At 33.1% G+C, this 72,089-nt stretch overlaps 6 protein-coding genes across 6 annotated transcripts in view; 3 read left to right on the top strand and 3 right to left on the bottom strand.

The window, feature by feature from the left end:
* LOC131612735 (short-chain dehydrogenase reductase 3b-like) overlaps positions 1–1,119 on the bottom strand; it is a 1,966-nt gene extending 847 nt beyond the window's left edge. The window contains exons 1-2 of the mRNA XM_058884490.1: positions 1,090–1,119; positions 1–182 (exon numbers count right to left, since the gene is read on the bottom strand). The exon at positions 1–182 is cut by the window's left edge and continues 847 nt beyond it. Coding sequence (XP_058740473.1) covers positions 1–182; positions 1,090–1,103 — 196 coding nt within the window. The 5' untranslated portion in view covers positions 1,104–1,119. The remainder of the gene's footprint in view (positions 183–1,089) is intronic.
* A 27,641-nt stretch (positions 1,120–28,760) lies between these two features.
* LOC131612734 (short-chain dehydrogenase reductase 3b-like) lies at positions 28,761–29,866 on the top strand. Its single transcript, XM_058884489.1, has 2 exons — positions 28,761–28,963; positions 29,053–29,866. Exons 1-2 carry the CDS (start codon positions 28,950–28,952, stop codon positions 29,816–29,818), a joined length of 780 nt encoding a protein of 259 aa, XP_058740472.1. The 5' UTR covers positions 28,761–28,949; the 3' UTR covers positions 29,819–29,866.
* A 6,478-nt stretch (positions 29,867–36,344) lies between these two features.
* Positions 36,345–37,183, top strand: LOC131612733 (short-chain dehydrogenase reductase 3b-like). The gene has a single exon (XM_058884488.1). It carries the CDS (start codon positions 36,350–36,352, stop codon positions 37,139–37,141), a length of 792 nt encoding a protein of 263 aa, XP_058740471.1. The 5' UTR covers positions 36,345–36,349; the 3' UTR covers positions 37,142–37,183.
* A 3,188-nt stretch (positions 37,184–40,371) lies between these two features.
* LOC131612731 (short-chain dehydrogenase reductase 3b-like) lies at positions 40,372–41,635 on the bottom strand. The gene is made up of 2 exons (XM_058884487.1): positions 41,483–41,635; positions 40,372–41,367 (listed from the first exon to the last, which is right to left on the bottom strand). The coding sequence occupies exons 1-2, from the start codon at positions 41,494–41,496 to the stop codon at positions 40,584–40,586; spliced, it is 798 nt and encodes a 265-aa protein (XP_058740470.1). The 5' UTR covers positions 41,497–41,635; the 3' UTR covers positions 40,372–40,583.
* Positions 41,636–61,938: 20,303 nt separating this feature from the next.
* LOC131612730 (short-chain dehydrogenase reductase 3b-like) lies at positions 61,939–63,237 on the top strand. The gene is made up of 2 exons (XM_058884486.1): positions 61,939–62,025; positions 62,400–63,237. Exons 1-2 carry the CDS (start codon positions 62,012–62,014, stop codon positions 63,181–63,183), a joined length of 798 nt encoding a protein of 265 aa, XP_058740469.1. The 5' UTR covers positions 61,939–62,011; the 3' UTR covers positions 63,184–63,237.
* A 5,463-nt stretch (positions 63,238–68,700) lies between these two features.
* Positions 68,701–71,679, bottom strand: LOC131614977 (uncharacterized). Its single transcript, XM_058886501.1, has 7 exons — positions 71,460–71,679; positions 71,163–71,367; positions 70,822–70,912; positions 70,173–70,562; positions 69,973–70,077; positions 69,476–69,658; positions 68,701–69,393 (listed from the first exon to the last, which is right to left on the bottom strand). Exons 1-7 carry the CDS (start codon positions 71,677–71,679, stop codon positions 68,701–68,703), a joined length of 1,887 nt encoding a protein of 628 aa, XP_058742484.1.
* Positions 71,680–72,089: the final 410 nt, after the last annotated feature.

Here is a 72,089-nt window from a genome sequence, read left to right as displayed (position 1 = left end):
CCCTCACATCACAGTGATGGTATGTTACTTTTTCTGAGCCTATTGAAGCTACAAGTTGATGGCCTAATTCATCTTGAATATCTACTGCAACAACATATGCTCCATTTTCAACAAACAATTTGACAGCTTCTTCGCCAATTCCACTGGCCGCACCTGTGATGATAGCTATCTTACCCTCCAACCTGAATTGTTCAAGAAAAAACAAATGTAAAGTCATCAACATGTGAAATAAAAATGAATAGTTCAAAAGAGGAAATATAACTAGATTGTAGAGACACCTTTTGTTCGCCATTTTTAGAAGTAAACGAATTTGTTTCTCCAAAATCTTTCAATAACCTATCCATATTTATAAAGTTCTCAGAGTGCAAATTAAGGCTTCATAAAGTTGACAACTAACTAAACTCCCCACAAGACACTCCTCCCTATGAGTTATGACCCTCAAACACAATATATAAATATTTTTAAAAAATTGATAGCATAAATTACACTATTTTTTTAAAGTTATTGTATTTCATTTTTAATAATTATTAAGTTATTATGTATTTTTTTAAATGTAATTATTACTAAATTTTTATTTAGGTAGTTCCAAGAACCTTTCTCGGACCGATCTCTTTTGAATGGGGTGCTCTTTTTGGAGGTTTTTTCAGGAGGACAATCAAACCCTTACCTTCTTGTTTTTGTCCAAAGAGATTGATCTCATAGTTGTTAGAGAAGTGACTTCACGACTATAAAATATACATTTCGTAATATTATCTTACTACGGCCATTTAGTCAACCGTGGCAATAACACATTTTTATATTTTTTTTTGTTATTTACTAAAAGACATTTCAGTACGGTCAAATCTAACAACTGTAGTGAAAAATACTTGGAGTGGCAGACTTCGAATCCCAGCATTAACAGTTTTTTTTTTTTCTGTTATAAATTGGAATAATCACTTATAATTTTATATTTATATTAAAATTAAAATACATTTCTCTATGGTCTAAAATAGAAACCGCTATCAAATTTAATTAAGATGTAAAGTCATCAACATGTGAAATCAAAATGAATAGTTGAAAAGAGGAAATATAACTAGATTGTAGAGACACCTTTTGTTTGCCATTAGAAGTAAACGAATTTGTTTCTATATCTCCAAAATCTTTAAACAACCTATCGATATTTATAAAGTTCCAAGAGTGCAAATTAATGTTTCATAAAGTTGACAGCTAACTAAACTCCCCTCAAGATACTCCTCCCTATGACCCTCAAACACAATATAAATATTTTAAAAAATTGATAGTAAATTACTCTATAATTTTTTTTAATTATTACGTGTTTTTATTTTTACTAATTATAAGTTATTATGTATTTTTAAATGTAATTATTACTAAATTTTTGTTTAGGTATGTTGTGAAAAACGATACCAATAACAAAGTATAATAGGGAATTAGGGAAGAGGATAAGAACACAAGAATTGGTTATAACTGCTATTCTTTTACTTTCTCTTAAAACAAGATTACAAGTTTACAAGAATAACAAATAACCTCTCTCACCCTAAATTAGGATTTGCAGCTTAGCAATGATGAGAGACTAGTATGCTATTTATAATAAAACCTAACATACTAACTAATGGGCTTTTTCAGCAAGGCCCATTACACAAGCCAACTTAATAAACAAGCTAACTTAACAAATTAGGGTTTAAACACTAAAACCTAATTTAACATGCTAACAACTCTAGCATCTTCGACATCTGCATGCTAGACCCATCTTCGACTACAGCATGCACACTTCGACACCAGCATGTGAACAATCCTTCGACTTCATGCTTAACCCTGTCGAACCGTCGAACCAAGAAGCTACCCTTCGACAATACTAGAGTTCGATCCAATATCTCACAAGGTAGTTCCGACAACTTTTCTCGTACTGATCTCTTTTGAATGGGGTGCTTTTTTGGAGGTTCTCTCTAGAGGACAATCAGACACCTACATTTCCGTTTTTCTCATCTCAACAACAAGTAGGAAGATTCTTTCAAGATTTCACCAATAAAACTCATGTCTTGGGAATTCACACTTTGGATGCTAGAATGTGAATTCTTCAAAATATTTGAAGATTTAAATTTAACCGCATTCATCTACAGCCAACCAAGAAAAGTGTATCCATCCTTAGTCAAGATGTTATTTCAAATCTATACTTCTCCGATGGAATAATCTACTCTGAAGGAAGAAAACACAAAATATCCCTACCTTTGGAAGATTTTGCAAACATTTTGGATCTTCTCCTTGATGGACCTCTCTTCACTCCATATGAACAAGGTGACAACTTCAACTACAAGACCAACGACTCCTTGTTTTCTATAAACCTAAAATCTCTGGTACTATCTCCTTTCAACGTCGTCTATGTACGCTCGGACATTCGCCTGATTCAATATGTAAGAAATTATATACTCTTTCAAAGAGAAAGCAAATTCAGTCAGTTAACTAGGTCTGATGTTGCAAATATGTGGTTGCATGACAACAAAATCGAAATAAATTATGCAAATCCACTAATTCAATACATGTTGGGGAGCCAAGGAAAGGAATATGTTTATTATACGATGACTTTGACACTAATATCTTGGAACACACTAGCTTCAATCTTGAAGGAGAAGATTATGAGGAATATGTAACAAAGATAGGAGAAACGAAAGTAGGAATGATGTGGTATGAAATTATTTATGGGAAACTTATTCAAAAATCCTCTAAATGAAAGAAAAGAGGAAAAGAACAACATGATCAAGAAGCATCAATGAATCTAGAATATTTTGACTATGTCGTCCCTGAAATGCTCTCCGTTGAAGATTTACTTAAAGACATAATCAAAAGACTAAAACGGACAAATGAGAAGGTCATCTTCTTGGATTTTAACTTTGCCCAGGACTTAAAACATCTACCTCCAAAGATGTTCGCTATGATGACGACACTTGGGAAAAACAGTCCCACCTACATGTCTCTTAGTTTTTAAATGAGTTTACTTTTCTATCTTTTTCGTTTTTTTAACTCCTGCAATTTCATGCTTTATGTAATTTGAATTCTAGCCTTTTTAATTAATAAGAAGATGTGTTTGCATATTTAAAATTTTGTCTAGCATCTTTACCTGCATTTATGATTATGACAAAAGGGGAGAAGTATACTCTAATGGAAAGTAGAGTATACCCTCTACTCATGTGAGGGGGATTTTAACCACTACAAATTTTATCTACTTGTTTTTCCTTTGCCACCTCCTTGAGAGATGAATTTTTATAATCAAAAGAGGGAAAATGTGAATCTATATCCATGCAGGCATAATCAAGTAGTATTCAAGTTGTTTAAGCTCTTGGATAGCAAGACTCAAGAAGCAAATGCTTAGATTTGAGGATGACATGGTTTTTATGATGGCAACACTTGAAGTGATTTTGATGATAACAACGCTTAAAGTCAAAACAACTACTAAAATTATCTCAAGTGGTCAAAGATGAACAAAGTGGTTGATCGCGAACTATCCCTCTTAATCAAGCTAGAGATGTGTGCTTAAAGATGTAGGGCTTATGATCACTTGAAATCTTAGATGTTGGCAAATAATTTAGAAATATCTCAAGTCTCATCAAGAAGACTCAATGTTCTTATGTGATGATAAAGTCAAAGATAATGCCAAGACTTGAATTTTAAGAGCGTGAAAGAGAAGAAGTGTGAAAGCTTGTCTGGCCGTGTCCGCTTGAGTGATCATTGTATTATAAAGACATAATGACGTTTCTTGAAGTAGTATGGCTAAATCACACACACACACACACACACACACACACACACTTAAAACATTGAGAAACCTATCATTTTTTAATTAATACAACCAAAAAAAGTTTTTTGAGCCTAGCCATTGATTAGAAAATTGTTCAATTGATTCAGAGACTTATTGCAACTGTTTAATTGATTAGATGTATGTCATAATCGATTAGATGATAAATTATTGAGTCTATAATCGATTGTGAGAGTCTCTTAATGATTGCTAATAGCTCTATATAAAAACCTTACATTTTTGGCACAGATAATTGATTATTTGCACTACGTAATCGATTAGCTAATCAATTAAGTCATTTATTTGACCCATGAATTATTTTCAAAAATATACCATTTATTGGTCTATAAATAAAGAGTTTCTCTATCATTTCAAATCACCTAAAAAATGTGAAAAACACCACTTTTCTCTTCTCTCATAATCTCTCTAAATCATTTCTACTTTTGACACATGTTTTAGCCATAGTAATTTTAGAGATTTTTAGTTTAGGGAGGAACTTGTTCTGGGTGAGGGCTTCATTATAAATTTACCAAGAGTAATAATTTCTCTTGAGTAGATCATTATATTTTAGAAAGTGATTATTTTGGTTGTGAGCTAACCTTTGTAAAAGTTATTTGTTTGTCTTTGTTGGATTAATATAAGTCTCAATTTGATTCGCGAGTTCCACCGTTGAAGAAAAATCTCTCTTTTAAATTTATTAAGAAATAATATTAAAGAGGGTGTTAGGATATCACCTATAGCCGAGAAGATGATGGAAAATAGCTAGGTTTAGATGGTATGGATATGTAGATAACGGATACATAAATTATTTTGTAAGGATAGTAGGTTAAATGAAGAAGAGTCAAATAATAAAATTAAAAGAAGATAAACAATTAAAATTATAAGAAATTAAAAAGAAAATCAATTGAGAAATTTTTATTTACCGCATAATATAAGTCTAACTCCTTCCTGTATTTCTAATCTAGTTGGTTCATGCACATGACTTCCATTGCATCCATCCAAATTATACGGCCAATAATGCAAAATGATAATGAGACTTTGATTTTCATTATGTTGCTAAATGTTTGGCATTTCATTGTGTTGTTGTGTGTGGCTTGACGGAAAATAATTTTAAGTCTATAATTTATAAATTCATACGATAATTTAAGCATGTTTAATAACGGTTTTTTTTATTCCGAACTTATAACTTATTTTGTTAGTTTATATCTTATTTTTCAAATGCTGTTTCAATGTTAATAATTGAATGCAATAGCAGTAAAGCCCGTTTTGCAGCTGAATAGGAAGGTTTGAATGTTCTTGTGATGCATCAGTATCCAACTAAATAAATGTCACTGAAAAGAGAAAGAAAAAAAAAAGTTCAAATGAACCTCAACCATCACTTTGCTATAATTTCAAATAAAGAAAGTGAACTATCATAAATTTAATTAAGACGTGACGCATTAATTACTTAGCAATAAATATTCTTTAAACAAAAGAGTACAATTGAATGAAAGTGTAGATGGATCTGTATCCTTAATGCCAATAACCGATCGATATTTATAAATTTTTACTTTTTAGAGTTTACATTAAAGCTTCATAAAATTGACAGCGAACTAAACTCCCCACAAGGTCCTCAAACACAGAATATCATTTTTTTTTTAAATTGATAGCGTAAATTACACTATCTTTTTTTTTTTTAATTATTATTGTATTATGTATCTTTTAATTATTATTAAGTTATTATCTATTTTATGTGTAATTATTATTAATTCTTTCATTAGTTTCAAGAAGTTTTTTCATTTTTCGAATCAACCTCTCTTTTGAAGGGAGTGCTCTTTCATAGACTTTCTCCGGAGGACAATCAGCCCTCCTACCTCTTCACTTTTGCTCATAGAGATTGATTTGATATTTGTACTCTAAACATAATTAAGAGGGAGTTGAATTTAGGAATGACAACGGGTAGGATCGGGTGCGGGTTTCACACTATTCAAATCCGTATTCGAAATCACTACCTGAACTTAAACATAAACTCAAAGGCTATTCGGGTTGCAAAATAACACCCACGCCCACTCCTTTGAGTTTGGGGTTTTCCACCCGAACGAGAACCTGCAGTAAAACACATAATAAAATACAACAACAATATTGAAATTTTCCATCAATTTTTCTACAACTTTTCAACACGAACAATAACATTACAATTTTCCATCCATTTTACTACAACTTTCTAACACCAACATTACAAATTTCCATCAACATTTAAAATTAAATTAAAGTCTATAACTTTTCATGAAGTTTGTTAACATTACAATTAAAATTAAGATCTTCAACATCTTAACATTACAATTAAAATTAAAGTCTACAATCAAATTAGGGGCACTTGTGTAATTTCATGTCTAAGAGGATGTGATTTCGGGTGCGAATTTTACACTATCAAAACCCGCACCCGAAATATCGGGTGGAACCCAAACCCGAATCCACTCAACTCGGGTTTTCACCCGTTGGCTCGGGTTCGGATGCGGATGGCCCCAGGGGGTTTAGGTCTGCCTGCCATCCCTAGTTGAATTGTTTGAGTTTAAAAAAGATGTCCAATTAAATTTTTTGATAAAATAAACTGTTTAAAATTATTTGCAAATCGAATAAAGAGTAGGTATCATAATAGGTAAAAACGAAATTAGAGCAAAGAAAAGAAATAAATGAGAAGGAGGAGAGTAGAAAGTGAAAAAAAAATAAAATACATTTTTTGGGTGTGTTTTGAAAGTGAGGGAAAATCCTCTATATATAATTGAAAAATCTGCCTCAAAAATGAAAACTATCCATGGACCTATTAATACTCATAATCGATTATATATTAGGTCTAATCAATAATATGATTCACAAGAACGACAATCCTAATTATCCAAATAGAAAACCTATAATGGCTAGTGTCTTAATCAATTAGGAATGTTCTTAATCGATTAAGAAACTTTATGTCCTTCTCTAATCATGTGGCTAATACCCTTAATCAATTAGGTTGTGTATATAAGCCCCTAAATATTTAGGAACACCCTTTGATCAATGCCACAAGCACCTTAATGGTTCCTCTAAGTATTTTAATGAGTTTTTATTAAATTGAGAACACTTTTAGGTGAGTGTGTCCATTGCCTTAGCATTTTGAGACCATAAGGGATTCTACCTAATGCCGCTTAACATTAGGTGTTGTCCTTGACAATGGCACCTTAATATCACTTAGTAGAAACAACTTGATCATCTAAATCAAATTTAGATGAAGAGTTCACATCATAATGTTGTCTTCAACTAAAATATTAAGGCGTATGATTGTTGTAGACATCATACATGCAAGCACAGAAATCTACATTATCCCCTTTTTGATGATGACAATGCATCTCTCAGTGAGGTGGATAAACAAAGAAATAAAGGTAACATATTAAAGTGGTTAAACTCTCTTTGACAAGTATAGAGAGTATACCATATTTCTCTTAAGATTATACATCTCCCCCTTTAGCATTATTAAAAAGGTGGGAAAATAAACATATATGGTGTAATGTTATATTTATGAGTGTTCTAAACAAGGGCGCCTTCGCCCAAGAGTGGTGTCTCCTAGGAGGCATCGTCGTGGAACAAAGGGCCCGCCTTTGGCACTATTGATATGTGTAATACCATTGGTCAGAGGATAGGGAGTCCACCATTACCCCTTGAAGATTTGTGGTAAACAACTTCCGTAGATCATGAGGCAGCGGTTGCCGTCCCTAAGGGTTACCTAAACCTTAGGACTAAGAAGCCACTATAAATATCTCTCACCCAATGAGAAAGGACGTATCTTAAGCCATACATATTACACCCCATATACTCTTACACCTAAGCACATCACTCATTTACAACGCCTCTCACCTCATACGAGCAGATCCTCTAAACCACCCAAAAGCACCACCATACAGAGCTTTTCGCCGTTGTGGGCAAGCCCTAACCACCATACAACGTAATATACCTACTAAGGTCTATGAGTGTCCCTTCCCTTTGCAAGGGAAACATGCATACATGTACTTTTTAACCAATAAACTAGCGCCCACCGTGGGGCTCTGATAAAACTAACATGGGTCACACCTTCTTCATCACCATCACCTACTCGTTTTCACCCTCCACTCGTACACCTAACCACTCTCGGCGATGGTTAAAAGGAGAGCTCCATCTCCTATGCCAGAAGGTACTAACGGTAACGGTGATGTCGGTGCCTTGGCGGAGATGCATGGTGGCGCCACGGATGATGTCTATAATATTAGGCAGTGCCAATTGGATTCCAAGCCCTTGGTGGAGATGTAAATGTTGGATCCCTAACTTATCTTAAACAAGGTATGAGGGCGCCTATCCTTAAGGGATTGAAACCTCCCTTTTTGACCAAGTTTGATGGGCGCTGATAGGAAAATAGCAAGTGTACTATTTTTGCCTATGTAGTAGTAATGGGAAAATCCCAAGTATCGAATCTCAAGGACTGCTTGACGATATAGAGTTTTATCAGTGTTTCAATTAAACAAAAGTTCAAAAGGTTGTTTTGATTGATTTTGCAAATAAAGTAAATAAACAGAATAATGGAACGATGAACAGAGATGAGTAGATTGCTAGGGGCCGGTGAATGATTCTTCCTGTAACAATTATCCTTCTCAATACAATAACATAGTTTCACAATTGGTTACCGGTTCTCAAGAATATCTAATCCTAAGGCCTTAGTGAAAAGATCTTTGACGTCACAACCTAATTACTATGTCCATAGATAATTATAATTATGATCAAGCATTCCGATACCAAGAATTTCCGGTTAAGATAAAATATCCCTAGTCCTAGGTGATAATTATTATCCTATGTTCTTACTCATGTCAATGAACAATTGCTGTCCAGCTAAATTCATTCATACAATTTCATTATCCGTTTGTCCGACGGTTAAGGCATAAAGAACAGATGTAAAACAAACCAATTATATGAAAACCAAATTGTTATTGCATCAAGGAAATAAAGTTATCACATTCAGAATCAAGATCACCCCCTAGCAATGGGGGGTTTAGCTACTCATAACAATAATAAAAATCATAGTTTGAATTGTAGACATTACAGATAAACAAAGGGAATCAGATCTTCAATTGCGAATGCTCATGGAAATCTTCATTCCTTGCTTAGAATCTGAATTCTCCAGCTTCTCCAATGTATTTTCGCACCCAAAACTGTCCAACCCTTGTCCAAACGCACTCTCCTCCTTTTATTTCTGACTGACTGGGCTTTTCAGCAAGAAAGCCCAAATTTTCTCGTGCACACGCGTGTGGGCACGCGTTTGGTGCTGTGACACGCGTCCTGGGACGCGTCCTGGCAGGGGGAGGCATTTCTTTTGCAATTCTGGCTTCTGGGACGCGTGTGGGCACGCGTCTGGTGATTTGGGACGCGTCTGGGAACGCATGTGATGGTCTGAAACGCGTCTGGGCAGAGGTGTGCCTTTCTGGCTCCTTGCAGGTCATGGGACGCGTGTGGGCACGCGTTTGCTCAGTAGACTGCACTTTTCTACTCCCACACGCGTGTGAGGATGCGTTTGAGCAGCAGGGGGTCCTTTTTCAAGCTCCACACGCGTCTGGAGACGCGTTTAACCAGTTTATGCGCTTTTCTTCAGTTCTGTACTTTTTCGCATTGATTTACCCTCTTTCATTCACCTGAGCCTACAAACACTGAAACACACAATCAAAGCATAAAATGCAGAAAAAGGAAATTAAACAATAATTAAAATACTTCAAAGACAACTAAAAATAACGGTAAAAACATGTGTAAAAACCACTGATCAAACTCCCCCAAACTTAAACCGTTGCTTGACCTCAAGCAACAAATACAAGAGTCAATGATCTTCAGAGTACACCAGTGTTCATACGTGAGATATCTGTTTGTATTGATCAAGAAACAGTTGGTCCGACATTCACATGACGCGACGAGTTTCTGCCACCACTTTAAACCTTAAGCTCCCCTTTTGGATACCTCTCCAACTATGCTTTGCACTTAAGTCTCTTTCTGATTTTTCTCCTCTTTCATTCGGACAATCACATTAAGGCACTGTATTTCTTATAATAATCATCACATGCATGAGACAGATCAAGGCTTTTTATTTTCTTTTTCTAGCACCAAACGAGCAGCATTTGCTACCTTTATATTACCGATGAAATTTTCAAACTTTGCAGTTATATATTGCCCTTTTGGACGACGTTTGGGGATCAACCTCCTTTGGGCTGAATAACTGGGTGAGAGTTACCCAACTTAGCGAGCCGGTTGCCTTTTACCGCCTTTTCATCATTTGGTGCTAACTTTTTATATCTTCTTTTTCTAACCAGTCTTCATGCACGTGAATCTGAATTATGCCAGACTGTATCAATAAACTACTCGAGGAGTACTTCTCAGGAGGCAAGTACTATGGTGCAAATCTACACGTTAGAATCGTATTTCTCTTCGGGAGCCAAGGGTGTTTAAACAAACCTCTTCTTGCCACATTATTCCGAACTTCCTGTCCTCAAACAATCCTCCCTTCATCTCTATATACTATTCCCGGCCGCTCTTTAAGATCAAAAACTCTTCAAAAATTAAAAATTTCGGTCAAAATTTGGGAGAATGATTTTGTAGGTCTTACACATATTATACTAGCAATATAAATTAAAATGCAAAGAGTAAAACCTCCCCCAAACTTGAACGAAACATTGACCTCAATATTTTAGAACAAGCTCGAGAGAGGTGACTCACAGAGGGTAATGCACTCCATAGCTTCCACTTGAAATGCCCCTTTTATTTCCTGAAAATAAAACAAACCAACAGAGAAATTAATTATTAAAACCGTGGGTTGCCTCCCACGAAGCGCTTCATTTAACGTCGCATGGCTCGACGGTCCATTTCCCTTTATTATGGAGGGTATTTTCTATTCCACACCTGGTTGCTTTTCACCTCCGCAACCAAAAACTCATGAAGATGAAAGGCATGGACAACTTTTCTCTTCAATTCACTTACCACATTTTTCTTGACTTTCTTAGCCCTCTTCGGACTTTTGATAGCTTCATGAGTTGTTTCTACCCGAGATGCTATGCTTGAAACTTTTTCTTGGAGCTGCTCAGGCTTTTTGTCTTTTTTCTCACTTTCTGTCATACCACCATGTAACTCGGTGAACTGACTTTTATTTTTAATATGCAACAATGTTGCGGTGAGCATGAGTCGCCACCGACTTTTATTTTGTCCAATGTTAGGAAAGGTAAAAAGTACAGAAAAAGACCTTTTTTGAAAGAAAACGGGCTCGGGGGGTAAGTTATGAAAAGGGAAGGTGCAAGCACCCTTTTCATCCGTAGTTATCTACGGGCTCTTAGTTTGCTTAGCTCATGTTTGTTTTTGTTTGTTTGAAAAGAGTTTTTTTTTTTAATAAAAGGACTTTAGCTTAAAAGCGTAGCCTTTGTTTTTGAAAGGAGTGTGAAAGTAGTTTTGGATTTGAGCAAGCAATCTAAGAGCACTACCCTAATAGTTGGTCTTTTTCTATGCTTTTTAAAGTTCCTAGGACTATCCGTACTATGTAGAAGTAGGTAGTCCTTGTTTATATTGGACGTGCGGGTCATCGAAGGGTCATTAGATGGTCGTTGAAGGCAACAAGTAGAGGTACCTTTAGCAATTTTCGAAGGGGACAATCGTCACTTTTTTGTAGGCAACAATCGAGGGTCATCGAGGGACATAGTGACGATTTTATCTTGAGGGACCTTTGCTAATGGGTACCTCTACATTTCGAGGGACACGACCATTTCTTTCCGAAGGCAACGAGAGAGGCGTACCCTAGAGGTGAGTGAGTGCGATGTGTGTTAGTTTCAGATATGTTATCTTGATTTTAAGGTTAGCTAACGTTCAGTTAATTAGTCTTGCCATACATGCCTAGTTACTAGTACTTAAATATGTACCGAAAATAAAATGCAGAAGGTAAAATTCCTACGCTATTACATGGCTTCGGGAATGGGGATTACAATTTGCCGGATAGGGGATGAAAAATAATATTACAAACCCACAATGAAATTTAAAGCATAAATGATATACAAAATTTAAAGAAAAGACTTGTAAACACTCATGCAATAGCCCAATGCCTCAGGGTGTAGTACCTCGCAAAAACAAGAAAATATTAGCAAAATAATAATGCACACGTGAATAATGAAAAATGCGAACAAATAATAATAAAAAAAACTTAATAAAAGAAAATCTAAATCAAAACATTTTAAAACCTAAAAAAAAACTAATTAAAATATTTTTGTTTTTTGTTTTTTATTTATTCTAACATGTTTTTTGGATTTTTAATAATAGTTAAATAAAAACTAAATCAAATGAATGAGTAAATAATAAAAGAGTGATTCCAAAGAAATGCAATTAGACCATGGACCTAAAATCTAATATAAAACTTAAAATTTCACCTATAATTAAATAGTGAATATTTAAATAAACCTAAATAATCAATTACAACTACACTATAGTAAGAATTAAAAAGTAAAAAAAAAAAATTAGAGAGAAACAAGTTCTCGTTCTGTCAGTTGAATGCAATTGTATCTTTTCCATTTTTTATTTATTTATCAATGTATAATATGAGTATCTAATTTAACAACACCACATGCCAACATTGGAGATTCAGCCACACATAAAAATTGTTCATTCTATCCTCTCTCATTTTACTTTTCAGATCCATAAATCAATTCTCAATCTATACATTCAACACAAACTAAAATCATGAAAACATCACCCAAAAAAAAAAAAAAAAGAAAAAAAGAATGGGTTACCAGTGGCCATAAAGGATTCTGATCAGAAGCGGTGATGCTAGCTTGCGAGTGAACGGCGAGAGCGGCTTGGGGCGGTCATCCGGCGATTGGATCTTCACGCGGTGGTACGATCGGGGTGCATCGCTTCTGATAGCGGCTGAGGTGGTGTCGTACCGCGGCAGTGATGGTCGGCAGCGCTCTATTCGTGGCGCCGTTGATTCGTGGCTAGTCACGTGGTGGCTTTGCAGTGTCGACATCGGCAAACCCCACACCGGTGTTCAGCTTCTTATTTCCTTTTTGTCCGATCTTGCTGTTGATCTTTGTAGTGAACCTGCATCAAAACTTTTATACTTTGAACCATATTGTTAATATTAATTCATGAAACAAATAATTGTTAGTATGAATTGTTGTTAGTATAAATTGTAAGAAATTGCTTGGTAAAAAATGATGGCTTTTTGTATAGATTATTTTTTGGTTTGATGTGGGAGAAATGGTAGTTATGAATGGAAGTTGTATTGTGAATGATGAGTATGAGTTAGAAAAATTCACATGAATGTGTTTTGTTAGTTTGATAGGTACTATGAGATTCAAAAATGACAAAGGTGAAACTTGAAAGTGGTGTTGTTGTTGTACGAGTGTTTTTCCTTGTGAGAGAGAATCAGGGTTCGGATCCCCGAAGGTGAAGGTTTATATTGATTTTTTGTCGTCCCAAGCAATGAAGGTTAATTGAAATATATATGGTAATTAGAGTGAATGTGGAATGATTTTGATTTTGTGCAAAAATTAGAAATTTGTGAAAGTTTTTGGAGAGATTTGATGAATAAATGGAAATGTATGATTTTGGAATTATGGACCGTGTGAATCTTTGATTTGGCCTCTTTTTTTTTATTTTCTTTTAATGATATGCTACTAATAAAACATGGCAATAAAGATTGATAAATAATAATAATAATACTAATAACTACTAAAATCTAGTGATATTAATGATGAGAATAATAACTACCTCTAAAAAAAATTACTAACGAAATTTAATTTTAATAAACAATAATCAAAATAAATATAAACTAATATTTCTTAATTCCTAAATACGATTTTAATAATAAAATTAATATTAACAAAAAAGAAAAATTGTAAAAAAACATACCAGAGAAAAAAGCAAAAATATGGAGGAAGGTGGGATTCGAACCCGAGACTTTGTACCTGCAAGCCTTACACTCTTACCAACTGGATCATGTAATCTAATTGAAATAAAATGACATTTGCGATTATGTGAGGGCAAATTTTGGGGTATGACAGCTGCCCCTGTTCAATTATCTTAAACCTGAAGATGTAGAGTGGTCTGTATGCCGGTCGGTATCTGAAGGTGGAAGATGATTGAACACTAGAATACCAAGAAATTTGCCCTAGCTGAAGTAGGGACTTTTGTCGGAGATGGGCTTAAATATGCCATCCAGGTCTTGAGAGGAGATTTATTGGAGATTGATCATGTCAGCACTGTTCGTAGTAACTGTTTTAGACTTTGGAAGATGATCGTGTCTACACCGTTCGTGATGATAGAATTAGATCTCCTGTCGTGTCAGCACCGTTCGTAGTAACTGAATTAGACTGGGAAGGTCAGTGATCGTGTCTACGCCGTTCGTGATGATAGAATTAGATCTCTGGGAGTTGACCGTGTCGGCACCGTTCGTAATAACCGAATTAGATCTTTGAAAATGATCGTGTCATTACCGTTCGTGGTAAATGAATTAGATCTTTGAGCGTTGACCGTGTCAGCACCGTTCGTGGTAACTGAATTAGATCTTTGAAAGCGATCGTGTCATTACCGTTCGTGGTAAATGAATTAGATCTTGGAAGATGACCGTGTCAGTACCGTTCGTAGTAACTGAATTAGATCTTTGAAAGCGATCGTGTCATTACCGTTCGTGGTAAATGAATTAGATCTTCGAGCGTTGACCGTGTCAGTACCGTTCGTAGTAACTGAATTAGATCTTTGAAAGCGATCGTGTCATTACCGTTCGTGGTAAATGAATTAGATCTTTGAAAATGATCGTGTCATTACCGTTCGTGGTAAATGAATTAGATCTTTGAGCGTTGACCGTGTCAGCACCGTTCGTAGTAACTGAATTAGATCTTTGAAAGCGATCGTGTCATTACCGTTCGTGGTAAATGAATTAGATCTTGGAAGATGACCGTGTCAGTACCGTTCGTAGTAACCGAATTAGATCTTGGAAAGTTGGAGATTTCGTTCATTTGTCTGTGCCTGTATCCTGCAATAGGTATAGTTATGCAATGTCATGATGCATGTATTATGTAATGAGTCCCTCAGAATAAAAGAGAAACTTTGTCTGTTATGGATGAATTCATTATGAGGTAATGTATGCAATGTATGAATATGTTTATGCCATATGATATGTGAATATGATTTATGTTGTCTTTATTGAGAAAATAAATCTCTATGCCTTTGTGGTTTTGATGTCTGATCTTGTTTTGAAGATGCTCAGCTGGGAATTTATGATTCTTGCTTGGGGATAACCAGTAACTTGATGTACCTCGACTGGAGATAAAGATATTAGTAAGCCATGTTGGAGAAGAGCAACGTGTCGGAGAACCGGTGGTGTTGAAGATGTAAACTCTAGTGGGGAGCCATGTCTTTGTCGGGACGAGTATGTTTAAAGATATCTTCTTTGAGGATTACTCTGTGGGGATATGATCTTGTGAACCCGGCTCTGTGGGGAGACATGGATGTCTTGAAAATTGCCCCCAGTATTGTAGTAACTACCATTCGATTTAGGACACCCTACTGAGTATTGATCAAGCTGTCAAACTGGACTTGCATAGATTTGCCCCAGTTAGTAGGGACTTCGGAAAGATTCGCCTCGCGAGGACTTTATGAGATGTGCACTATGGGCGTCATGCCCCTCGTAATCATTGGCCCAGGACAATGCCCCATGTTGATTGGAAATAGACTAAGATTTACTTGGATACATGCCCCTGATTGTTTTTTTTTGCATCTTTGAGAGATTCTCGGAATCTTGACTTGATTGCCCCTGATGAATGAGATATGTCATGCCCCTTGTATATACAAGCTTTTGACTGACTGAGTCGGGCGTACGAGACGTCTCTGCAGCTTTATCTATCGGGGGACTTTCTGATATTCGTGCTATCATAAGCAACATGCCCCTGTATCATGAACTTAGGAATCATGCCTCTAGTTGATTAGGGTTGGAGGTAATTCTAGTTGTGCTTGGGTGAAGGCTCCTGGTAATTTCAGCAGTTTTAAGAGATCCTTTGAATCTTGGCTTGATTGCCCCGAATATCTGAACGCTTAGTCCATGGGGTATTTCAACCGTTTTTGTGACCCTGAGGGTGATTATAATTTGAGATGTTCATGCTCGAACTCAACGGAGTTCCGAAGACAACTTGTCCCTTGAGAGGGTTAAACTTTTCATCTGCAGCTCATGATGGAAGTTTTCCTGGTGTCCAGTACTTGTTCATATGCAAAGAATGTTTAGTATGAGAAATATAAATCTAATGCAAAGTTCATGTTTGTCTTGAAATATTTTTTTTTTTTGAAAGGATGTCAAAACATCGATTTTTGTGAAAAGTGGCGTGATACCAACTCAAATGTTTTAGCAAAACTCCTAGGAGTCGGTTTACCGTTTTCTCGTTATCGTATGCTTTCGAATTAACCCTGCTTCAATTAGGACTTTTGAGGGTTGTAACGTGGCCAGGTTAATGGTTTTAGAAAAAAAGATATATAGGCTCAAAATTTTATTGGTGCCCACCCCCTTCGTGATGTTCTCCAACCTAAGTTCAGTTAACTCGACGCGAGCATTCATCCTTCAAGAGGAGTTTGAGACGTACGAGGAATCGACAAGGTGTTTGGACATGACAGTCACTTATCTTTTATTCTTGGCGTCTGATCACACGATCTTGAATTTATAGACACACGAATTGCCCCTTTTGTTGAGGATCTTTTTTTTGCTTCCCTAAATTTTGCCTGGACAAATTCTTTTGAATTCTGGGTTTGAAGTCCAACGGGATGCCCTAACTTTTGCCTAAGTCACTTGTTTTCAAGTTTGCTGACTTAGCGGGCTTTCTTTTTCTTTCTTTCTTTTCGATTCATTTTTCTCTTTTTTTTTTTTTTTTTTTTTTGAACAAGTCATATGAGACGTCTTCAATTTATTATCATTGGAAAGATTGTGACTGCCTCATTTCTTGGTTGACGAGGGATAGTCGTTGTTGTACCGTCATATTTTGACCTCCTATTGTGCGAGAGATGACCAGTGCGGTCTCGACTTTTTCTCAACCTTTTGGAGGATAACCATTTTTGTTTCCTTAGGTGCGAGGTCCTGCTGAATTTTGAACACCCAATCAAGTTAACTGAACACTACCCTGCCCCTAGGTTAAATGTGAGGGTTTTTTCGTATGGAAAAGAAACTCCTACTTCAAGGCTCAAAAGGGGTTGGCAAGGGATTAACTTCCTTATATCTCCAGTGTTTGGGAATTTGAAACAATGCCTGTACATCATCAACAGGGTTTTACTCGAAAGCACACCATTTGAGATTATTGGTATTATGTGTTCGTCATTCTCCCCTCAGAGTCATCACGCTTTATCATTGAGAGTTTGGTATCACAAGCAAATAAGAACATATTAGAGCGAGAGCGAATGAATTTTTTCAAGACAAACACATCCAATGCATCGTTATTATAGTTCAAAAACAAACAAGTATTGCATATAGACAGTATTGAACAAGAACAAGAAAGATTACGCATGAAAATGCATGAGAAATTACGAATTGCCAACATTGAGGAGATTTTCTCCGTATGGACTTATTGCTTCAGAAGGTCCATTGAGTCGAAGGAGAACTTCAAATCTGGCCTGCAGGTGTGAATATGATAGCCTTTGCATCAATCAGGTCTTGTACCTTATCTTGGACTAGTTGGCAATTATCGATCGACTGACCAAGTGCCCCAAAGAGGAAATCAAACCAAGTGTTCGTATTTGAACTACAGATTACTTCTAAGAAGAAGATTCTGACGAAGCCACAAAGGAGTTGTAAGTATCAAGCCTTAGGGATTTGAGGCAGAAAATGATAAGCTCGTTGTCTGGAAACCTGTTATGCAATGATATGTATGCAAATGCATATGCAATATTTTCAAGAATCTTTCTGGAACCCAATTTGCAACATTGAAATGTAGTTGCAGCTTTGTTGAAGAACTACGACTTCCATCTTTGAACGTCCTTCTTTAAGAATCAGGCTCACCATATCCAGTGGGTCATAGCCTCTGATTCGGGGTATGGTACTTTTGAGCTTAAAAGCATGTGGCTAAAGGAAAATAAATCCTCTTGCCCCTTGATAGGAACTGTACCCTTGAGTTTGAAGGCATCTGGCTAGAGGAAAATGAATCCTCTTGCCCCTTTGGGAACTGTGCCTTTGAGTTTGAAGGCATCTGGCTAGAGGAAAATAAATCCTCTTGCCCCTTGTCAGAAGTTTTAGGCTCTTGATGATAGCACCTGGAATTGCGCGCCCTAAATACTTGAGATCCTTGAAAAAGGTTAGTTAGGTAATAGGGACGAGTAAGTCCTACAAAGAGTTCCAATTGTTAGTGTACATACAAATCCTGCAAGGAAACCAAACGGTTAGGGTATAAACAAATCCTGCAAGAAAATCGAAGGGTTAGTAGCACACACAAGCAAGTCACACAAGTGTCCTTAGGTTTAAAGGCTTGCATGAAGTCCATAGGTAAGTACCCTTCTTCCTTTAGTTTAGTTGGTTCAACCTGTCCTAAAAAAAAGTAACCGGGTTCTATGGTGCTCATATCCCTGATCTTTCTCGTGGGCATTGTCTCGACATAGCACTCAATCGGCCAGCCAAAAGCATCCCTTGAGTCCAATCTCAATGAGTGTAGCATCGAGTATCAACCGGCTTCAGTCAGGAATCCAAAGCCAGCCATCTCGCTACTTCTTATAAGCCAAAGTCAAGTTCAACTAAAGTTCTAAGGGCGAATTAGTGCTCATGACACCACGCGGTAGCCAAATGTCTCCTCGATCAGATTCAAGGGCCATCAGGACAAACCAAAGCGTCGCACTAACGGTGGCCACCAGTTCAACCATAACGATACATGTCGTACAGTTTCCCTGGTCTCATGCCACATACTTAAGGTACACTAGATCCGGGTGTAGGACCTTTCACACAATAACAAACCCAAACAATTCCCTTAAAAATAAAGCATACAAACAAACAATAAAAAACATTTATAATGAACTAAGCCCTAAGGTAAACCCCTCTTAAAGACTCCCCAGCAGAGTCGCCAGTTCTGTAACTCGGTGAACTGACTTTTATTTTTAATATGCAACAATGTTGCGGTGAGCATGAGTCGCCACCGACTTTTATTTTGTCCAATGTTAGGAAAGGTAAAAAGTACAGAAAAAGACCTTTTTTGAAAGAAAACGGGCTCGGGGGGTAAGTTATGAAAAGGGAAGGTGCAAGCACCCTTTTCATCCGTAGTTATCTACGGGCTCTTAGTTTGCTTAGCTCATGTTTGTTTTTGTTTGTTTGAAAAGAGTTTTTTTTTTTAATAAAAGGACTTTAGCTTAAAAGCGTAGCCTTTGTTTTTGAAAGGAGTGTGAAAGTAGTTTTGGATTTGAGCAAGCAATCTAAGAGCACTACCCTAATAGTTGGTCTTTTTCTATGCTTTTTAAAGTTCCTAGGACTATCCGTACTATGTAGAAGTAGGTAGTCCTTGTTTATATTGGACGTGCGGGTCATCGAAGGGTCATTAGATGGTCGTTGAAGGCAACAAGTAGAGGTACCTTTAGCAATTTTCGAAGGGGACAATCGTCACTTTTTTGTAGGCAACAATCGAGGGTCATCGAGGGACATAGTGACGATTTTATCTTGAGGGACCTTTGCTAATGGGTACCTCTACATTTCGAGGGACACGACCATTTCTTTCCGAAGGCAACGAGAGAGGCGTACCCTAGAGGTGAGTGAGTGCGATGTGTGTTAGTTTCAGATATGTTATCTTGATTTTAAGGTTAGCTAACGTTCAGTTAATTAGTCTTGCCATACATGCCTAGTTACTAGTACTTAAATATGTACCGAAAATAAAATGCAGAAGGTAAAATTCCTACGCTATTACATGGCTTCGGGAATGGGGATTACAATTTGCCGGATAGGGGATGAAAAATAATATTACAAACCCACAATGAAATTTAAAGCATAAATGATATACAAAATTTAAAGAAAAGACTTGTAAACACTCATGCAATAGCCCAATGCCTCAGGGTGTAGTACCTCGCAAAAACAAGAAAATATTAGCAAAATAATAATGCACACGTGAATAATGAAAAATGCGAACAAATAATAATAAAAAAAACTTAATAAAAGAAAATCTAAATCAAAACATTTTAAAACCTAAAAAAAAACTAATTAAAATATTTTTGTTTTTTGTTTTTTATTTATTCTAACATGTTTTTTGGATTTTTAATAATAGTTAAATAAAAACTAAATCAAATGAATGAGTAAATAATAAAAGAGTGATTCCAAAGAAATGCAATTAGACCATGGACCTAAAATCTAATATAAAACTTAAAATTTCACCTATAATTAAATAGTGAATATTTAAATAAACCTAAATAATCAATTACAACTACACTATAGTAAGAATTAAAAAGTAAAAAAAAAAAATTAGAGAGAAACAAGTTCTCGTTCTGTCAGTTGAATGCAATTGTATCTTTTCCATTTTTTATTTATTTATCAATGTATAATATGAGTATCTAATTTAACAACACCACATGCCAACATTGGAGATTCAGCCACACATAAAAATTGTTCATTCTATCCTCTCTCATTTTACTTTTCAGATCCATAAATCAATTCTCAATCTATACATTCAACACAAACTAAAATCATGAAAACATCACCCAAAAAAAAAAAAAAAAGAAAAAAAGAATGGGTTACCAGTGGCCATAAAGGATTCTGATCAGAAGCGGTGATGCTAGCTTGCGAGTGAACGGCGAGAGCGGCTTGGGGCGGTCATCCGGCGATTGGATCTTCACGCGGTGGTACGATCGGGGTGCATCGCTTCTGATAGCGGCTGAGGTGGTGTCGTACCGCGGCAGTGATGGTCGGCAGCGCTCTATTCGTGGCGCCGTTGATTCGTGGCTAGTCACGTGGTGGCTTTGCAGTGTCGACATCGGCAAACCCCACACCGGTGTTCAGCTTCTTATTTCCTTTTTGTCCGATCTTGCTGTTGATCTTTGTAGTGAACCTGCATCAAAACTTTTATACTTTGAACCATATTGTTAATATTAATTCATGAAACAAATAATTGTTAGTATGAATTGTTGTTAGTATAAATTGTAAGAAATTGCTTGGTAAAAAATGATGGCTTTTTGTATAGATTATTTTTTGGTTTGATGTGGGAGAAATGGTAGTTATGAATGGAAGTTGTATTGTGAATGATGAGTATGAGTTAGAAAAATTCACATGAATGTGTTTTGTTAGTTTGATAGGTACTATGAGATTCAAAAATGACAAAGGTGAAACTTGAAAGTGGTGTTGTTGTTGTACGAGTGTTTTTCCTTGTGAGAGAGAATCAGGGTTCGGATCCCCGAAGGTGAAGGTTTATATTGATTTTTTGTCGTCCCAAGCAATGAAGGTTAATTGAAATATATATGGTAATTAGAGTGAATGTGGAATGATTTTGATTTTGTGCAAAAATTAGAAATTTGTGAAAGTTTTTGGAGAGATTTGATGAATAAATGGAAATGTATGATTTTGGAATTATGGACCGTGTGAATCTTTGATTTGGCCTCTTTTTTTTTATTTTCTTTTAATGATATGCTACTAATAAAACATGGCAATAAAGATTGATAAATAATAATAATAATACTAATAACTACTAAAATCTAGTGATATTAATGATGAGAATAATAACTACCTCTAAAAAAAATTACTAACGAAATTTAATTTTAATAAACAATAATCAAAATAAATATAAACTAATATTTCTTAATTCCTAAATACGATTTTAATAATAAAATTAATATTAACAAAAAAGAAAAATTGTAAAAAAACATACCAGAGAAAAAAGCAAAAATATGGAGGAAGGTGGGATTCGAACCCGAGACTTTGTACCTGCAAGCCTTACACTCTTACCAACTGGATCATGTAATCTAATTGAAATAAAATGACATTTGCGATTATGTGAGGGCAAATTTTGGGGTATGACACACCAGAATTTTGATCATTTACAACCGCCCTATGTTTCTTAACTCCTAACATCTTCAAGGTTACTTCTTCATCAAAAGATCTCAGCGTTAGTGTCCCTTTTTCAATGTCGAGGTTGCAGCGGCCTGTTGACAAAAATGGCCTCCCAAGAAGGATAGGAGTTTCTTCGTCTTCCGGAATGTCCATGATGTGGAAGTCAACAGGGAATACAAACTTATCAACTTCCACTAGTACATCTTCAGCTACCCCATATGATTTCTTAATGGTGTGATCAGCAAACCTTAACTGTGTCTTACTCTCACTAATCTTTTCCAATTTAAGCTTTTTAAAAATTGACAAAGGCATTAAACTCACGCTAGAACCAGAATCGAGGAGTACCTTTTTAAAAGTTATGTTATTGATAGTGCATGGTATTGCCACCGCTCCCGGGTCTTTCCTCTTTATTGGGATCTTTCTTGCTGACGAGACTAAGCCGCACTTCTCAGTTGCAATCTTTTGTTCTCCTTCCACTGATCTCTTTTTCGCCATCACCTCCTTCATAAATTTCCTATACAAGGGCATGTGCTCAAGTGCTTCGAAGAATGGTAGATTTACCTCTAACTTTTTGAACAAGGCAATGAACTTCTCAAAATCTTTCTCTTTTGACTTCTTCTTTGTCACTCGGGAAGGGAAAGGTAGTTTGATCACCGGTTCAGCATCTTTCTTATTTTTTTCTTCAACTGGTTTAACCGGTGGTATCACAACTTCTGGTTCTTTCGGATTTTCTCTTATTTCCAAATCCACCTCTATTACCATAGGGTCATCTATTTCCTCTTTTTCTTTTTCAGATTCAGCCACTCTTTTGCTCCTTGTTGTAACTGCATTAATCTTCTCTTGGTCTTTCGGATTTTTCACAGTTGAACTCGGAAAGTTACCTTGTGCCTGTAGAGTGAGGTGCTGTGCTATTTGACCCACCTGAACTTCTAGATTTTTGATTGAAGCTGTGGTGTTCCTATGGTTGTTTCTTGTCTCTTTTTGAAATTGAATGCATTGTCCAGCCAATCTCTCGATAGCTACTTCCTACTCCGCTTTCTGAGGGCCTTGTTGTTGTTGTTGTTGATCTTTCCAAGCGAAGTTGGGATGATTCTTCCACCCAGGATTATAGGTGTTAGAATAAGGATTATTTTGCCTCAAGAATTTGATTTCTTCAATTTGCTTGGGAGTCGCAACACAACAAACAGTTTGATGAGGACCACTGCAAATTTCACAGATTACAGGTTGAGCTTGTTGCACTTGAGCCACCTGTTGTGTACCTATATTCATAGCCTTCAATCTTTTTTCAACCTCTACAGCTATTGCATCTTCAACTCGGATTTTTGAGGTTTCCAGCTTGAGATCAATGATTCCTTCTGGTTTACTGGTACACCTATCATACAACTCCAAATGCTCATTTGCAGCTATTGCTTCAATGATCTTGATGATACCAGAGGCTGTTGTGAAATTTGTTGAGCCTCCAGCTGCTGTGTCGATTAACTGCTTTGTCTTTATTCTCATCCCGTTCACAAACATTTGCATCTGTTCAGTTTTGTCCATATTGTGTGTCGGACATGCCACCAAAGTCCTCTTGAACCTTTTATAGGCATCCCCCAGAGACTCACCCTCCTTTTGCTTGAAGTTCAGAATTTCATACCTTTTTCGTAGAAAGACTGACGCTGGAAAATATTCATTTAGGAAAGCTTTTTCCATCTCTCCCTACGATGTGATACTGCCTGCTGGAAGAGAATAGAACCACTCCTCTGCCTCTTCTGCTAGAGTAAAAGGGAACATCCTCAATCTCTTTGCTTCTTCGGTATGACCATCAATTTTTAGAGTGGTGCTCATGGTCAAAAATCTCTGCAGATGTTTGTTTGCGTCTTCGTTAACCTTTCCGGTGAAAGGTTTCCTTTCAAGCTGATTGATTGTGCTAGGGTGTAGTTGAAAATTTGCAGCATTTACCGGTTGGTTGACAATTGTTTGTCTTCCCCCCGGTGTGTTTGCAGCACCGTAGTCACCAAGGAGCCTCTCAGGAGGAGGAGGATTTTCACCCATGGTTTCTTCTTCACTTTCAGACTCTGAATCGGAGTGGACTGACACAATTTCCTCTTCAGGTTCCAGATTAGCCAACCGAGCTTGTCTACGCCTTGCGTGCAAAGTTCTTTCAATTTCTGCGTCAAAAAGAAATTCAGCTGAGGCCTTACCTCGCATACACAGATTAGATAAATATGAGAATTAGGAAAAATAAATAGTGCAGAAAAATAAAATTTTAGTCGCAGAGCAACAAAATTCTAATTGAAATAAATCTAGAACTCTATAATCTTCGGCAGTCCCCGGCAACGGCGCCAAAAACTTGATAGGAAAATAGCAAGTGTACTATTTTTGCCTATGTAGTAGTAATGGGAAAATCCCAAGTATCGAATCTCAAGGACTGCTTGACGATATAGAGTTTTATCAGTGTTTCAATTAAACAAAAGTTCAAAAGGTTGTTTTGATTGATTTTGCAAATAAAGTAAATAAACAAAATAATGGAACGATGAACAAAGATGAGTAGATTGCTAGGGGCCGGTGAATGATTCTTCCTGTAACAATTATCCTTCTCAATACAATAACATAGTTTCACAATTGGTTACCGGTTCTCAAGAATATCTAATCCTAAGGCCTTAGTGAAAAGATCTTTGACGTCACAACCTAATTACTATGTCCATAGATAATTATAATTATGATCAAGCATTCCGATACCAAGAATTTCCGGTTAAGATAAAATATCCCTAGTCCTAGGTGATAATTATTATCCTATGTTCTTACTCATGTCAATGAACAATTGCTGTCCAGCTAAATTCATTCATACAATTTCATTATCCGTTTGTCCGACGGTTAAGGCATAAAGAACAGATGTAAAACAAACCAATTATATGAAAACCAAATTGTTATTGCATCAAGGAAATAAAGTTATCACATTCAGAATCAAGATCACCCCCTAGCAATGGGGGGTTTAGCTACTCATAACAATAATAAAAATCATAGTTTGAATTGTAGACATTACAGATAAACAAAGGGAATCAGATCTTCAATTGCGAATGCTCATGGAAATCTTCATTCCTTGCTTAGAATCTGAATTCTCCAGCTTCTCCAATGTATTTTCGCACCCAAAACTGTCCAACCCTTGTCCAAACGCACTCTCCTCCTTTTATTTCTGACTGACTGGGCTTTTCAGCAAGAAAGCCCAAATTTTCTCGTGCACACGCGTGTGGGCACGCGTTTGGTGCTGTGACACGCGTCCTGGGACGCGTCCTGGCAGGGGGAGGCATTTCTTTTGCAATTCTGGCTTCTGGGACGCGTGTGGGCACGCGTCTGGTGATTTGGGACGCGTCTGGGAACGCATGTGATGGTCTGAAACGCGTCTGGGCAGAGGTGTGCCTTTCTGGCTCCTTGCAGGTCATGGGACGCGTGTGGGCACGCGTTTGCTTAGTAGACTGCACTTTTCTACTCCCACACGCGTGTGAGGATGCGTTTGAGCAGCAGGGGGTCCTTTTTCAAGCTCCACACGCGTCTGGAGACGCGTTTAACCAGTTTGTGCGCTTTTCTTCAGTTCTGTACTTTTTCGCACTGATTTACCCTCTTTCATTCACCTGAGCCTACAAACACTGAAACACACAATCAAAGCATAAAATGCAGAAAAAGGAAATTAAACAATAATTAAAATACTTCAAAGACAACTAAAAATAACGGTAAAAACATGTGTAAAAACCACTGATCAGGCGCAATGATCCATACGATCATGTCACTTCTATCAACACACAAATGGACATCACAGGAGCGTCTCACTCCCTAAAGTGTAAGATACTATCTAGCCGTTTCCGAGACGCCACCCTACGTTGGTATATGGGTCTACCACGTGCCTCCATCACCAGCTATCAGGAGCTGGTAAAGAAACATGTGCACTAGTTCGCCGCTAGCCGTCATAGGAAAATGCCTATCACCATCCTGTTCAACATAAGCCAGGGTCCATCAGAGCCACTGAGGTACTACCTTGCACGGTTTAACGATTGTAAGAACATATAGGCAGAGATTGTAAGAACAATTCTAGTTAGCTTTATCTGCAATCGATGATGTTGTAAGTTTCTTCTCTAGCGACATTCAATGAGAGTTTTCCTTTGTTGAGTCAACAAACACAAAAATTGGAAAATCTTAATGTTAATGAGGTAATTACTAAGTCTAATAATGAAGATGTCATTTATGGTGATTGGCTCATGGTAAAACGAATATGGAAATAAAATCTCTCGTTAACAACAATGAATTTTATTGACAAAATACTTAATACAATTAGATATTCTAAGAGAGATAAATCTTGCTTGTGAAATCCTACCAACTCCACAATAGATTTATTATTTATCATAGAATAACATTGTTGTTTCAGACACAATGTTTGAGTTAATGATTTGATCATATATAGTGATTTAAACTTGACCCACATCTCAAATGCGGTCTTCACCATTGTGGCTTCCCTTATAAGGAGTCAGTGTCACTTTTGTCCTTATCATCTATTTTGTTCTTCTCAACTTGTGTTAGACTTGTAGGAACCAATGTCTCTCCCTTTAATGCTTCTACAAACTTTTGTTAAATTAGTATTGCTTGCAACATTACTTTCCATAATTCTAATTAAGTCGTTGTTTATAGAAAATTTCTTGATGTCCTAATTGTAACCCAATGTGTTCACTTGTAAGCTTATTCATTTTTTCACTACGGTGGGCGGCGCGCCACTTATTCTAAAAAGCTTATAATAATTCAAAGTTCAAACATACCAAGACTTAGATTAATTTTGGGGATAAAGAACCATGAAAACCAAATAAATAGCTTAAGTGCAATCAAAATATAACAGGGGAGAACATAGAGAAAATTATTTTCCCAGTTCGATCAAAATGAGAATGAGCGTCTCTCTCATTCACTATACTTTAAAATTGTTACATGAGATTACAATATGAGTTACAATAAAATAGTCTTTGGAGTTCTCAAACTAGACCTCCAAATTCCTTTGAAAATCCTATGAGACTGGCAAACCCCGATAATTTAATCCTAGGAATTTCTACCATTTGTTTCTCACTAGAACTATTGCATTATACACTATTTATCTCCAATAAATGAGAGATAATCATATTTATAACTATCAAAATCTTTACATTGCTGATTGACGATGCCTGTTCGGAGGATCTCGGGTCTATCGAATTGGATCATTTCAAGAACATGTTTGTTAATGTGTCATATATTGGATCTGTTAAGGTTTTGACAAATACAAATATGGTTCTTTTTCATTTGCTGTTGACGGGTGATGTATAATGTAACATTCCTAGTGAGAAGCAAATATTAAAAATTCCTAGGATTAAATTCTTGGGGCTTGGCAATCTTTTGGGGGCTATGGAACGAATTCGAGAAACACTCTAAATACGTTGAGTTTGTATGATTTTTATATTAATAGTTTGGCCATTTCAAAAACTATTTTCTTGTAACTCATATTGTAAGCTCCTGTAACAATTTTGAATTATAATGAATCAAAGATCTACTCTCCTTTTCAGATGTAGAGCAGTTTGATAGAACTAGATAAATAATTTTTTATGTGTTCTTGTTTATTATATTTTTATTACACCGAAGTAATTTAATTAATTGCAATTGTTTTCTGTTAGTTAATTGCAATTGTTCTTTATTTTACGCATCAAATTTAATCTTAGGATTTGAACTTAAATTTTTCTTTTTCACAACTATTTCGATTCACAATCTTTCATTTTTGTATTTATGGTAAAAATACCTCACTAAAAATTCTCCCTTTTCTTTTTAAACAATATATATTTTTTGAATTTGAGTTATTTTGGAATGGAAGGAGTTACTTAAATTTAATGAATTTGACTAGTTGCTTATTTGTTTAATTCTACAACGGTCTATACTTTGTTTTTGAATGACAAAAATAATATATATTAATTAAAAATGAAGGGCAAAACCCAAATACAAATAAGGAAAAAAAAGTTAAACTGATATAAGAGGTACTAAAAATAACAATACAAGCCAAATCAAAAAGAAAAGCAAGTCAAGGCAAAACAATAGAAAGAACTCCCAATCAATAAGCTGGTGCCACAAGTGAAGCCACACTCAGCTAAGAAATTCAACTAGATCTCAAACCATTAGAAGAGCCACAACTACGCCAAAAACTACTGAACTATTTCAAAGAAGCCCGAATCACTCATTTCACTATTAACCAAGATATAGGATCTTGATCTAAAGCTAGCCAAAAAAAAAAAACCCAACTTCAAACTAAAAAATATTTTTATCTTCCAACTAAAAAACTAAAAAACATCTTATTATTACGTGCTAATTAAATAGACCATACTACTGTATGCCAAATCATGAAAAATCTCCTCCTAAACTTAGCATATATAACTGAAAAAAGAGTTCTAAGGTCTCTACGAAGGGCCAACGCACCCTCAATCACAACCGATTAGACTTTGAAACTGTATAATTGATTAATTTTTAAAAATAAAATCAATCATAAAAAAACAAAACTCTGACCATTTATAAGATCTTAAACTTTACATAAATAGTACTATAGTATCCATAATTCACAATAATCATAGACTAATTAACTAGAAGAAAAAAAACATCAAATTGTGTAATTATATGATTCCATCAAAAAGTCAAATAACACTATTGTGTACATTATACGAGTTGTAATGCTTGACCTTTCAACTATACATTAAAAGCACAACGAAAGCCATGTGATTCCAAACAGTTCAATGAATTATATATTCCACATCCCAGTTGGAAACGTGGAAATTCACCTAAATAATCAATGCACATTATCAAACTCCTTCCAATACACCAATTGATTATATAGATACATTGAAAATGCTTCACCCCCAAGAAAGAAAGCAATAGTTTTACAAGAAACATGTGATGATTAGAATATTTTCCATGTTTTAGATCAATAAGACAAGTTTTTTAATACTTAATCATGATTATTAGCCGTCATTTTTATTGAGCTTTGCACTCTACTAACCTTATAAATATAGGTTTGTATTTTGATATTTACTTACTAAGATAAAAGTCACATTATTTCCAGGTTTTGAGGAGAGTTCATCAAGAAAATTTTATTCATTATCAATGATGAAGAAAAGGTATACCTATAGTTTGTTATATATGTGTTCATTTTGTTTTTTGTTTTCTGTTTTTGTGTGAATGATGTTATTATGATGAAATAATTCAGGTTGGAGGGTAAGGTGGCAATAATAACGGGTGCGGCGAGTGGAATAGGCGAAGAGACGGTGAAATTATTCGTCAAAAATGGAGCATATGTTATTGCAGCAGATATTCAAGATGAATTAGGTCATAAAGTTGCAGATTCATTAGGTTTAGATAAAGTTACGTATCATCATTGTGATGTGAGAGACGAAAAGCACGTTGAGGAAACGGTTAACTTTGCGTTGGAAAAACACGGTCGCGTTGATATTTTGTTTAGTAATGCAGGGATAATAGGCTCGTTGTCCGGAATACTTGAGCTCGATCTGGGCGAGTTTGAGAAAACTATGGCTACAAATGTTGTTGGAACAGCTGCTATGATTAAGCACGCGGCGCGTGCGATGGTTGAGAGAAAGATCCGCGGATCGATTATATGTACTACTAGTGTTTCTGCTTCTGTTGGTGGAACAGGTCCTAATGGTTACACTACATCGAAACATGCTGTGTTAGGACTTGTGAAATCTGCTTGTAGTGAGCTTGGTGGTTATGGAATCAGGGTTAATAGTATTTCGCCTTATGGAATTGCGACGCCGCTTTCGTGTAGAGCTTACAATCTTGAACCTCATGAGGTTGAAGCTAGTACTTATTCTAATGCTAATTTGAAGGGTGTTGTGTTGAAGGCTAAGCATATTGCAGAAGCAGCTTTGTTTCTTGCTTCTGATGAAGCTGTTTATATCAGTGGTCATAACTTGGTTGTTGATGGTGGCGTATCGGTCGTTCGTAATACTACGTGAGAGCATGTTTGAATTGACAGTGAATTTATCAGATCACCACGAATTATTTTTAACAAAATTACGGTGTCACTGTGATTTCAGATATGCTTTATATGTTTTATGTAACAAATTTTATGACTTGGAACTTTTCATTTTCATTATGTTAGTAAATCTTGATCCAATGTACTTGTTTTTTTATTTTTGAAAAAAATTGTAAGTTCATTGACCATTTTTGTTCAATTAGAAAGCTTGTTTGCTTTGTGATTTCAGATATGCTTTGTGAGTTTTTTATTTATTGTTCCCATGATGTGCCACCCATTTCTTGCGATGCAAGAATTATTTATAATAATTGTTGTGCAATGTGCCATATCTTATGCCACCCTTTCTACGAAGTTATTAGTACTATAACTTAAGAACGACCACATTGAGACAAGGGAACCAGAGATGTTGGTGGTTTTTATTGTGTTTCCATATATTTTATCAGATGGATCATGTGATAAGTCTCCATAAACATTGAGACTATAGATGAGAGTATTTTCAATGTTGGTTGATGATTATTAGGTTCATGTTGATCTAATCTCTCTTGTGAATGTTGATAGTGATGGTTGATCCATACTACAAAGGTTTTTTTTCTTAAACACTAGTGCATTAGAAAAGCTAGCCTGACACAAAAAATGACAACACACCGTATGTATATATGGTTAGACATACGTTTTGCTTTTTTTAAATAATTTTGTCTGCCTTAGTTTTTGTGCCATGGTAAAAATGGTTTGAAATGGTTGTTGGTTTAGATACGGTGTAGAGAATTTTAGTGTCAACATAGCACATCTCCAAGTGCATACATTAAGGGTAGTCGTGACCAAAAAATTGGAATTTTTAGTGGCTCTAGATGTAGTGTCTAACTCAATATGTCAAATTTGCTATCACAATTGAAAGTTAGAAAGGTATCACCTAAATGTTATCATATGTGATTTCTTTTTCTTCAAGCGATTAGATCAAGATAGAAAAATTGTTCCTTAGTTATGTGTTCTTTATCTCCTCCAAAGAGGTAAAACTTCATAAAAGCTTGTTTGAATGATTTTGTGTATTGAATTTTTTTTTACAAAAATACACTATTAATAGGAAAACACTAGTCTTAGCGGCGAAGACTATGTGACCTATTGAATTTAGTTTAGCTGGTTAATTACTTTGATAATGCGTGAACTTTTCTGTTATAGGTAGTCGTACGTTCGATTTGATTTTCTCTCTTTTAATGTACACTATAACAACAACAAATTGTATATTTTCTAATAAACTTTTACCTCGGCTACTTAATCCATCCGAGTAAAATCTATTTCATGAGGCATCTTTCTTTCAATTTTTTTAATGTTACTAATCATGGAGAAATGTCTTTCAGTAACACGCTTCGAATCCCAACAACAGTTGTTTTAATTTTTTTAATCTATGTTTAAATCATTTTCCCTCTTGGTCAGCTTTAGTAACGGTAAGAACAAATGAATTAAATTGCAAAAATAAAATAAAATAAAATAATGAATGATAATTTTTTTGAAAAGAAGAATAAAAAGTTTGAAAAGGAAACACCAGAACATGTTGTTTTCTTTTCAAGTATTTAGCATTCACCATTTTCTTTTTGCATTGCAATATCGTCTCAATTTTTTAATATATGGAAAATTTTGGCAATAAAATTTAATGACAAGGTTCAAGTATACCATTTACTTGATAAAATAAAACTTGACATTGATCTTCAAACCAAAATTTTCAAGATACCATTTTAGGACATTCAAAGTCAAATCTTCAAAGTCAATGATACAACAACACAACATGAAATGATATTATTGGGTTTGGTTTATGGACGAAATTCAAGTTTTGTTTAGGGTAGAAATAGAGTTTCGTTAATAGAAGATGAAATTTGGAGACGAAATGAGTTAGATTTAGAGAAAAGGTGAATGAACGTAAAGCTTTTGTACATAAAACTATCTAACTTTTCTTAACAGTTGGTAAAATAGACCGAAGTGAAAAATTGTCATGGTCCTTTTTTTAATTTTTAATTGTAACAAATTATTTCTTTCCACGGTTGGTAAAATTGATTGAGATAAAAAGTTATTTCACTTCTTTTTTACTTTAAATTAAAAAAAAAGTAAATAAACAAAGTTGTAGCTTATTTCCATTTAAAACAGAACAATGCCCCAATAAAGTCTTATCTCCATAAATGTAGGAAGCATTATTTCCTTAGTAATTTTCATCATATCTTCTTCAACTCATACGAAGCAAGAAAAGAAAACACAAAACTTGTAAGAAGGAAACACAACTAATTTCTTTGACTTCTTATCATATTTCTAGTACGTGAAACATTTCCATCATTCATACGTATTATACTAATGTTGTTGTTGTTGAGACCCTAAAGTGTAGAGGTTTATTTGAAGGCACGAGGGGATTTATCCTCTGCCTTTTCAAGCTAGTTTTCCCTATTTATCAGAATTGTTTGCGAGTTCCAGGCCCAAAGTCAGTTTGTTAGGATATTGGACTTATGGGCAGTAGACTTGGAACTTGAAAATAAACATGGATTCTCTCTCTGTTGCTTCCAAGTGTGAATTGGATGTTGTTCTTATTATCATTCTATTAGTCTCTCGTAATCCGGCCGTAGTGACTCTTTATGTTGGCAGGGCCGACTTTAGGGGTAGGCCACCAAAACTACTGCATAGGGCTTTATTTTTTTTTAATATTTATATGAAATTGTATTAGTTAATAAAAAAAATTTAAATACAAACTTTTTAAATTATTTTATATCAATTAAATAATAACGTTCATTAAAGTTTATAATAATAACAATTGTTTAGGATGTGTAATTTATAATTGATTAATTTAAAAATTATTTTTTTTTTAAAATTTTTTGAGACCCTGTTTAAATTTACAATGGTCTAATTGCAGAAAATTAATAAGTCATATTTTATTATTATTTAATTCTAATCAATATTTTTTAAGTCTTTTTTAATCAACAACTTAACCGTCAAAATTTTTAGACCCTTTAATCGTAGTCCGTCTTACACTTTTATGTTCTCTAACAAAAAAGAATACTTGAAATTTAAGTTTTTTTTAAAGAACTTTGCTAATATTTTTTCAATTATGATTTTTTTAAAATGAAAAGAGCTGTGATTAGATGCCTTGATTGTATTATCAATTAAAAAGAAAATATACAATTTAATGATTTTACATCCTAAAAAATCTAAAATTAAAATATATTAATCTAAATAAAAATACTTCTATTATATTAAAAAAATTAACTTTAAGTTTTGTCTCGGGCCTCAAGATGCGTTGTGCCGGCATTGTATGTTGGTGGCCTGATCCTATTGTGTTTTCTGTGAAATCAGCATATGCAAGACTTTTCAGCAGCTACTTCTCTAATTCTCTTCTCCATCCGGCTCTTACTTCAGCTTTGCAGTTTGCAGGTCGTATGGAAAACAAAGTCCTCAAGTAATAATATCCAATTCTTCATTTGGAGGTTGTTGTTACGGAGGCTTCCTACTTGTTATAAGGTTGCTAAACATGGCATTGTGACTGGTTCCCACAACTTAACCTGTCCTCTTTGTTTCAATCCTAAAGAATCCATATTTTTTATCTCGTTCTATTTCTGCTGGTATTTATGATGAGGTTATGGATCGCTTCCTTAATTTTGAAGAGCTAGGAAAAGGGAGAATTATCAAAGATTTCATAATGTTGTTTCGGTTCTCGGTTACGTGAAACTTGTGCCTAGCTAGGGAATTAGGGGTAATTTAGGCTTAATGACCTATAACAATGAAATTAGGGGTAATTTACGCTTAATGACTATTGAAGTTAATTTTTAAAATTACATATTAATCCAAAACCTAATAATGTGTTTGGATGAGGTAATTGGAAATTTTAAAGGAATTTAAAATTCAAAGCAATTCAAATAATTCAATTGAAATCCATTCATTTTAAATTATTTTGTTTGGATTGAGTATTAAGGTAATTCATTGTTAGATTTTTGGGGTCATTTTTTATAAAATTTAAATTTTTTGGACTAAATTAAAAAAATTGAAAAGTAGGGACTAAATTGTAATTTTTAAAAATTTGAAGGACCAAATTGTAAATTTTAAAAATTATTAAGGACCAATTTGTAATTTTTTGAAAATTTTTGGGGTCAATTTTATAATTTTGGAAAATATGAGGACCAATTTGTAAAATTTGAAGAAATAATAATAACAAATACATTCTATGGAACATGAGAGAAATTTCAAATTCTTTGGTTTTTGGTGTCATTTCAAAATGATTAAATTTAACTTAGATGAAATACTTCATAAATTTTCATCATTTTAACAATTCTTCATTTTTGTATCCAAACAATAGATTTTGGTCAAATCATTTTAAATTCCCTCAAAAAATTACTTTCCCTCATTAAAATGCTTCATCCAAACACACTCTAAAGATATTGGGTCTATGTCTTTACCAATAAAAATATTAACCGAAAATTACTTAATTATTTAAATGTTATTTTTTTAGTAAATAAATATTATTTTCTTAGTAGAAATAATTTATTGTGAAATAATAATTTGGAAAGTTCATGCAATTGAATTGTTATAGTTAGATAGTAGATGTAATTTTAAAATTTGATTGATACACATCATAAGGATAAATTGCTCCAAAATTTACAAAGGGAAATTTAAATTGAAATAAAACACATTTCTCCTAACCATAAAAACTTGAGAAAATAGAAGAAAATAAAAATTAGATAGCTCGTCTCCATCATGTGAAACCATAAAAAAAGTAAACAAGACATATTTTTTCTTTTCTATTGCTCCTCTCTCTCTTCTTCTTTGCACGCATGTGGATTCCCAGCTTCCTCTTTTGTCTTTTTCAACTTTGAGCAAGTTAGTGATACGGTTCTCATATATAGCGTCTGTTTGTTTCAGCTTTAAAAAAATAGATTTTTTTTTTTGTATTTTTGAAAATAAATTTTTTAAAACCGTTTTTTAAAATATTACAAGTTTTTTTATATTCGTTTTTTCTAAAATGAAACACTAATTTTGACATCCTAAAACATAAATATAGATTATTGAAGACCAAAACTTTCTCAAAATCGCAATTTTTTCAAAAAGTTGTATTTCAAAAATGATTTTTGTGAAAATCTATTTGAAATAGCTTCAAAATTAAGTGATTTTTTGAAATTTTGATATCCAATTTTTTTCCCATATATAGATGATATACCTAAAATCACATTTTAAGAATAACTATTCAAATAAAATTTTCATTTGAAGCTTTTATAAAAAGTTTCTTTGTAAAAATTTTTTTCACAAAATTTTATAACACCATAAAAATCATTTTAAAAAAAAGCCAAAACAAACCGGCCCATTATTTCATGACAGATAGATCACAAATGGTAACATGGCACAACCATATATATGGTGACATAACTCTGAATTTAAATATTAACAATTGAGACAAAATTTGAGATAACAATATGCTCTAATAATATTTAAACACTCCCACAATGTGTTGTGATGTTTAAAATATGCTATAATAATTGAGACTAAAATATGCTCTAATAATTGAAGAAAATACACCATTGTTTTTTCTTATAAAAATGAGTGGATAGATAGAGCACCAATGTTCATAGCTCAAAGCAAGGTTGTCAGAATCGAGTTTTTACCTTAACTCGTTTTACCTAGGTAAAATCGAAACGTAAAATCGAAACGTAAAATCATGGAGTTTACCTCATACTAAAATTATATTAAATTTATATATACGACATATATATACTGATATAATATTCTAAATGCATTAATTATTTAAAATTTAACTTAATTATAAAACAAAAATATACTATATCATCATAATAAAATGTAATATTCACAAACATGTATCAAACTACATAAATTGTTCACCAAATCATAAAATGTAACATCCAAAAGATTATAAAAAAACAATAATTTCAAAAGTTTTTCAAGTTCAAAAAAATAAATCTTTTCATCTTCTTCTTCAACTTAATCAAAAGTTCAATCCATCTACAACATCATCTTCATTAATTAGAACATTCATATTCAACTTGATTAAACCCATCTCCAAATGTTAAAAATTCTTTAGTATTATAACCAAGATATGAATGTGAATAAAATTAAAAATCCATAGAGAAAATTTATGGGGCAAAATATAACATGTGATTTTTAACTTTGACAAAAAAAAAGTAAAATCAGGTCAAAGAGTAAAATCCAACGATTTTACATGATTTTACACGATTTCACCGATTTTAGAAAGATTTAAATCACGTAAAATCGTTCCAGAATACGATTTTACATAAAAAGGTTTTTACCTGCGATTTAACACGAAATGCTGACCTAAAAACGTGAAATCTATAGAGTTTAGGTTTTAAATCGAGATTTTAACAACCTTGGCTCAAAGCAAGGTAACTCATCGAATCACCAATGTCAAAACAAAGGTATGGTACTATCTTTAACATATGCCTCTCTCTATATATTTCTGAAATTATCTTTCTATCTAGTTTACTCTATTTTGTTATTGTTCTCACTTCTCATCAACATGCATAGGTTGGAGGGTAAGGTTGCTATAGTGACAGGAGCAGCAAGCGGAATAGGAGAAGACACAGTCAAGACATTTGTTGAAAACGGAGCATTCGTAGTTATTGCAGACATCAACGACGAATTAGGTCACCAACTCGTAACTTCAATCGGCTTAGAAAAAGTGAGTTACCACCACTGTGATGTGAGAGATGAAAAACAAGTTGAACAAACTATATCTTTCACCTTGGAGAAATACGGAACCCTAGACATTATGTTCAGCAATGCTGGAGTTCCAGGTCCTATGTCTAGCATACTAGAATTTGATTTGAATGAATTCGACAACACCATGGCTGTGAATATTCGAGGTGTGGCTGCAACTATTAAGCATGCTGCACGTGTCATGGTGGATCGAAAAATCCGAGGATCGATAATCTGTAATGCAAGTGTGGCTGCATCTGTTGCCGGATGTGGTGGTCATGATTATGTTACATCCAAACATGGTCTTATAGGACTTGTACGTTCAACATGTAGTGAGCTTGGAGCTTATGGGATTAGAGTTAATTCTATTTCACCTTATTTGGTTGTCACACCTCTTTCATGTAGGACACTTGGTAAGGAACAAGGTGAACTTGAAGCTAAGGGAAATGATTTTGCTAATTTGAAAGGAGTTACATTGAAGGGTAAGCATATTGCAGAAGCTGCTTTGTTTCTTGCTTCTGATGAATCTGCTTATATTAGTGGACATGACTTGGTTGTTGATGGTGGATTCTCCGTGATTAATACTTCTTTTCCTAATATTATTAAAAAATAGATTTAATATCATATTTTGTAACTTTATTCATTTCTTTTTCAATTTACTCGTGATTTACCTACTGCCCAATCTTATCTTGACAATGAGAAAATGTTGCTAATTCAATCGCTAAATAAAGGAATTTTGAAAGTTCGCCAGAATAAGTTATGATGGAAATATTATCTTGGTCTGAAATTTACAAACTTCCCATTGTCATCACCGTCTCATCTATTGAGGATGTTATAAAGTGTGTCTCATCTGGAGCCACCATTGATGACTATCAATCAAGATTGAGCACAATAGAGACTTTCAAAATTCTTCATGACAGTTCCATTCTGTATGAACCAACCAATCCTGAAAATCTGCCTGCATCTGCTCAAACATGGTTTAGATTCCTGCTTCCATCCGCTCAAACATGGTTTAAATTCTCTCTTACCAATCTCCGCCCTCGAGCATCGGCTAGAAGTGTTTTGTCTCAAGACGATAGAATCTTCATTTATCTTTTGTCTTATCACTTCAGGATAAATCTCCCTAAAACCATTTTTAAACACCTGAAACACTCCATTGAAGTCTGAAGAACACAGGTGCATTCCTACATTCCCTACGGAAGGATATTATATGAGATAATATTCTGGAAAGGAATCTGGGCTATGGTGAAGAAGATTGGACCAGAACATGCACTGATTGAAACAAGATGTGATAGAGTAGATGAGGTTGAAGATTTTGATGATTAAAACCTTAGCTATTGTATTCAAGAGAATTTGTGTTTTAGCTAGGTTCTGTCTTATGATGTTAAATCTATGTATCTGCTTTTAATTTGATGTATTCCTTTAATCGTTAATGAAATATTTGTTAAGGACTTTATTCTGTTTGCATTGCTATCATATTCTAACATGCTTTTCAATTTTTTGATGATGTCAAAAAGGGGGAGAAATGATAATAATGTTTTTGATAATGATTCTGATAATCTGAGCCTGATAAAAGGATGCAAAATTATTTAATAATAGTATATGCATTTACCTCTGATATTTTCTTGTTTACCTCTGATATTTGCTTGTTTGATGATTATCCGAGGAACTCTAAACAAGTTCATTAGGAATTCTAAGACATGTCATATATCTCAAGCCTCACATAATTAGATAAACCCAATACTGTTCAGGATTTCAAAACTTTTGAAAGTTAAAGTTATCTTGATTATGTTCAGAAGACGTATGAAGGTGTAGATAAGAAGAACTGAAGAAGCTCCGAAAAGTTAAAATCTGATACTCCAGAAGGACCAGAAGAAATGGCATTTCATCTCCACCAAGTCTGAAACTCAGGAGAAGTTTTCTCATCTAAAGACAAGGTTTCCTTCTGATAAAAGGCGTGGCCAAAAATATCAGAAGTTACCGAGATATGTTTCATGCTACACAAGTTGTGATTAACAAAGATTCTAAAGTTATGTAGTCCTGATGTCTATAAGAAAACAAGCTCTAAAGATTTGAAGACTTTAGTTCTGATGAACAGTAGCAAACTAATAACAAAGATTATGAAGTTATGTGGTCCTGATGTCTATAAGAAAACAAGCTCTGAAGATTTGAAGACTTTAGTTCTGATGAACAAGTCTAGACGTTAAAGGTTTATAATCTAAAAATATTGCTAATTCAATCGCTAAGTAATAAACCGTCGCTAATTCTGTCGCTAAATTGTAAAAACCGTTGCTAAATTGCAGGAGTGACAAAAGATGTGAATAATTTAAATAAAATAAAATTAGAAGACTAAAAAAATTTGAAATATTTAAGAAGCCCACAAACATATTTAATCCTAAATAATATATAATTTTGTTTCATATCTTCATATAAAATGCATATATAAGGAGGTATAGTTTTATTCTACACTTTGAGACATATTTTGGCCGTGTCATTCTGTCATGATAAACATGTTGTATACAAGATCAATGAAATTATATGAAAAATTAAAAAAAAAAATTGAAAAAACAATGACATTCTCCATAGTTGAATCTCCCAAGGGGAGTGAAATGGTGTCCCCTCCCATCTATCATCTTGGTTAAACATGAAAACTAAGAAAATTTATGCAAAGTCACTTTTCATTTAGCTTAATAAAGTTTTAGATAGATAAATGATTATAATCTTTAACTGTATAATCTTTAATTTTATATGCTCCTAGTAACTTCCCCTTCTTTATTGGTGATAACAAAAAGTGTTAATAGGTACTCCCTCCGTCTCATAATAAATGTTTTATTTGAGCAATGCGCGGTTTTTAAGAAAATGATTGGATGTGTTGGTTTTAGTAAAAAAAATAATGTCATTTACTAGAATACTCTTATTAATAGTAGTTGAATAACGTGAAAGTTAATAAATAGGGGTATAATAGTGGAAAAATAATAATGATTGATGCATTGGAATTGTAAATGAACAATTAATTTGAGACAAGCAAAAAATGCAAATGAGACACTTATTATAAGACAGATGGAGTAACTTTTTTACGGTTGGATCTGCTAGAGAAAACTTTAAAGTAATTGATAAATTATGTATTTTTAAATCACCACATTCCTATTTAATGTAGTACTATATTTCCACTTATTCACGCTTGTATTATTATTCTAACAATAATAAATATTTTCATCTTCATCTTTTATGGGTTAAAATGTAAAATAAGTTTTTTAAAATTTGAGAAAAATAAAAATAAAATCGGATCAAATTTTATTCTAAACAATTTAAATTAATTAAAATACATAAAACTATTTTACCTCCGAATGTGAACACTATATAATTTAAATTTTAAATCTAAATTTTAACAACCATGACTAAGAAATATGTGAAGTGAATAAAAAACTTGAGAACATTTAATATGATAGGTGAATTTTTATCTACCCAACACAAAAAGTTAGATAGAGTTACCCTTATTGTAAAATGTTTTGGAAACAACCAAAAAAATATACTCCCTCCGTCTCATAATAAATGTCTTATTTGAGCAATGCGCGATTTTTAAGAAAATGATTGGATGTGTTGGTTTTAGTAAAAAATTAATGTCATTTACTAGAATACCCCTATTAATAGTAGTTGAATAACGTGAAAGTTAATAAATAGGGGTATAATAGTGGAAAAATAATAATGATTGATGCATTGGAATTGTAAATGAACAATTAATTTGAGACAAGCAAAAAATGCAAATGAGACACTTATTATGAGACGGAGGAAGTTCTATTTAATAATTATTTAAATAGGATAAAATTAAATGATGGAATGTGATTGGTAGAACGTAAGTATCTAATTTTTTGTGATAGAATAGATAACCTTCAAACTCCTAGACAATTCTTATGAGTTACATCAAGGAACACAAGCACATGCATTGCACATGCTTTAGACATATCATCCTGAATACGCAACTGGTCACTCTCACCATACCCACTAGTATTACTTTGTCAAAGATAAGATAATTTGGCAGTAAGTACATCACAAATCTATTTTTCAATAATACTAGTAAAAGAATTATTAATAACAGAAAAGCCACCATCAACCACCAAATTGTGTCCACTAATATAAGCAGATTCATCAGAAGCAAGAAACAAAGCAGCTTCTGCAATATGCTTACCCTTCAATGTAACTCCTTTCAAATTACCACAATCATTTGCATTACCTTCAACTTCACCCTGCTCCTTACCAAGTGTCCTACATACAAGAGGTGTTGCAACCAAATACGGTGAAATAGCATTCACTCTAATCCCATAAGCTCCAAGCTCACTGCATGTTGAACGTACAAGTCCTATAAGACCGTGTTTGGATGTAACATAATCATGACCACCACCACCGGCCACAGTGGCAGCCACACTAGCTGTACATATTATCGATCCTCGGATTTTTCGATCCACCATGACACGTGCAGCATGTTTGATAGTTGCAGCCACGCCTCGAATATTCACAGCCATGGTGTTGTCGAATTCGTTCAAATCGAATTCTAGTATGCTAGACATAGGACCTGGAATTCCAGCGTTGCTGAACATGATGTCTAGGGTTCCGTATTTCTCCAACGTGAAGGAAACAGTTTGTTCAACTTGTTTTTCATCTCTCACGTCACAGTGGTGGTAACTCACTTTTTCTAAGCCAATTGAAGTTGCGACTTGGTGGCCTAATTCGTCGTTGATGTCTGCTATCACTACGAATGCTCCGTTTTTGACAAATGTCTTGACTGTGTCTTCTCCTATTCCGCTTGCTCCTCCTGTCACTATAGCAACCTTACCCTCCAACCTATACATGTTGATCGATACAAAAACAAAATAGAATTGTGGGAGGAAACTACTAGATAGAAAGATGATTTTGGAAATATAGAAATCCATATGTTAAAGATAGGATCATATCATACCTTTGCTTTGACATTGATGAATCGATGAGTTACCTTGCTTTGATTGAGTTATGAATATTTTGCTTTGTGTATCATTCTCTCCACTCCTTTTTATAAGAAAAAAGAATGGTGTATTTTCTTTCTTTCGCAAATGAGATGTTAAGTAAAGGTGGCAACTTCATTACCAAACGAAAAAGTTTTTTTTTTTTAAATAAGTAATATATGGTATTAATTACAAACGAAAATACAAACACATCTTTACCCCTTTAAACAAGTAAGAGGTAAAATGTTCTAATAATGAAAATTACAAGCCGAAGAAGAAACGTTAACGGTCATAATCATTTTCAAGAACTAAGAATAATAGCATTATAACTTTCATCAAAGTTAAAAACATAACCTTTGAACAATAGTGTTTTTCATTACCCATAAGTTCCACAAAACCGCAAGCCAAATGATCCTAACAGTTAATCTTTCGTCTTTTGTGTTAATTTTATCAAAGTGTTCCAAATAACACCGCAACTCCTCTTTTGATAATTTCTCCGAAATTCCTAACCACCTTCCAATTTTTTGCTCGATATGCTCGTTAGTAATGTTAACCAATTGAGTTGTCATAAATATAGTGGTTAAAAATAAGTTACTTAATAAGTTATTGAAAAAAATTTAATTTTTAATTATGACAATATATTTCTTAATAATTGCAAATTTACCCATCTTAATGTATTTGTTATTGTATGATAGTATCGTTTTCACTTCTTAGAAGAATTCCTATGTAGCATTTTATAATACTCCACATAAAATTATCTAAAATATCAATTTGATGAGATATGAACTTGTTAAAAAAATTATAATGAGCACTACAAAAACCATTTTTTAGCTCGGTTAAAAGTGGGTTAATTTCTGATTCGTATGCGAGATAACAAAGTACGTCATAGAAAATATCATTTTATCTTTTGATTAAAATTTCATCAAGAAAGATTTATTGGTCTTTAATTTGATCCTCAGCGACTGCATTTTTATTATTTTCAGAACTGGATGGTGCACCCCACTTTTTCCCTCGGTTATATGAAAAATCAAGGTAATAGATTCGGTCTTACTATCCCGACTTTATAAAATAACCGAGGGGAAAACATTGTTATTTATTTAATTTTATTTTGTTTTTCTAAATTTTTTTCGTTTTAACTTGTATTACAGAACCTATTTTACCTATTTCTGAAACAAAAATATTGTACCTTTTGCTCATTTCTGAAACAGAAATATTGTATCAAAAATATTGATTGTTTACACCAATTGCAAAGTCAAAATGCTACACACCTTATATTTTCAAAACAAATCTAAACAAATGATTAGCCAACAAAAGCAAAAACCAAAAAAGCAAATTCTTGAACAGCCGTCCAAAAATTTTCTTCTGTGAGTTTTGCAACCGGACGTTAAGCACCTATGATTTGAACCACATTTGAAACAAATTAGGATAATCAACTACAACAACAACATTAAATATTTAAAACACTGATCTCAAAAACAATAACAACAACAACAACATTCAAACTTCAATAACAACAACATGCATCATTAAATACAACTAACATAAATAATTTATAATCATATATAAAAGTCACAAAGAATAACACTTAGTTTAGGGGTTTTTAATTTTCTGACTATTACTTCTAAACCATGCAACATATGATATTCTTCGACATCTTTACATGTTGAAAAAATAAATATTTGTAAAAAGCACTCAAATGTAAAATGAATAATATATATTATGAACTCATATAAAATATTTACTTAGTTTTCTCATATCCTCTCTTGATGATCATGATGAATAACATCCCCATCATCTGAACCAATTTCTTCAGATGAGAGATGTACATGTCTTGCGAAAGAATAATTGACCATCTGAATCATCATCTCAAAATTTAAATTTTGATCTTCATCACTATAAGGAATATGTTTTCCTTGTAGAACAATTGACCATCTAAGGATCAGTAACATAAAAAACTTGTTTTGCTTGGGGATGCCATGATGAATGACGCATTATATAAGCTGTCTTTCAAAGATCAACCTGTGTGAGTCCTAATTCATCAGTTTCTACACCAGTGTTACTGTCAACCCACTTGCACTTAAATAATTAAAGACACTTAAAAGTAACATAATCAATATCCAAAATCACATCAATGACCCCAAGGTACACTCTAGATGCTAGTATAGTATTGTTATCTTTGTTCAAATTTTAGGGTTTTAACGATGTGACGCCATTCACATAAGAAGATATATATGACATTCGTTCATGTTGGGTCATTTGCTTCCTATATTACTTAGAAGTTAAACTAATTTCTAATGGGTTCATACCTAATAACCTAGATTAATATAATTTAAATGTGTGTGTTCTATTTTGGATTTGTTATAAATAATGTATGTGTACTGCCTTGTTAAGAAAATGTATTCTGTCACAAAATGCGTGTATAAGTTTTTGTGCAAAATGTGTATAAGTGTTGCCTGACTGGTTTACTTCCTATTGAAAATGTGTGTATATATGTTGTGTCATAACACGTGAATATAGGTTTTTTCATAAAATGTGTAAATATATTGGTCGAAATGAAAAGTATGTAATTTAAAAAAAAAACAATGTTTTTCCCCTCAGTTGGCAACTGAGGTAAGTACTAACTTTTCACCTCAAGTATTAAAAGAAATTGAGAGGTAAAGTTGCACGCGCTTCGAAAATACAAAAATGTAATTGTTGAGGATCAAGATTATGACTAATAGGACTTTCCCATTGGTTGGTATATCAATTAAGGGGAAAAGTGGAACATTTTACATGACACCCATATTTACCTTGGATAGAAAACTGAGATAAAAATTCTTTCCTAACTGTGATAAAATCACTTTATCGTAGTAGTGTCAGTTAGGATGACTCGAGTTCAATATGGGAAAATTATGGCATATTTTGGGCGACCTGCAACACATATTTCGGTAACTTGTGCTCTACTTGTATGATCTCATGACGTTTGTGTGTTTTCCGTATTCTTCTTCTTTATGGGTTGTCCTTTCTTATATCTAGCAAAATTATTTCGATACACAATCCCACAAGCACGAGGTCTTCAAATGGGTGAAATGATTTAATCCAGGCAGAGGTAGCTTATTTTTTAGCGAGACTTTAAGTTGAGTCCCCTCAGACAAGAATTTAAGTTGATTCCTCTGGGCAAAACTCTGAGTTAAGTTACTCAAACAAAATTTAAGTTGAGTCTCTCATGTGAGACTTTAAGTTGAGTCCCTCATGTGAGAATTTAGGTTGAGACCCTCAGGAGAGAATTTGATCTGAGACCCTTATGTGAAACCTTAAGTTGAGTTCCTCAGGAGAGACTTTAAGTTGATTACCTCATGCGAGACTTTGAGTTTAGTCCCACAAGAGAGACTTTAAGTTGAGTCCCTCAAGTGAGACTTTGAGTTGAGCCCCCCAGGAGATACTTTATTTCGAGTCTCTCATGAGAGACTTTAAGTTGAGTACCTCAGGCAAGATTTTAAGTTGAGTCCCTCAGGTAAGACTTTAAGTTGTTTCCCTTATGAGAGACTTTAAGTTGAGTCCCTCAGACAAGAATTTAATTTGAGTCCCTCATGTGATACTTTAAGTTTACTCTCTCATTTGAGACTTTATAAAGGGTGAGTTTGTACAACTCTTAAGCCCTTACTTTCGTACTATTTGTTTCATCATCTAGTTAGAGGGGTTTTGTAGCATCGCCCTCCAGGGTTTATTATTGATATTATTCGGACCTTGTGGTAAATTTCCCTATTTCATTTATATTTCTTCATAACTTTAATTCGGTCCAAGGCATATTTTTTGGTGTTGTTCTAAATGAGTATGTTTGCCCCATGTGGCAAGTCCCTAGAGCGTGACCTAGGGGAGTTTTATTTTTTCTTTATTTTCTCATCGTTATTTGTATTCTTGCCATTTTTAGACCAATTTATAACGTCACACTTAGGGGTTTTTCTTTAATGAATTTGTCCACCCCTTTTGGCGATCTGTTTATGAAATTCTTAGCATTGTAGCTTCTCTATTATTCAAGGATTAAGAGATGTCTCCTGCCAAGGTGGAAATGATTTCTCATTTAGAATTAAATGAGTAGCCTATTGAGGCGACAAGGGTCTTTCAATGAAGGTACACCGATGCAATTTCCTAGTAGGGAGATCGAGATCTTTCAGTGAAAGTCCAACATTTTTATCACCTCTAAAGGTGGCAAGGATCTTCATGTGGAAGTCTAATATTTGTATCACCTCTTAGGGAAGTAAGGATCTTCCCTAGAAGTTTATCATTTGTATCACTTCTAAAGACAACAAGGATCGTCTTGAGGAAGTCTAACATCTTCAATAGCATAAGGATTCCTCCGGTCATCAACATAAATCCTGTAGAAATCACACAACTAAAAGAAAATAAGGGGAATGAGTTTCTCCTTAAAAGAATATTCCCCATTATTCAAACGTACAATTTAAAGAGATCTCAAAGAAATTATACAAAACGGCAGAGACAAAGTCTCGCCTCATTCAAACAACCATTAAAATGACTAACTAAAATAAATTCTAGGAACTGCCAAGTCTCATGACCTTTTCAGGGATCTTTCTTGATAACTCCATGATTTCATGCCTAGTTCTATCAACTCGTATTTTGATACTCATAATGCAGTTCGACACATTTTCCTCTTCGTGGACGAATTTTCTTTTATCTTTTTTGTGTAATGGCTTTATTATCTATGAGATATTGGATCGAACTCTAGTAAGGTCGAAGGGTAGCTTCTTGGTTCGACAGGATTAAGCATGAAGTCGAAGGTTGTTCACATGCTTGTGTCGAAGATGCTAGGGTTGTTAGCATGTTAAATTAGGTTTAATGTTTAAACCCTAATTTGTTAAGTTAGCTTGTTTATTAAGTTGGCTTGTGTAATGGGCCTTGTGGAAAAAGCCCATTAGTTAGTATGTTAGGTTTTATTATAAATAGCATACTAGTCTCTCATCATTATACACAGCAAATCCTAATTTAGGGTGAGAGAGGTTATCGGTTATTCTTGTAAAATAATCTTGTTTTCTAAGAGAAAGTAAAAGAATAGCAGTTATAACCAATTCTTGTGTTCTTATTATCTTCCCTAATTCCCTATTATATTTTGTTCTTGACATCGTTTTTCACAACATTATCCTTTAGCGTTATAATTTTTCATTTTATAAACCTGCTTTACGTAATCACTTGGTCTGTGAGATTTGTAAGTTGGGCCTACTTGTCGGTTAGCTCGCCAAGTCATGATAAATAATAAATAAAAATAAAAATTTATAAGTAGGGCCTACTTAGTCGGGACTACTTGTCGCATACCATTGACGCCTAATGATAAACATTCATGACGCTAGTAAATGTATATTTTAATAACTATTTCTATCAGAGTATTAGAAGAAGTAAAAAAAAAGCACGATGTAAATTAAAATAAAAAATTTAAAGGATATTCTACTTTATTATTGACTATCAATCTTCAACACCATAAAACATGTATATATAGAATTATTGATTATCAAACATCATCCAATGAAACATGTATATGTAAAAATAAAAAAATAAAAAACAATCAAGCGTGACAGAAAGAATGAGAGAAAAGAAAATTAAAGAGAAAAAAGGAATAAAGAAACTGTCATATTTATTTTGGCTGACACTTGTACCTCTACCTTATTTTCTTGTTTGTATGTCTCTAGATCTATATTTTTTTGTTCCCTTTCATGTTAAAATTGATAGATCTCAAGGTAAAAAAATAGTAGACCTCTTAAAGTTGTTTATAGTCTCTTATGAAAGATTTCCAAAAATTAGAAGAAAAAAAAATTAGCACAAAAAAGGAGCAGTTGAAAATGAAAACCATGAAAACGGTATTAGTGAAGTTGAATAAAAATATGAAATAGCTGAAAAGGATAAAACCCTAAAATTTATACCTTTATCTTATTTTCTTCTTTGCATCTCTCCATATCTATATTTCTCTATTTTCTTTCATCTTAAGATTAATAGATATGAAAGTAAAGATAGTAAATTTATTAAAGTTGTTTAAAGAAGAAAATAATGGCTTTACTGAAGAATGAATTTGGTTTGGTGTTTTATGAGAAGAGAGAGATCTGGGATATGAATGAGAAGAGAATGAATATGAAATGCATTGATGAGAGAGATGGAAATCCAAAATGAGAGAGAGAAAGGAGGATAATATGATGAGAGAAAGGGAGAGAAAGAAGGAAAAGTTTTGCAGAATAATATTATTAAATAGAATACAAAATTTTGAAACGAAATGTATTGGTTTAACAAAATGCATACCTTGCTGTTTGTGGAAGCAACAAGGGTAGTCCGGTCTTTTCTAGAACCATCAATGTTCTTATATGGTAGATTGTAATTCACATGCGTAACATGCCCATAATTGTGGTATTCAATTCTATTTATTATAAACCAGCATGGAAACTAATGTAGAATAATTCAATAAAAATGCATTATTTAAACCAGTTCATACAACCAATTACAAAGAAATTAATTCATATGTGTGCCTTAATAATGGATTGGATGAAAGAAATGAAAAGAAATTTGAAACCAACAAGAAAGTTGAGTCTTGAATGTGTTGATTGGTAGAAAAAATAGAAATTTTAAGAGATTATGAGAGATTAGATGTGTGAATCAGTGGCTCTGTTGTGTTGGAACAGAGAGAGAATAAGAAGTTGGGTGTTTATGGACTGTGAAAAATGGTGGAAAAGGGGTGATATTTAAAGACATGTTGCGAGGTGACAAGCACCTAGCAAAAAAAAGAGTCGTTGGACTTGCAGCAAGCCATACACCTCGCAACCCACTTGACTGACAAACGTCCCTTTTCCTCTGCACCATCATTTAATTTTCAGATCTACTTTTCTCCCCAATTTTATAAGAAATCTTGCGAAGTGTTTATCACCTCGCAACGTACAAACCCGTTGACACTTGCGGCATGCGCTTCACTTCGTAGAATTTATGTCAGTAAAAGCAACAACGATCACCTACTACCCTGCATTTTCAGTAAATGCAATGTTTACGTTTCCAACAACTTTTTTAAAATATTGTTGCGGGGTGTTAAACACCAAGCAACTTTTTTTTTTTTGAAAATTTCAAACTCTCCTCCCTCTATTGCAAGACTGGAAAACATTTATAATTATTTTTTTAAAAAAACTGGATTGTGAGGTGGTGTACATCCTGCAAGTGAAATAATTAGCGAGGTGGTTGTCACCTGACAAACTCACCCAACTAATCTACAGTTTTCTTGTAGTGGGTGTCCAGTATATTTGACAGAATAAAAGCTTCAACTGTTCTCACATTTTCTTTTAAAAATAAATAAAACTCAACGATACATACAAAGTATGCATGCATGTTGCTGATCTGAAGTGGCAAGAATATTGGACCTGCTATGGCAAGTGATATTGAAACAGATTATTTTGACTACATAACTACTCCAGCCAAACATCAAATAATATTATAAATAGAATAATTTAAATGTAAATTATAAAACCACTTAAGCCATACTTGTCTAAAAACCATGCTTTTAGTAACTCGATTTACAATTGGCCAAAGATCCACACTTCTTTTTTCTTCAATAAATATCAATATTCATCTCATTACACACTTCTTATTAATTCCAACAAATTTATAGCAACAAAATTAATTATTGAAATTCACATTCCAAAACCAACTAAATTTTGGCATCCAAGATTCAAGATTAACGACTCAAAATAATACATAAATAGAATAAATTAAATCTACTTACTTGAAATTAATAAAAGTTGTGAGATTCACACTGAAATAGACTTCCTTGATATGAGTTTCGTGTTGTCGTCGCCGTCAATAGTAGAGTCACATACTTCGAATTTAAGACTCGGGTGAGTTTTATCATGTCCCGTAATGGGTGTCAATTATATCAATATTAAAGCGAAAGAACTTCATTCAGAGAAATCAAAGAAGAGGAAGAATCAAAATGAGTACTTATGGTGAAAATTTATCCAAAGAAATCAAAGAAGAGGTCCAAGTCATGAAAGAACCAAAATAGAAACTGAGTGCTTCATCCAATGCTGAGAGGTCAGAAGCTGATGTGGATGTAGAAGTCCAAGTCGTTGAAAGAGACCATACTGCTACCAAACCTTTGAGACCCATGAGAGCTCTCAGGAAGAAGAGATCAAGAAGAAAAAAGGTGAAAAGGTCAGTCATAGCCGATTCTGATGACGATGATGAAGCAAATTATATTTGGTCAAACTTTCTGTCAGATAGAGGATTTAGATATTATTAATAATCAAAAGATAAACTTTTTAAAATTTTACTTAATAAAAGTTTTATTCTACGGTTTCTTATCTGTCAGCTTAAGGTTACAACTAATTTAGGGGTTTCATTCTATGGTTTCATACACTAATCTATCAGCTTTCATCCTATACTAAATTTGAATAAAACTAAACAAGGAAATGCTTCATATTTAAAAATTATAAGTTACAATAAATTATCTTGGACAAAAACAAAACAACAAATTAATGACAAACTGTTTGACACTGTCCCACTGGGCGTGCCAATTTGTTTACGGTGATTTCCGGTAAACAACCGCTAGTCCTCCAAACTATAAATATATTTTGGTTACTCGCAGGATCGACTAGATTGATCCTAGGACATAGTCAAATAGTTATCTTTCGAGATAATTTGGCTCATATTTGTTGGTCTTTTGCTTCGAAACTTGGTTATAGTATGAACATGTAAGTAACTTGTGAAATAAACTAACAAATAATGTACACAACTGAAACATAAACTGGTTATAAATGTAAGTAAAACTTTGGCCAGAAGATAAAGGAATGTAATTTTCAGAAACGTAAAGTACAGAAATGTAAAGTGCAGTAATGTAGAGACTTATCGAAAAGAAAACTGGAAATGAAGGAAAGACTGGGTGAAAAGTAAAAGAAACTTAAAGACACTTTGATTATGTAAATAAAAATACAAACATATTAAAAGTGTGATGTCATACGTACATTTCTCAGCGAATTCTTTCTCTTAACACTTGATACTTGAGTAATTTGCGAGTGATTTGTACAAAATGAACACACTGGATCCTGATACTAAGACCCTTATTTATACTAATTCGACCCTAACGGTCCTACGCTAATGAAATGCCACGTTGCTCACATGCATGCGTTTCGAATCCCTGGGGCGCCATCTGGCCTTGTTCGGTTATACAGAATATTTCGAAATTCAAATCCTCCTGCCTGAATTCTCTTTCGATACGTGGCAACGTGATCTTTAGTGAGAATGCAACGAAATACGCTAAGATTAAGTACTCTTTGTATTTTGAAAAACGCTTAAGTCTCAAAGACAATCTATCTCGATTCAGCTTCGATTTCAATCATCTTCATCATAAATAACATCCTCAAAAATGGCCTTTAAAAACCATTTATTCTCAAGAATGGCCACCGATAGCCATCTTCTTCTTCGAACTCTAAGGGGGTGTTTGTTTCGGAGATACAAATGTTATTCCCGGGAATATGACATTGGAATTCACATATTCCTTTGTTTGTTTCAAGTTTTGATAAATTATTCTCGGGTACTTTTTATTCCCAGGAATAAATTTTGTTCATGATTTTTTTCATTTTCATTCCCATGTAAAAGGATGAGAATCTTACATTTCCATGGGAATATAAAATAACCAACTATAACTTCCCACTCTCATATTATTTTAACACTTTTATTTTTTAATTTTTAATTTTTAAAATTTAATCAAAACAAAATCTAAAAATATTCCTAGGAACTTTATTCATTTGCCAAACACATTGATAAGAATAAAGTTCCAAGCAATAATATTCCTAGGAATGATATTCCCAGGATTATAATTTTAATCCTTCAAACAAACACACCCTAATTCTTCAAGAAGCATATCCTTCAATCGAAATCTCCAGCTAACAGGTAGACACTTAAGGAATTAAAAAGATAAAGAGTATTTATCTCGGATAATCTAAAAAACCAAGGTAACAAACCATCCCCGTAAAATCTACCAAAAAAAAGGCGCCTTTTTTGTTGCAGAAAAAATAAAAAATAGGGATTTTTTATCTCGGTTTTACAGAAAACCGAGATAACATATCTGTCGTAAAATCTAAAAAAAATAAAGGTGCCTTTTTTGTTCCATATAAAACATTAAATAAAAGGAGCTAAGAATCAAACCTCAAACCCTGAGCATGTATTTATGTTTGTTTTATTTAAATTCGAAGTAGCCGATTTATTATTATTATTTAAATAAAACAAGGGGCTCTGGTCACTTGTTCTCGCGGGTTTTTATCTTACGTGGTGAAAGTTTTGTCATAAAAAGCGTTATTTGTTGTAATGTTACTTCAAGAAAAGGGTTGAAGATATTGGTGACTAATGATGAATGTGAAGATATAGATACAACATCAAATGTAGTTTATAAAGAAGTATTTAATAATATTTTTTACTTAATTAATATTCCTTTCTTTAAATTTATACATTTTAAATTATCATAATATTTTTTTTCTAATTTATTGGCTTTCAAAGTAAAAAATGAATACTATAATTGCAAATATGATCTAAATGGTATACAAGATAATTTTATATGCAAATAGGTTTAAAATAGGATGGTATGATAGGTTTAAAAGTCTTGTTTTATAGCATGGGACATAGCCTGTTTAACTAAATATGCTTATAAAAAGAAGTCTAAACTTTTTCTATTTAAAAAATTGTCTGATCTTGATCTGTGTAGATTTGATCGTAGACTCCTGTTAATTGATCTGACATATTTCTATCATACACAGAAGCAAAACAGGAAACAATAGAAAGAAGATTGTGCAACAACACAATTACTAATGGGACAATATAAATGTGAATAAATAACTTCAAAAAAACAAAATTTAAAAACATTGATAGTTATGTATAAACTACACGACACGACACGACAGGGACATTCTAACACATAAAATTTTAAAATCTACGATATCAACACCAACACCGTTACGTATTTGATATTTGACCTTTATTTATTTATTATTAAAAATCATAAAATATTAGAAAAAAAATTAATGTTTCTAATCTCTCATTAATAACTTAACTTTAATACATATTTAATACTTTTTAAATGAGTGAGAATTGTCCTAAGAAATTTATTAAATGTGTTAAACAAAAAATAATAATTTTTAAAAAAAATATTTGTCTGAATTGTCTAACACATATGATATGAGTGTCATACGAAGATCGGTCATTGATTCAAAGAGTATCGAAGCAATGAACAAACTTAATATTTGAAATATTTTTTTACTTTTCTGACACTTATTAATTTTTACTGATATGTGTTGCAGAATGTCATGTAAATGTTAGACGTCAATTTGTGTCAGGCAACGCAATACAACTACTTTTAAAAGTGTTCATTTCAAAGATACTTCCTTTTCTAAGATGAAATATATTTTTATTTAAAATTATTTAATGAAATATCAAATAATTTTAAAATTTTAAAATTTATAAAATTTTATAGAGTTAAACTTTTATGTTGAAATTCTTCTAAATAAAAAAGATAGAGAAAATATTTATGTAAAACTGAAATTTCAAAATATCATGGAGTGTAGATATTTATTTAGAATTAAAATTTGACAGGAAGCTGTCATATATTATAGGTTTGTAAAAATTGTAAATATAATATGATAAGAAAGGTTTAAAATTGATATTTAACGGGAAGTTGTTATAAATTTTAAGTTTAAAAAAGTTGACTAATATCTAAAAAAATAATGTTATTTGAATTAGAAAAGTGATTTTATTCTAATATGTAGTTTTACAATTAACTCATTTGAATTCAACTGAATTTTGTTAACTCATCATAATTCACGGATAAATATAAACGTATCAATGCTAAAAAATTAGTGCATATTATTAACATATATTTTTAAATATATCAATGTTAATCAATTGAAAAATAAATTTAAATTTTGCAAATAATATTTTGATAGATATGTGATTTGATTCCAAACGGAACTCGTGTGATAGTACGAATTTTTTAAGATACATATGTAAAAAGTTAATTAATTCAATTCAATTATAAATTTATTTCATCATCAAAATTATATAGTTAATTTAAGGGTTAATGAACTTTTTGGTCCCTCTAAATATTGCAGATTTCGTTTTTAGTCCCTCTAAAATTTTCCTTTAAGAAATCGTCCCTTCAAAATTTTTCGTCTAAACTATTGGTCCCTAATGTCAAATTTGCTAGAGATTAGCTACGACTTTAGCCACCGATTAGCTACGAAATTTGACGTTAGGGACCAATAGTTCGGAAGATAAATTTTGAAGGGACGATTTCTTGAAGGAAAACTTTGGAGGGACTAAAAACGAAATTTGAAATATTTAAAGGGACGAAAAAGTTCATTAACCCTTAATTTAATTCATGGTAAAAAAAAATTTTTTTTTGACTTTATACCACCATTTAGTCCGGTCCGGGGACGAGTTCTGGTATCAAGTGGTTCCGTCCATCATGGTCAAAATTGTACATAAATTAATCACACTTTTAAACTTGAATTAAATTAGTTATTCATTCTAGTGAACTTATTGTGTTGTATAGATAATTTTGACCATAAACAGATTAAGAGGAAGACCAGGAATGGATAGATGAAGTTTCGTAAAACAACTGCAGCATTTCCTATAGCTTCTGACACGCATTGTTTGATCCAATAGTTTACAAATCAAAGTGAAAGACATGTGACTTTTGTGTCCTGCTAGGCAACCTACATTTCAGAGCAATTGAAGAGGACCACGATGTCACATGGGTGAAACAAAGAGACGTAAGATAAAACATTTTCCTTGTTTTATGTATGAGTTTTATAAGACTATGTACAATGGTTACATTATTCAACACCCTACTTTTCCACTTTTTATCTTCTACATCATCTTCTCTCTCTTCCACCTAATAATTCAACACTTATTCAATTTTTTTTCACTACAATGGTTTTGTTTAATAAAATTCAACACCCTACCCCACATCATATTCTTATTTTCTTTTAAAGTTTTGTTTTTATGATTATATATTAATATCTATTATCAATTAAAAGTGAATTTTTTTTATGAGTCCAAATCAAATGAACCAAGTCTCTATTTATAGAGGAAAAAAATAATGAATTTTGATAAAAATAAAAATAAATAAAAAATTTATTTACTATGAAATAATTAATTTTAAATGATTAAAAGAAAATAAAATCTAAATAATCACAACAACCAATAAAATTGTGTAAAGTGTTGCATGTGGCCCCACTTTTTTCTCATTCAACATGTTGAATCTTTTCAACACCAATTAATCCACATCACATTAAACACCTCATTCAACAAACTATTGTAGACATTCAACTATTGAATAATTTTTTCAACACCCCCATTGTAAATGGTCTAAAGGATCTTGCTAACTAGTGTCCTATGGACAATGGTTAAACATTCTAAAAAAAAATATTTTATAAAAAATGTGATATTTCAATTTTCGAGACATTAAATACGCAGATTACCGAGATAAATTTATTATTTTTAAAGTCTTAACCATTACCCTGAGGACATTAGTTAGCATTTCCTTTTTATTAAAGGTGGAACAAAGAAACGTAAGATAAAACATTTTCCCTGTTTTATGTATGAGTTTTATAATATTACGAAGATCTTAAAGTCTCACATTAGTTAGAGATAGAGCATTGAAAGAGTATATATAGAGGGACATTTATCACCTTACTAACCGGTTTTATAAGAATGAGTTAGGTCAAATTCTAATATGGTATCAGAACCTATCGATCGAACCATGAGCCATCCACCGTTAATATCCACGCACCAAACCAAAAAGAATGTTGGACGTGAGAGGGTGTATTAGGAAGATCCTAAAGTCCCACATTGGTTGGAGATAGAGCATTGAAAGAGTATATATATGGATACTCATCACCTTACCAACCAGTTTTGTAAGGATGAGTTAGATCAAACTCTAATATATACAAGTTTCTTTATTGTTTCGGGACGGTTAAATAGCCTAACAAAAAAGGCTGATTTAATACACTAGAGTTTAATGGAGTATATTCTTATATTATATTCATGAACATATGGACTCTTGTTAAGAGAAGGCGTACTAGAGTCAAGCACCTTGTTCATCTTAAGTTGTTAGATTCAATCCAACAATCTCCAGCAATCTATGTTGCATCCATTGAGGACGGTTTTAATCGCAACTGACAATTATAAATAAGTTTGCCCCGCGCTATAATATATACAATTTCACTCACTCTTGAAAAGTTATATCTCTCTAACCTCATTAACTTGGACATTGGAGTGCTAATTTTGCATGCACACCCCGCTCCACCGTACTACAGACCTACACCATTGCATCCGAGAGCTGTAAATTAACGGGTCAATCCTTTGTTATACGCCTAATTGACGATAGCGTATATGAGAAACAACTTCTTAATTCTCACAAAATTTCACGTCGAATTCGTCATATGATTTATATTGTGTCGTCATAGCCACTTTATTAATCAATCATATTGTCAATAATTCCCTCAAACGATAATGGAACATCCAAATTTGCTTTATTAGCTGCTTGTCATAACGTCGATCTTGCGACTAAAGTCATTGTCCCATTTGCAACTTCGATCACAATGTCACCTCCTCAAATCTTCTCGATTACCAAAGGATTATCTTGAGATACGCAAAGAGAAGTGCCTCGAGGTTGAGGGCGAATGATGAAATGAAACAACTAAAAGGCGAAAGATTGATTATAGGGTTTCGAGATAAAGAAAAAGTGGATGATGTTCCCAATGAAAGGCTTCTATTGGGAATTCTTATTGATAGGGGAAGTTCACGGGACATCATAAATATATATCGATCTCTTCAAGGAGTTCAGATTGGATAAAGGAAGATTATCACCTTACAAGGGTACACATCTGGAGTTGTTCAAAAATTCTATAACTCATCCTTGATGCAGTATAAAATTAATAGTCCCTTTCGAAGAAGGAAAGGACACGAGGACGATAAATGTGCAATTTTTGGGCTCCCATGCAAAGCGTCTATAATTGTATCCTGGAGAGGCTTTTCTTTATGACACACTTCAACTGTCCACCTAAAGATGAATTACCACAACATCTATGAAAAATTTGTTACCATCCATGACGACCTATCTGGATCCCGCACGATACGTAAAACATTTTTAAAATATCCAACTGTGACAACCATCTAGCAATAGAGGAGGATATAAGGGTCATTGTTTCATATCGGAATCGACTGAACATCAAAACCACAAATTTAGACGCACAATTGGATGAAGCCACAATAGATGACAAGCATGACGTCCCCACTGAAGTGGGAATGAAACTCCTATGGTAAATTACATATGAAGAATTCAAAACCGTCCAGCTCAACTAAAACCAAACTCGAACAATGAAAATATAAGCCTGTTTACCGGCCCTAGTAGAAATGGACCTCATTAAATATCTCAAAGCTAATTCCTACCTCTTTTCAATTTCCTCGGATGATATGCTCGATATCGATCCCGTCGTAGCTTTTCATCAGTTTAATATCGACTCCTCCGTTAGATACGTGGCCCAAAGAAAGAGGCAACAATCCCTTGAAAAAGTCTAGGCCACTAGAAGCAATAAGGATTCCTGCAAGCTATATATTTTCCTAAACTGAAGTACATTAAATGGTTATCTAACATTGTCCGGGTTAAAAACCATCTAGAAAATGGAGGATTCACGTTGATTACACGAATTTCAACAAGATGTTGTATTTTAAGGACGCCAACATCGAGTACAATCAAATTCCTATTCACAAAAAGTATACAGATAATACCAACCACCTCATGCTATTTGGATTGAAGAACTCAAGAGCTACGTACTAAAGAATGATTGACAAGATCGTTGAAGGAGAAATCAATGCGATACTAAAAGTACATATGGATGATGTGGTTGTTAAATCCAGCAAAGAATAATTGCACAACATCCATCTGACTAAAATGTTCAATCGTGTGAAACAATATAATATGAGACTTAACCTTGAGAAATGCACCGACAAGTGTGACACAATCATCAAAATGGAGACTCCGACCACGAAGAAGAAGATAATGAAATTAAATGGGATGTTTACTACTTTTAGTATATTCATTTTAAGATCAACCCAACACGTGCTTCCGTACTACAGACCAATAAGAAAATAAGTACAATTTGATTAGACCCCAAAATTTGAGCAAGCCTTCACATTGAAAAAAAAACGCCCTCTCTACCCTTTCAATCTTGTTTAGACACTTGGTTGGAGAAAATTACCTCACTATGTTGAAGGTGGTGAGTGCCATCTGCATCCGAGAGGTGGGCAGTGTGTTAAACGTGATATATATTTCATATCATAAGAACTAGTTGTCCCAAAAGCGCGTTACCAGGAGATTGAGAGAATCAATTTAACAATAATCACAAATTCAAGAAAATTGTGACACTACTTTTTGGTGCACACCATCATAGCCCAGAAAGACCAACCTCTCATGCAAGTCCTCGACATAGCATGCCTAGTAAGAGGGATGACAAAATGGTCGATCAAAATATCTAAGTTTGATATCTACTTCGAACCATGGAAAACCTCATAGCCCTAGTCTTTGCAAAAATCAATGCAGAAATGACCCCAGCTATAACATAACTATGCAAAAAGTGGATCGTCTTCATAAACTAATCATCTAATAGTAGGGGAAGCAACACATAACTCTTCCTTAAAGTTGAGGTGAGTTTGTTAGTCAAAGTATCCTTACGTTTCGAATTTCTTACTATTAACACTCAGGATGAGTACGAAGCCTTCATCGCTGGCCTCATAATAGGGTCATATACTATTCTACTGAATGGATTGAAGCATAAGCCCAAACAATGATCACCATGGCCAACATTTATAAATTCTTCAAAAAATAATATTCTTGTGAGATAATACATTCCCCAATTTGTTATCTATGACAACGAGACTCCATTCATAAACAAGAATCTAAAGAAAATATTTGTAGATCTCAAGGTCAAGCATCATTAAACGTTAGTAGAACACCCGCGGACTAAGGGGAAGATGAAGTTGTCAACCGAGTGTTATTGAGAGCGTTGAAAATAAGACTCAAGAGGTACAAAATAATTTTGATCGAGGAGCTCACACATGTTTTCTAGGCATACTGAACTATGCGTTATTCGATAACCAGTGAGACATCCTTCATTATTACCTATTACATTAATTCCTATATCATAGTTGAAGCTAGTACGGACAATATAGCTTACACCATTGAAAGTTTCCCCGATGAACTCGTCCAAAAGGATATGGATTTCTACCAAATTGAATCTATATTAAGTTGTTTTCTTGTTTAAATAAATGTTGAATGTTTATAGAAATTCACAAGTGTAATACCATTGGTCAAGCTAGTGAAAACAGATTTCACCAAATTCAATCGGCATTATTATTTTCATGAAAGACATAACGAACGATAGAAGACCGTCACCACCGGTGGATCCAACTTTGAAAAAAAAAGTTAAGAACTTCAAGCCTCTGACGAAACAACGACGAATGTATATAGGCAAATCAAAAAATAATAGCAGAACACTAGACTAGGCACATCCACCTGTTGGTAGCTAGTCATTCCAAAGCGTGGGTGGTGGATCCCCAATAAGGTCAGTGTCTCACACCAGGTTCTCACTCGAGGGCAGGGAAAGGGAACTTACCCTTGATCGGTTGCGATCCCAAGAGATGCCATACAACACGAAGATAAACTTTTAAGGTGACCATAGAAAATGCCATAAAGAAATTAGTTTGTGTGGAAAATGATGAAAACAAATTATTCATAAAGATAAAATGATAAAACAAAATCATTCATAAAGATAAACTTATAAGACAAAGTAATTCAAAAACTTAATTATAAATCAAAATAATTTGGCGTAATGTTTACAATACTAGGCCAAAGACCAATATCATATAAGGCGACAACAAATAAAATGAATTAAGTTGAACATGAGTTAATAACAAAAAGGCAAGAAAGACAATGACTAAGAAGCCAGAGTTTCACCGAGAGTGACCAACTTTCCTACTACAACCTCCTGCTTTAAGTTGAACTCGTATTAGAGGAATTTTATTCTGGAACATAAAAATTCCATTTGGTCAGGTTGTTATCAAAGGAGGCCTACATCACTTGGTTAGCAACACAAACTTCATTGTCATATTCCTTCTTCAACTTCTTCAGCTGCTCCATCAGGGTTTTTACCTCTTCCTCGTAAGACTCTGTCACACGCATCAGAGCAGCCTTCATGTCCTCTATAGTTGTGTTCGTATTTTTTAAGGGCTCCTTAGCCTCATTAAGAGCACATTTAATTCTAGATAACAATGTTCAGAATTCGCCAATAGCATTTTTGTTTTCCTCTATCAATCCCTCAAGATGTTTCACCTTTGGAGCAAGTTAAGAATGGATACCATGCTCTTCCACTTCCTTCTGAGCAGATTCTAAAATCCCATTCGTCTCAGAAAGCTCCTTCTATAAGCCATCCTTTTTAAGAAGAGAAGAGTCTGGTCACTTTTGTAAGGTATCCCTCACATTTCTCAAGCTATTTAAGGCCAAGAGTTCTCCTTTACCCGAAGCGTCAATGGGCAGTGCAATAATTGCTTAGTGCATGTGATAGGACATCTCCATTATTGCATCCTTCCTACTTAACTCACTCATGGGAGCAAAGATAGGAAGAACTGCATAGAATATGATGGTAACACATTTGGGTCCCTGTATAGTCAATTTTATGCATCGCGCGCCTCCTTCTAAACTCTCTTGGGAACTGGCCCACCCTCATTAGGCCTTTTATCCGCCTTCGATGAACATTGGTCCGCGACACAATTGTCAGGGTGGTCATTATATTTCTTGCTTCGAATTTGAGGAAGGAAGGATCTGGGTGATTCTCCTTCTGGAAGGATTCATTTGATTTAGTTCTTTAGTTGCTCATAATCCCTCTTATGACATATTCTTCGGTTTCTTTCTAAACGTGTGCGGCCGTCTCTAACTTCATCTTTAATATGGGGACCTTTCCGGATAATTCAAAGGAGCAAAAAAGAATTATATTAAGGTCACTCTCAATTATTTCGTTGCAATCGTAGCTCCATATACGTAGTAGCAAAGATTTGGGAGATAAATCTTTCTAGCCAAGTAAACGGCTCAACAATATCGGTCTAATACAGGAGGGCCTAATCCAGTATACTTTCATATTAGATTGATGAATAGGTGAACTCATTTCAAGAGAACATGTATTAGATTCAAGCCATTTGTTCATCTTAAGTTACTTGATCCAATCAAACGGTCTCCCGCAATCCACGCCATGTCCACCAGGGACCGTTTCAACCGCCAACCATATATAAGCTCGATTATGCGAAATAATAGGTGCAATTTTCTCCACAAATGCAAAATTATACCTTTGTGACCTCATTGACTTTGATGTTGGATGTTAACTTTGCAGACACAATTGTCTCCATCGTACTAGAGATTTACGCCACCATATTGAAGAACTTCGCATCAACACATCATCAATCTTCTATTCCACATCATCAACCCTAAATATACACTTATTTTTTACATATGTGTTTGACATCTGATTTTTTTCTTCTAAATTTGTGTTTGACATCTGGTTAATCACAAATAAAATTTAGGGTTAAATATGTTATTGGTGCACATAAATATAATTATTTTCAATTTTAGTCACTCTAAAATTTTTCTTCAAAGAATGGTCCCTCTAAAATTTTTCATCCACACTTTTGGACCCTCTTACAACGCCTAACAGAGCTGATGTGACACTAACACATGGAAATGCCAGCGTGGCAAATATGCTGACATGGATGTCACGTGACATTTTGTCCCCATTTTATATTATTTATATAAATTTAATTTATATCTACGATTATTCTGTCGCTAACATGAAAATCATACATAAACCCATAAATTGTAGCTAATATGTAGCTAGTCCATAGCTAATTCAAACACATCATTCTTATGATCTACGCTTAGTTATTTTTTCATTATTTTTTGCAAGAAAGTTTATAATATTATAAGGATCTCTCACAAAAATTAATTTTTTTTAACTTGATATGAATTAAATACTAATTTTTTTACGAGTTGATCTTCTATAAAAGGAAAACAAGGAAAACGTTTGCATATGATTGAGTTTTATATTAATATTTTGCAGGAATTTATTTATCTCATAACACATAAAGCATCTGTAAATTTTTATGGCATTTCGAATAAGTTTCAATTTATTTTGATTTTTTTATCGAAACATGTATAAATGACTATATTTATGAGGACCGCTATCATATTTAAACTTAAAATTTATTCCAAAATAGAGGTATTCATCTATCTATTTATGAGGATGATATATTTCCCGTACATCTCTCCCTCCTCTTAAAAAATATTTTATATATATTTAATTTCTCTTTTTTCTTATAAAAAGGAGTGGAGAGATCATTAGATACACATAGCAAAAAATTCATAACTCAAAGCAAGGTAGCTCATCGTATCTTCAATGTCAAAACAAAGGCATGGTGCTATCTTTATTATCTGGCTTTCTTCATTTCCGAAAACATTTTTCTTGCTAGTAGTTTCTTCTCACAATTCTTTTTGTTTTGTTTTGTTTTGATAACCTTGTTATACGTATAGAATATCTACCACTACTATCTAATACTAATCAATCTTGATAGAGTTTTTTATCCATAAACTTAGTAAGCAATGTGAGAGACATAACATCATAAAACACCCTGACACATCCATACCTATAATAATTTTAAAAATTAATAAATTTAATAGAGCAAGCATGTCTCTTTTTAGATGTGTTGGTGTTAAGGGGCGCTGAAATCTATAATGGTATATAATAGAGTTATGTGATAAATCCTGATCTATATATTTTGTCATAGGTTGGAGGGTAAGGTTGCTATAGTGACCGGAGGAGCAAGCGGAATAGGAGAAGAGACAGTCAAGACATTTGTCCAACACGGAGCATTCGTAGTTATAGCGGACATCAACGACGAATTAGGCCACCATCTCGCAACTTCAATCGGCTTAGAAAAAGTGAGTTACCACCACTGTGACGTGAGAGATGAAAAACAAGTTGAACAAACTGTATCCTTCACCTTGAAGAAATATGGCACCTTAGACATCATGTTCAGCAATGCCGGAATTCCAGGTCCTTTGTCTAGCATACTCGAATTTGATTTGAACAAATTCGACAACACCATTGCTGTGAATGTTCGAGGCGCGGCTGCAGCAATCAAGCATGCTGCTCGTGTCATGGTGGATCGAAAAATCCGAGGATCGATAATATGCACTGCTAGTGCGGCTGCCTCTGTTGCTGGAAGTGCTGGCCATGATTATGTCACATCCAAACATGGTCTTGTAGGACTTGTTCGTTCAACGTGTGGTGAGCTTGGAGGTTATGGGATTAGAGTGAATGCTATTTCGCCGTATTTAGTTGCTACACCTCTTGTATGTAGAGCACTGAAGATGGAAGTGAGTGAAGTTGAAGATAATGCAAATGATTGTGGTAATTTGAAAGGAGTTACATTGAAGAGTAAGCATATTGCAGAAGCTGCTTTGTTTCTTGCTTCTGATGAATCTGCTTATATTAGTGGACATGACTTGGTGGTTGATGGTGGCTTCTCTGTCATTAATACTTCTTTTCCTAGTATTGTCAAAAACTAGATTTAAATTTGTGTGTCCTATTTTTAGGACCTAGTAAAACTTTGTCTCTTTTTTTTAAAATACATGGAATAAGTCTTTGTCATTCTAGTATATCATTTTAGGTGAATTCTTATTTATCCACCTCAAAAAAGTGGGTAATGTTACCTTTAGTGTAAAATGCATTGAAAATATCAAACAATTGTTCTATATAATAAATAATTAAATACATAAAAATTAAATGGTATCATCTGATTGGTGGAATGTACACTACCCATCTTTTTGTGACGGGTAGAGAAGTTGTCCCCATCATTTTATTGTAATTTTGGTCGAATTTTGTTAAGAGTTTCGTGCATGTTTAAAAGTGGGGGCCAATTTTGTCTTACAAGTTGATTTTATTTAAACACAACCACAATTTTTAAATGATATCATTCACAAAAAACACTCTAAATGATGTACATGTCACAATCACAAACTAGTACACTTAATAATTAAATAAGGAAAATGCTAGTTTTTACTTTTTACTAATGTTAAAGTGAATAAACACAAGAATGATTTTTAACCATTAATTTACAATACAATCTCCCAATAATTTCAATGAAATACGGATATACAGTTTTAGTTTTATTTCCAAGCCTTCCTGTATAACTTACTCTAGTCCTTATTGATAAGATATCCTGATGCCTCCACGGACCTATCGAAATGATTTCAGGTTGATTTGAAGGGATTTCTTATTTTCCTGACAGCAAATCATACTATCATCAGCATACAACATATGGGACTATGGGTTGGTGGATGAGTATCTCTCTTTCGTAACTCAAAGATCGTACTAGATAAGCCTAAACTTTCCTGTGCCACTAAATTAACCAGTCCAGATTGAAGATCTGGTAGATTTTCTAAATCCATATATGCTTTCATAAAATTAACTTATTGATTTATGGATATGTTATTCAAAACCTCCCCCTATTTTAACTAATTAAAGTTCTATTAGTCCCCATCTCTAAATGTTCTAGCTCATTTTGTTGTCTACTACTACAAGATGCACCCAAATCAATTTTTACTCCCTTAGAAAACTCATAGCCACCTCTAACCTTTATATCAAATGTCTCAGTATTGTTTCGATTCCCCGGAATTACCTGTGGTTCTGGAAAAGGTTTGTATGTCCAAAATTTGGACTCTCCATAGCCTCCAACTTCATATTTTGTTTTATTTTCTGTTGGAATGACATTTGCTGCTTAGTGGTGATAGCCAAGTTTGAAACATGGATTGATTGCCTTGCAACAGGATCATTGTTTGGCTTCCCATGGTCTGTACAGATTATGCAGCAATTTGATTTTATGATGAAATAGGAACAAGTTTCATGATGCCTGCTTGAATTTTTCCTGTATAACTAGTAAGATACATGTGCTATCCCACGGGTTCCATCTAAATTCATATTACATGTTGCAATATCTTATTTGTCAATTTTGAAATTTGCTTTACAGATTATAAACATTTACATAATCACAAATATAAACTAATAATATGTAACAACATTTATGCACTGATGCAAGTAGTGCTGTTAAATATTTGTAACAACAATATACATATTTGATCCAATATAAACACTTAGAACATGTTTGTGCGTTTATAAAAATAATTGTATCAACATTAGACTTTTTCAGTTTATAAAAATATTTTTAACTTATTCCCGTTTATAAAAATAATGAGTAGATTTTTCATGTTTATAAAAAATATTTGTAATTTGTTTCCGTTTATAAATATAATTGTATCACCAATATACTTTTTCGCGATTATAAAAATATTTGTAACTTATTCCCGTTTATAAATATAATTGTATTAATAGGAGAATTTTCCCGTTTATAAAATTACTTGTAATTTATTCCCGTTTATAAAAATAATTGTATCAACAATAGACTTTATTTGTAACATATGCTCGTCTATAAAAATATTTGTATCAGCAACCGACTTTTTTAACGTTTATAAAAAATATGTAACTTATTCTCGTTTATTAAATCAATTGTATAAATAGTAGACTTTTCTCATTTATAAAAATATTTAGCAATTATATCAACAGTAGACTTTTACTTTTTCCCGTTTATAAAAATATTTGTAATTTATCAGTAAAAATATATTTATCAATTTTTATTTTACTAATTAAAAAAATATTTGTAATTTATTTGTGAAAATATATTTATCAATTATTATTTTACCAATTAAAATTTAAATCGTTGAACTAATATCCGCTTATTTTACCAATTAAATAACAGTAAAGTAAATAGTATAATTAATATATTATATATTATTTTAAAAATTCAAAATAGTTATAAAGCAGTGTTTATTTTTTGTTATGTAAAAGTTAGTACACGTAAATGATTAAAGAAATAATACATTTTTATAATAGGTTAAAAAAAAGTTGCTTATTACTAATTTATTTGAATACAAAAATTATTATTTTAAATTATAAAAAGATTTCCATTAATTGTTTTTTTAAAAATTATTCTTCATACAAAAACGTGTTGTATAGTTCATTTATAAATTTAAAATAAATTTAAAAACATGTTTATTAAAGTGTTCCTATATCATATTTTTATTATATTACATTATCCCGTAATTAAATTATGCACATTTAATTCATGATCAATTAAAATTGTTATAATAGGTCTTCAATATCAGAAATGGAACAAATTGATTCATCTAAAAAATACACTCTTTCATAATAGGTATTCAAAAACAGAAATGTAACAAATGACTCTTTCATAATAGGTATTCAATAACAGAAATGGAACAAATTAAATCATCTAAAATAGATACACTAACATATTAATCAATCTAACAGATATTCTTTAATAGGAATGCATTTTCAAGGAAACACCTTTTATTTCTTAAAAGGAATGAATTTTCTCCCATTAAAAACATTCATTTTATTTTTTAATACTTAAAAAATTATTTTCAGATATTTTCTAACAGATATGTCATATTGAATTGAATAAATAATAGTAAATAGTATAATTAATATATTTTATAATAGTTAATTTTTATGTATTTAATTATTTATCCTATAGAATAATTGTTTGATGTTTTCAATGCATTTTACACTAAAGGTAATCTTACCCATCTTTTTGAGGTGGGTAAATAAGAATTCACCTTTATAATATTTTAAAAAGAGTTTAAAGATAGTGCACTGTCAGTGTAAAATAGTTTTACACATACAACCAATCAAAATGCTTTAATTTGCCATGTAATTTTAGTTTTTTAAAATTAAAAATGGGATTTATTCTGATGCATGTCTCTCATTGGTTGACAGTGTAAAATACTTTACACTGTCAGTGCATTTCCTTTTTTCCCTTTTAAAAATTCAAAATAGTTATAAAAGCAATATTTAATTCCGGTTATCTAAAAATTAGTACATTTAAATGATTAAGGAAATAATATATTTTTATAATAATTAAAAAAAGTTGCTAATTACTAATTTATTTGGAAAAATTATTATTAAAAATAATGAAAAAAATTCATTATTTTTTAAAAAATATTTATTCTACGTAATAAAACGTGTTGTATAAATCATAAACATTCACACAATTACATTTATAGACTAATCCTAAACAAATTTTGATAATTAAAATTGTTAAAAAATAATAATTAAACTACAAATTTTTAAGTACGTTACACAACATAACTTAATTCACTTTGTCAAGTGCTACAAATATTACAACCTCACATCATTTCCTAAAATAAAAACCTATCATCCCAAAAAAAAAAATAGAATTACAGGGTAAAAAGTTACCATTATTAAGATACTTTACACATTAGCTATGTATCAGCATTCTTACTGAATGAAAAATCTTGATTTATGTTAAAAAAAAATAAGAATTATTTATTACAAAAGAGGAAAATAATTCATAATAAACATCTATACATTTGCTATCCAACTTGTTTCAACCGCAATTCCGAACCTCCTATAAGCAGTCAAACAGTATAGATTTATTTCATCAAAATTAATATTTCATCATTATGATAAAACCACAAATATATATTTTCACCCTTTAGAATCAACATACACAAACATCATATCCCAATTCTACACGTTACAAAGTATTTATATATTTACATGAAAAAACAAAAAGAAACAAAGATAAGTTATTGTTAAATATTATTATTTATCTCCTTCTTCAGTTGATTTTGGCTTCTTAACAATCAAAACAGGACACTTCACATTCTGTGCATAGTAGTTGCTCACACTTCCCATGAAAGCCCTACCATTAATCAATATCCAAAATCGACAAAATTAATTTTATAATTCAAATATGTGTATAACTAATTCTAACAAAAAAATAACTATAATTAGTTAACCATAATTTATTAATATACCTTACTTACATTTTGCACGTCGTTACATATTAACTTGCCTTGCTCCAAAACAAACTCAACAACTTGTTGGCTATACTTCTCCATCGTTGCCGTAACATCAGATGAGAAAATACATCCTGAAATAAAACACACATATACATAATACACTAATTAGTTAATTAAGAGAGTTTACAACAGATTAATCACAATCAACTATACAAATTAATTGCCGGTGCAATCTTCTTCAAACTCCATGTTAGAGCGTAAAATGCTCTCATATTCTTCATCAATAACTACCAAGATTCTTCTAGCTTTCTGTTATTTCAGCCATCAACACTGCTTGGAAATTCTTCTGCAAGGAAATATTTAGTATATAAGGGCGATTTTAGATTATTACCGGCCGAATAGCTGAACAATAATATATAGTTTATTTTGGAAATTCCCTGTAACATTTCAACAAACACATAGTGTGCACACATGAAAAGTCAGTTTGATAAATCAATTGATAATAAATTGCAGAAATATTACTGAATCAATGAAATAGCAGTTTGAATGCATCTAATAGATGAAATATTACTTAAAACTAACAAATTCAGGTCTTCTACATTAGACTTAACTTTACAAAACTAGCTTCTAAGATTTATAAGCATTGATTATGTCACATATTTAGGGAATGTGGTTCGTTACCCCACCTTCTCATACCCAACACAATGAAACTGTTGGAGGATGCAATGAAAACAACTCAAATAGTGTAATGATGCAGCTAGGGGAGGATCACAATTAAGGATGGATTGTCTTGCATTTATTGGGTATAATATTGGATCTTGTGCAAATACTTGTGTAGTTAAACTATAGGGGGCTTGATAAACTTGTTGTTGGATTAATATATTATATATAATATTCTATAAATATCCAAATTGAGGTTAAATAACATGATAGTTTTTAACTTATGAATTTTCAATTTTTTTGGTTATTCTACAAACCTTTTTAACTTAACGCTGATTCTGGTTGCAATGTAGAACATATGAATATTATATGGTTGATTCATTTTCTATTGCGGTACTGTTTTACTTGCTAGAGCATGTTGGGATAACTTTAAAAAAAATATTGACTTTATTTGATATTTTATTACAAAAATAGTTTACAGATACATACTTATATCATACAACATCCAACAAAATCTAATAAGTTCTAAGTAGTCTTAAGACCTTGAGTTGTAAGACCAAATCCAAATGGAAACAAAGGATCATAATGAGAATCACCAACATTCATAGGTAACTGATCAACACTTTTAAACCATGTCCTTGGAAGCTTACCACTAAATCCATAGTCACCAAACAAAACATCAGTAACACCATAACCTTCACTACCAGGAAGCCATGCTGCAACAAGTCCTTCAATTATGTCAACATATGGTAACATAACCACAGGTCTACCAGTGATTAACACAACCACACATTTCACTCCGCCGCATACATTGTTTATTGTTTCTGCTCCATTACCGGATATCGTTAAGTTTATGCTATCACCATTTGTTTCCGCATATGGTGTCTCTCCGACTACCACGATCGCATATGAAAAATTGTTTGATTTTACGTAGTCGAGAGATGGATTCTCCTGATAAACTATCTCAGTGTCTTTGTCGATTGTATTTTTTATCGCACTCAAAATTGTTGTACCACTAGTAATGTTATTACCGCTAAGTCCTTGCCATTGAATCGTCCATCCACCACATTGATAGCCTAGATTATCCGCATGAGTTCCAGAAACAAGTATTTTTGGAGCCTTTTTAGGAAGAGGAAGCAAAGGCTTATCAGTATTTTCACCGTTCTTTAATAGTACCAACGATTTCCTCACAGCTTCTCTAGCCAATTCTCTATGCTCCTGTCAAATTATGGTGCAAATGTATAGTTTTATAACTTTGTAAGGATTAAAAACATATTTAACTTGAAGATGGTCGGCTAACCTGACTTCCGAGTTGGTCGACAAGACTATAATCAGCCAATGGATTTTCAAATAGACCCATCACAAACTTGACTCTCAAAATTCTCTTCACTGCATCATCAATTCTTTTCATAGGTACAATATTTTTTTTCACTAGTAAAGATAAGCCATCTATGAATTCTGGAAAGTCACGTGCAGTCATTACCTGCAACATTACAATGTTTAGTATTAAAAAGACCATATTTTCTATGTATAAAATCATTGGTCTATACGCAAAGAGTGTGAGTGTTTGTAAGCTTTTAAATATCAAGTTTGATTCTTGACAATTCATGTGTTGGGTTAGTTCATACAGGACTTTTGCTCTGACTTTAAATGGGACCTCAAAAGATGGACGATAAAATTGGTGTCCCGGAGATTAGTCAGTCCTAGGGACGGACTCTGAGTTTTCAAAAAGAAAACTTTGATTCCTAACTATAAAAATACAACCCAACAAAATTGAAAAAAAAAATCATAGTTTACCATGTCAATACCGGCATTGATTCCAACTTCAATTGAATTTGTGTAGTTAGCATGAGGAGGTGAAGTTATCTTGTCAAGTCCAAAAAAATCTGATATGACAAAACCCTGCAAAATATAAACACAAAATTTTAAGCATACATATACTGATAAACACCAACATTTAATATATGAAATGAGAGATTTATGAAGTAAATTGTTACTTTAAAATGGAGCGTGTTCTTGAGAAATCTTGTGATTAAATCGTAATTACTATGCATTTTTTGTCCATTCAAGCTTGAGTAAGAAACCATGATGGTTGAGACACCCTTAATAATTGAGTTATAGTAAGCTGGCATGTGAATGCTAAGTAATTCATGTCTAGTTATAACTGTATTATTCTCATTGATTCCTTTTATCGTTCCACCATCACCAACATAGTGTTTTGCACAAGCTGCTACTTTCTTGTTTCCAGCAACATATGGAACACCCTTGTGTGAATTTGGAGGGATATCACCTTGCAATCCTGGAATGATCTCGGTCATAGCTTGAACAATTTTATGATCTTCGCTATAACTTTCATAACATCTACCCCATCTTGGATCTCTACAAACCTATACAAACATATACTTTATAAGCAAGACCTTCTTAAGTTTTCTAAGACCCAGTGTTGGTTAATCATAACTTAAATGTGACGAAATAATTATAGGCAATATTTTACACACCCTCAAATACGACATTTATAAGATAGAACAAAATTGTCAAATAGTGGCAATAATCACAATACAACGTTACATCGTAGCAAAATTTGAACAACGACTATCTTTTGTAATTTGTGATTGACATATATGTAATTTTGATTATCTTAATTACCGCGATGCTAGGAGCAAAGAGATATGAAACTCCGGTCGCTCTGGCTTCAAGAGCAGTTGCATCACCAATCTTCTTCACTAGTTGAGGATCCCTGCAGATTCAAAGAAACTAAATCATCAATACAAAGAAACATAACAAAATATAATTGTTCCGAGCGGCCCACAAAACCTAAATGGCAAAGGCCCAATAGTGTTGAGGTTCTAATATTGCAAGTGAGCTCCTTTTCCATCACATCAAATGGTCAAAATCAGACCGCATCAAACTCTAACTCCTTATTTATGGATAACTTTGGTTTCATTACGAAACAACAATAAATATAAGTATAATGGTTATTTATTTACCTTGTAGCTCCTATACCAACATTGTGAGGAAAAATAGTAGCATTATAAACATTGTTATGACCATGAACAGCATCAACTCCATATATTATTGGAATTCCAAGCCTAGTCGACAATGCACCTTTCTGAAACTTATTCACCATATCAACCCAATCATTTGCAGTTGCATTCACCTTAGGAACACTTCCACCAGCACTCAGAAGACTCCCTGTAGTAATTTTTCACACAGATAAATATCACAAACCTTGGCGTCGCAGTTTAGATTCACAATGAATAATCATATTATTAACAAAAACTTACCAATGTAATACTTGTTGACCATATCAGTAGAAGCAACCGTACGCTCGATTTGAAGCATTTGACCTATTTTCTCTTCCAAGGTCATTCTATTAATAAGATCCTTGATTCGAATATTCAATGGTTGCTTTGGATCTTTGTATTTCAAATACTCAGCCTCTGCCATAGCTACCCAACATTGCAACAACATAAGCACCACCAAAAATATTCTACTTTTCTCCATTTCTTCCTCTCAAAATAACTGCAAAATAGCAATACAACAATGTTACTTTTCAATATAATATAGACCCAAAATAAGAGTGTATGGTGCAAATTGTTACATTTGATAATAATCTTAACATTATCTCAATAAAGAACAACAACCTTAATTTTGAATTTGTTTAGATTTTTCAAATTTGATGATCAAATCAATTATGACCAATTTGTAAATATTATTTCAAATACACATTAGTAATGATCAGACTTTCTTTTTTTTTTGTTGAAGAGTATAAAAGCTTACCTTCTATATAGATTTTACAAATACACATTATTTATTTTATCATTAGTTCATTACTATATTTAATATCCAACTAATCTCTCCAACCCACCACCTCAAAAAACTATTCTAAACAAATTAAAATCTTAACGAATTAT

The sequence above is a fragment of the Vicia villosa genome, linkage group LG6 (assembly GCF_029867415.1).
Source record: "Vicia villosa cultivar HV-30 ecotype Madison, WI linkage group LG6, Vvil1.0, whole genome shotgun sequence".
Classification (NCBI taxonomy): domain Eukaryota; kingdom Viridiplantae; phylum Streptophyta; class Magnoliopsida; order Fabales; family Fabaceae; genus Vicia; species Vicia villosa.
The sequence above is the reverse complement of the archived record's forward strand: the minus strand, read 5'-3'. Positions and strand labels throughout refer to the sequence as shown.

What these genes read in the sequence shown, in the direction of transcription:
- LOC131612733 (XM_058884488.1), top strand. Translation starts at nt 36,350, where the DNA reads ATGCATAGGTTGGAGGGTAAGGTTGCTATAGTGACAGGAGCAGCAAGC.
- LOC131614977 (XM_058886501.1), bottom strand. Translation starts at nt 71,679, where the DNA reads ATGGAGAAAAGTAGAATATTTTTGGTGGTGCTTATGTTGTTGCAATGT. An exon ending in AGAACACGCTCCATTTTAAA is followed by an intron (nt 70,078 to 70,172) that starts GTAACAATTTAC and finishes TATATTTTGCAG; the next exon opens with GGTTTTGTCATATCAGATTT. An exon ending in TCAATGCCGGTATTGACATG is followed by an intron (nt 69,659 to 69,972) that starts GTAAACTATGAT and finishes GTAATGTTGCAG; the next exon opens with GTAATGACTGCACGTGACTT.